The 69,167-nt window shown below is 42.4% G+C and overlaps 1 protein-coding gene across 2 annotated transcripts; it reads left to right on the forward strand.

Moving 5' to 3' along the window:
• Positions 1-38,696: 38,696 nt before the first annotated feature.
• VMA21 (vacuolar ATPase assembly factor VMA21) lies at positions 38,697-49,841 on the forward strand. Of its 2 annotated transcripts, XM_061408732.1 has the most exons (4): positions 38,697-38,917; positions 39,066-39,326; positions 45,056-45,165; positions 45,745-49,841. In XM_061408732.1, the coding sequence occupies exons 2-4, from the start codon at positions 39,217-39,219 to the stop codon at positions 45,885-45,887; spliced, it is 363 nt and encodes a 120-aa protein (XP_061264716.1). In that variant the 5' UTR covers positions 38,697-38,917; positions 39,066-39,216; the 3' UTR covers positions 45,888-49,841. The 2 variants fall into 2 exon arrangements, with proteins under 2 accessions (XP_061264716.1, XP_061264718.1); XM_061408734.1 differs by lacking the exons at positions 38,697-38,917; positions 39,066-39,326 and adding an exon at positions 39,382-39,597.
• The last annotated feature ends 19,326 nt before the right edge of the window (positions 49,842-69,167 follow it).

Below are 69,167 nucleotides of genomic sequence, written 5' to 3' on the forward strand. Positions count from 1 at the left end.
CTCCTCTCCTCATTTGTTCTCTTCACCTACAGGCAACAGCTTTTTCTTACTTTTTCATTTATTCTTTCACTCTTTCACTACTGTGTGTGCAGTGTGTGTGTATGCTTTTACTGCTGTGTTTTATATATATATGGCAACTCACTCCGGTATTCTTGCCTGGAGAATCCCAGGGTCAGAGGAGCCTGGTGGCCTGCCATCTGTGGGGTCACACAGAGTCGGACACGACTGAAGCGACTTAGCAGCAGCAGCATATAGGGGGACTTGGAGATATATAGAGATGTATTTTGAAGATATGTAGATAAATCTGCAAATCCTAATTTTCTTCACATGAAAGATTTCATACTATGTACGTTCTTCTTCACCTTGCTTTCTTTCCTCAGCTATATATCCTCTGTAGATAGCTCTATAGTAGTATATCAAGACCTTCCTTATTCTTCTTCAGGGCAGCTTTATGTAGATGGACTTTAGTTTATTCAACCACTCCCCCACTAATGGACATTAGGTTGTTGCCAAATATTTGATATTACAAACAGGACTGCAATAAAGAGCCTGTGCACATATAATTTCGTATTTTTGTCAGTGTACCTTTGTGATAGAATCATACATGTAAGGTTGTTGGCTCAAAGGATAAATGAATATGCAATTTTGCTAAATACTGCCAAATCCTTCTCCACAGGGATTATGCTATTTTAGAATGAACCTTTTAAAAAGACAAATGTGACCATATCTGTCCGCTGTCTGAAGTTCTTCTGTGATCCTGAGGATAAAATCCAAACTCCTTACCAAGGGCAACAAGGACGGACACAACCTGGCCCTGTGGGCTTCATCAACCTCACACTGTTGATCCTTTGTGCAACAAGCCCCCTGATCGTACCTTGGTCTCTCTCTCCGTCGTGCCTTTTCACATGCTGGAATTTCTTTCTTCTCTTTCTTTGCTGGCCTCTCATCGATCATTCAACACTCAGCTTATCTGTCACTTATTCCAGAAAGCCTTCCTGAACCAGTCTGCTCCTCTCTGCTCCCACAACTCCCTGGAGTTCCCTGATCAAAGAACTTATCATTTGCATGCATGGAAAGTGACTATTCAAAAGCCCAGCCTCTATCTTTAGCTTTTTAAGGAACCTCCATGCTGTTCTCCATAATGGTTGCACCAATCTACATTCTCACTAAGAGTGTAGAAGGTTCTCTTTTCTCCATAATTCAAAAAGATACATGTACCCCAATGTTCATTGCAGCACTTTCTATAATAGCCAAGGCATGGAAGCAACAAGATCCTATTATAGCACAAGGAACTATGCTCAATGTCTTGTAATAAGCTACAAGGGAAAAGAATCTGAAAAAAAAAAATCTATATGTATATATGACTGAATCACTTTGCTGTACACCTGAAACTAACACATTGTAAATCAAGTATACTTCAATAAATAAAGAATAATAAACCTTTACTGAAGCCTCTTTTGGCTCCAGGAGACATAGATACCCATTACAGTCACTATTTCAGGTACTCCTGTTATCTATCTGCTTTCTGGACCTCTCCATTTCAATGTCTAACAGGAATCTGAAATTTACCTTGATCAAAACCCAAGTCCTCATTCCCAAGCACCTTAGTATGGAGAGGCAGTATAGCCTGGTAGTCAAGAACACTGAACCGAGCAAATCAGTTGGCTTAATGTCCCATCTCTGTTAACTTACTGTATGACGTTGGCAAATTTTTCTCTGTGTCTTAATTTCTCATTTGTAAAATGGGCTTGATAGCAGTGATCCCTACCTCTTCATGTGGTTAAGAGGATAAAACCCACTACTGTACAAAAAGCATGTAAACAATGCTTGGCACAGATAAAGCACTACAATTTGTTTCAGTACCACCCTCAGACCCACTCTTCCCCAGGTATTCCTTGGTCGTATTCAAGAGAAAGGCCAGATCCCACCCTTGAGTCTTCTCTTTTCCTCGCTCTACAAATTCCATCCATCAATAAGTCCTGGGAATACTACCAAAGCATATCCCAAATCTCAGCGTGGCTGCCTTGGCTCCTGCCTGGACGATTGCAACAGCCCTCAGCAGCCCTCAATTCATCCACTCCTGTGTCTCCCAGAGCAGACTCCCTGCTGCAGCCAGTCAGAGCTTCTCAAAGCACTTTCCAAAGGCAGCAGTGATCTGCTCTCTTGCCTGGTGGGAACATGGCCTGGTTCCAGCCTTCTCCACCCTAGATGGTTACCATGTTGTAACCTGTGCCTAGATACACAGACATCCTCCCAACACTCCTGAGAACGTGCTGGACCATCCCATCTAGAAAGTTCTTCCCATGGATCTCAACTTGATGAACTCACAGCACAGGTATGTTTTTAACTCTTCAGGCTTGGCACAACTTGACAGCTGTCCATCAGAGAGTACTTGCTTAGGTTCCCAGAAAGGGGTTTTTCCACTTATTCATCTAACAACGTTTCTTGAGCTGTGTACCAAGCCCTGTTCTTAGACACTCAGAAAACAGGGATGATTTAACCTAGAGCTTCCTTCCCTAAAGGAGGTCTTGGCTGTGAAAGACCCTGGAAAGTAACCCAGAACTGTGAAGATGGAAGTATTGCGATGAGCATCTCATTGAGCGTCTGCCAGTGTTCCTAGCGGTCCCACCCCTTTCTGGCCCCCTGCCCTCCCCGGATCCGGCCTGGGCCTTGAGGTAAGCACACTGGCCAGTGAGTTGCCTACTGCTGCTGTTGCTGGGCGCTTTATAACGGGTCTCGGGGGTTAATGCCTCTGTAATGGCGTTGCCTCTGGAGGCTCGGTCATGCCTGATCTTTTTAAGAAGCAGCATGGACAAGGACACATCCTTTGCCAAGGACGGTGGCGAACCTGAGCTGGCGGCCATGGGGAGCGCGGCTTTTCGCTGCCTCCCATCGCCCGAACTCCTGGAGCCCCGGACCTGGGAGCGCGGGATCATTTTCCTCTGGCTTGCGCCCTCCAGGCGACGCAGAACGGCTCTACAGTGCCACCTAGAGGCTGCCGGCGCCGTCCGTAGAAAGAAATTCGAGGTTTCGTCTCGGAATGTGGGCTCTGGGGGATTGCTGGGCAGTGGCTGGTACTTGGGAGGTTTGAAAGAGTGTCTGACTGAACTGTATCTGGAGAAGGTCCTTTCTAGGTGTGTGGCTGGACATTCAGTCCCCTCGGAGCCTGTCTCCTGGAACTGCCACCCCACTGCCAAGGCATCCTCTTATGGTCACCGTGACACAGAAAGCTCCAGAGAAAGCCAGGAGCTACCTCCAAACCTCTAGTCTTGAGCAAGTAGAAACAGGAGAGCATGTCCTGCAAGTCACCCCCACACACGAGTTGTTCAGCGAATGAGATAAAGACAGCGGTTGCCAGGAACCTAAGCGGAAGGCCTGCCAGTTGGGGTGTTGGGACAGTGAGGTAGCCATTTCAAAAAAGGCAGTTTGTACCTCCATCTCACACTGCTCATTCAGGTAACATCCAGATTGAAGGACTGAAGAGTTTAATGTCACAATAGAAGAAATTATTGGTAAATATTTCTATAGATTTGAAGTGGAAGGACTTTTTTATTTATTTTATTTTTACTAGTGTATTTATTTTAATGGAAGATAATCGAAATAGAACACCAAACACAGAAACTATAAAGGCAAAGACTGATATATTTAATTCAAAATTTAAAAACTTCTGTGCTTTCAAAAAAATCATAAAGTTAGCAACCAAAATAACATACTTGGAGATGATATATATGAAAACCAGTGATAAATATCTTTAATATATAAGGAGCTTTTATATATCAAGGAAAAACACAAATATTCCAATGGGAAAAATGGAAAAATACATGACAAGCAACTTATCAAAAGACAAACAGATGACTGAGAAACATTAAAAAATGACAAGCTCTAGGAGTAATCATGGGAATGATCATTAAAACAACACAGAGATTTTTTCTTTCAGCTGCCACATGAACAAAAAGTTCAAAGAATGGAATTCACTCATGGAGGGAATAGATATTGTGGAGAACACGGCCCACATGTTGCTGAGAGCTGGAGAAATGGCAAGACTTTTCTGGAAAGCAATTTGTTGTCATTGATTAAAATCCTTAACAAGCATTACCTATTCCTGTACCCAGCAGTTTCATTTTTAGGAATTTATCATAAGGACATAATACTAGATGCATGCAAAGATTTAACTGTCCAGGGGTGCTGACAGTAGCCTTTAAAAAAAAATACAGCCATAAAATTAAAACAACCAAAATATAGTAACCATTGAAAATGAAGAAAGATGGAGTCTTTTTTAACTTAGAAAGATGTTCAGACTATAATATTAGGTGAGAAAAGCATGTCAAAAGGGAATAGTAGGTGTAATCTAATCCCTTTTATGTAAATAAAAGTAATGTGTGTTTAATATGGAAGAAGAATAGATTAAGCTATGCAAGAAAATATTAACAGTGATTGCCTCAAGGTGGAGAAGGAAGAATTATATATGATGTTTTTCCTTTTGGCTTTTGATATTTTCTTTGTATTTCAATTAGAAATATCCATACTAGCTCTTTTCAGGCCTTTATTTTGCTTTTACTTCCTTAGATTTTTAAAAAATTTATAAGAGTAATACAGGCTTGTTGTAAAAAAGAATTATAGCCCTATAGAAGTATATAGAGGCTCTCCCTGTCACCACTCCATTCCCCAGAGAGGACCATTGTGGACATGTTGGTATATATTTTTCCAGACATTATGTATGTGCCTATAAACAGATATATGTGTATTTTAATACAAATGGGATCACAATATATACACTGTGCTGTAACTTGCTTTTTCCACTAAACAATATGTCATGGACATCGTTCCATGTCAAGACATATGGACCTACCTTAAGCTTCAAAAAAACACATGCCTTTCAACAGCTGCAGGTTATTATCATGTGCAGATATACTCAAATCTTTGTTTTCTGATTGCTCTACAACAGATATGTATTACACGTGCAATGGAAATATAATAAAAAATGTTTTCTTGAAAAAAATATTAAAAAAAAGAACAAGAAGGGGAGGAAAGGACGGAGGGAGGAAGGGAGATGATTTTGTCTGTTCACTTTCACTTTCATATGGATCTGGGCTCCCTAGTACTGGGGAGATAGCTTTGATTCTAGGGAGCCATTGGGGTTTGACGAGGTCCAGAAGAAAAGATGCAGTTACTCCATAAGTAAAGAAAAGAGATTCAGGGACTCTGGGATTTTGAGTGGGCTTGGAGAGAAGGCCAGTGTCTGACCAGAAGGTCTAGCTGGGACTCCAGTGACATTTAGAGAAGACAGCAATCACACTGGAAACAAAATCAATCATCAGAACAGTTACGACAGCAAGCGAACTGCCATTTGGACACTTGCCAGGATGTCGGCCGAAGCCCTCTCTCCACCCATCCATGCAGAGATACAGGGCATGTTCCCTGTATCCCTCCAGTGATCTTACCTCTGGGTATGACAACCAGAAGCTTGCTGGATAGTGGCCCAGTTCACCTGCCTTCATCTACAGAGGTGGGGGAGAAGACCCAGAGAAGAGAAGGGTCAAGGCCAAGGCCAGCAGGGAACCGGGGATAGGCGCCTAAGACCCAGCATGTCTGATTCTGACTCCTTCATACCTTACCTTTCCCTCTTTTTTTCCTTTTCTTTTTCTAGTTCCTGAGACTATGTCTATCATAACACGTGTACAGACTAATTATGTAAAATGTAGACAGTAAATACCAAAGCAGAAGTAAGGAAAAGACCCCAAAGCACCCCCTTTCTGTGGCAAAACGTCCCTCAGTCTCTCTGTGGCTCTCATCTGTCATCTGTCTTTGGCCATCTTTCCACCCAGGCTGTGCTGAGAGCTGCTCTTCATATTTTTCAAGCAGGCTTCTGGGTCCAGGCATCCTTGTCTCTGTCCCTGGACGCCTGTGCTTGTGGTTTGGAGCAGGAGTTCCCTGCAGTGTGTGCAGTTGGCCTGTCTCAGCCAGCGTTTTGTCTGGCATCGTTTCCACCGCAGCCCCAGGGCCAGATTTTGTTCCAGGGATGACACACTTGATTACCAAGAGGTTTGTGGCTCAATTCTGGCCCCGGGGGTAATATTGAAGTATTGGGCATGTTCGTTGTATCATTCGAATCCTGCTTCTTGTTTCGACTGAATTCTGTGGCTCTGAGCACCTGAAGAATAAAGCCTCCTGGTAGAGGGGTGATTGCTGCAACCACATGGCCTCTTTGGTAAACAAAGTGCTCCCCAACGTTAGGAGAGGTCCTCCGGGGACTCTGAAGTTTGCCCTGAGTGGAGGCAGAGGCCCCTAGGGTAGATTCTTTTAATGGGGGAGAGCAAGGGTAGGCAGGTCAGCTCAAGTCAAGCAAATCAAGAAATAAAAATTTTAAAAAGAAGATCATGAGAGTGGGCCCTTATTGTGTGCAAGGCACTGCTGTAAGGCTATTACATGCACTAAGTCATTTTTCCCCATGACCCTGTAAAGTGCAGATGGTTTTTCAGGTGGGGACAACTCCTGGGAATGCCAAACTCTGTCTCAAGAAGCCAGGGGCCATGGTGAGGGGTGGGGAGAAGGGCATGGAGGGGAAACAGCATTTGTTGATTTATTCATTCAAGGTGCATGGATGAATGGCCACAATGGATCAGAAGTACAGGTACAGGCAGAGGGGGAGAGAGGGACACAAGAATCAGATATGGAACTTATCCTCAAGGAGTATGTAGACTAAGCAAGGGCAAAAGCGAACAGCTGACTCTGAGACAAGGGACAAAGACCACGCATGGGCGTGGCCATGAGAATTCAGAGAATGGACAGATGCCATCCTCCTGGAGGAGTCTGGGAAGTATTCATGGGGGAGGAGGCTGGCTTTGCACCACATTATATGTTGGGGGGGGGGCATGTGGAGCAACCCATGAGTCTAGGCACAGTGTCCAGGAGCCCACAGTGTTCGTGGGGGAAGATTACAGGGCTAGTTCAGCTGAACAGCAGAGACCCTGAAAGTGGAGATAGAAATAAAGCTGGAAAGATCCCCAGAGTCCTGCCTGTAGAAGGCCTTGAATGAGAGGCCTAGAAAAAGAAGTTGAGGCCTGGGAGTAGGAGTGTGTAGCCCAGTGAGACGGGGACTTGCCCAAGCTTGTAAAGAGACATAGAGGAAAACACCAGTCAGAGCCCAGCTCACCAGACTCCCATGTTGGTGGTTTTCCACTACCCATCAGGCTGCAGACCCCCTCCCCACTGCACAGAGCTAGTGTGGAAATGTTTCATGAGCAGAAAGGATGAGCAAAGGGGGAAGGTGACCCAGTATGGTGAGAGGAGTACCAGCTTGGGACTCGGGCAAGACCTGGGTTCCCGTCCAGGCTCAGCCCTCATTCCCTGTGTGACCTTGGGCAGGTGACTCAACCTCTCGGAGCCTCAGTTTCCTCAAGTGTGAAGAGCAGATCCTGCCTCTCAGGTGTATGGGAGGATGAAATGAGCTGGTGGATGCAAAGAGCTCAGCCCAGAGCTGGAAGTCAGGGAGAATTTTTGCAGCAGTTGATCTTCTTACCATTGCTGTCATGCTTATTAATTTTAATTAGGACGAGCATATGTCCTGGTTGCTAGGGATAGGCCTACATGTGCTGCTGTCCCAGTGTAATTATTAAACAGCTTCCCCTTCCATGCTTGAAAGTATCCTGGTTGAGATGATGAATGGCGTGTTCACTGTCATTACAGAAAGCGGGCTGGCTCCCCAATAGCCACCAATGTTTCTTACCCACCACTGCTGTCCTCTGTCTTTGCCCAGGACCAGGACCAAGGCCTTGTGCCCCCTCCATGTGTCCTGGATTGAGCATGAGTGAGGACAGCCCAAGTTCTTCCCCTCAGTTGCAGCCTGTCCACGGATGGGTCCCTCCATCAGTCTTCCCATCTGTAACTGACAAGAGTAGATTAAATGATGTGCAAGGGCCCTTCCAGCTCAGATATTTTAAGTTGTGAAATTCCTGCATGCCTAGGGAAATAGCAAAGGCCCTCCTGCATGCCATGAGCATTTACTGATCACGTCCCATAGGCAGGCTCTGTGGGACACAGATGTGCCCACCACCTGTGGAGCTTGGTGGATGCCAAGGTAAAGCTTTTCTGTGGCCGCTCTTGGTCCCTGATCTGTCCTGGCACCTCCCAGGACAGCAGTGTGCCCCTTTGATGGTGGCTAAGAGCATATAGTCTGGAGTCAGAAGATGTAGCACTGATGGCTTCCCCACTCTGACCCTCAAGCTTCCTCATCAAGTTGTCATTACTGCCCAAGTATGGCAGGGCTCCACAGTGGGCAGGGCAGGCGCTCCCCTCTCATCACTGAAGGTGACTTAAATTCAGTGGGTGCCTCCTGCCCATAGACCATCCAGAACAGTCCCTACTCAGACTAAGCAGTCTGTTTCTTAAATTCAATATTTAAATCGCTACATTGAACAGGTGTCCCCATTCAGTGTGACTGAGACACCAAGTTCAATAAAAAATGCAGTGTTCTATTTGTTGGCTTACTGCCAAGTCACAATCTCACACAGTCACTTCATTTAAAACACTACAAGTCTTCTTGAAACAGTCACAAAATGATTCCTAGCAGCCAAAAGTGGTGGCTTAGGGACAGGCTCTGTGATCCTGATGGCCCCACCCAGAAAATGAAAAGGCCAGAAGCAGCTTCTGCCCCAAACGTGCCATCACTCCAGTTGTGGCATAACCAATACATATCTCAGGGCTGTATGTCTGTCCTGGGAAGTGCAGATTATCAGAAAAGTCTGACCCAATGAATCTGTGACTGGGTTCTTTGGTAGCTCAGATGGTAAAGAATCTGCCTGCAATGCAGGAGACCCAGGTTCAATCCTTGGGTCAGGAAGATCCCCTGGAGAAAGGAATGGCAATCCACTCCAGTATTCTTGCCTGGAGAATTTCATGGACAGAGGAGCCTGGCAGGCTACAATCCATGGGGTCACAAAGAGTTGGACACGACTGAATAACTTTCATTTCATTTCAGTGAATCTTTGCCACTCAGGTGGTCTCTAGGGGTGACCGCACTTCCTGTTTTGTAATAGCAAATTCACTTTACTAACATGGGAAAGATGCCAGACACAATTTCCAGTAAAAATAAGGGAACCTTTGGGAAAAGTATGGGGCCCACAAAGAAAGCTAACACTGTTGGCCCCAGGATATGTCTTCAAAGAAGCTGTCAGTAGTAATTTGTTTAAAGGAGATGGCCATTAAACTGTAGAACATAAAGGACAAAACTGAAATACTGGTGCAAAGACAACTTGATCAAATTACAGAAAGTGTACAGAGCGCCACCCTCAGGTTGAGCAGCTGTATTGCCAGCATACTGTTCTTGACTTTCCACTCAGTGACTGGCACCGTCCTGCCCATTACCTTGCTTCATCCTTGTGGCAACCTAGGCAGGAGCATCAGCTTTACCTGTGGGCCCCATTCAGCAGGGCTTAGTGTCTCATTGCGCATGTGGATTAGATCCTCTATTTGTTTCACCAACTGGGTTTCTGGTGGAAGACAAGATAGGGCAAGAAATGAAGTCTGCTACCCCAGATAATTTCAAGGACAGAGAGATTTAGGGTAGAAATACAGTCTGAATGCAACAAAGATCTGCTTCTGAAATAGAGACACAGATGTAGAGAACAAACATATGGATACCAAGGGCAGGAGGGGGAGTGGGATGGATTAGGAAATTGGGATTAACATATTAATAAATATATTGATACTATGTATAAAATAGATAATTAATAAGAATCTAGCGTACAGCTCAGGGAACTCTGCTCAGTGCTCTGCGGTGACCTAAATGGGAAGGAAATTTTAAAAAGAGGGGATATATGTATATGTATCTATTGTGCAAGCATGCTCAGTCATGTTTGACTCTTTTTGATCCCATGTACTGTAGACCACCAGGTTCCTCTGTCCATGAGATTTTCTAGGCAAGAATACTGGAGTGTGTTGCCATTTCCTCCTCCAGGGGATCTTCCTGACCCAGGGATTGAACCCACATCTCCTGCCTCTCCTGCATTGGTAGATGGAGTCTTTTACCACTGACCCAACTGGGAAGACCAATGTATACATATAGCTGATTCACTTTGCTGTACAGTAGAAATTAACACAACACTGTAAAGCAACTATACTTCAATTTTTAAAAAGAATCTGTTTCTGAAAAAAAAAAAACACATTTTTTCAGTTAAAAAAGAAAACCAATCACAGATGATTAAAAATCTGTGTGACTAGGTATTACAGTGCTTCAAAACCAAATAAGTACTCTGGGAGATTACACAGAAAAGAACACCCTCTGAGTACATAATTGAGGTCATTTTTATGTGAAAATATTCACTGGGCCTTTCATAGACTAATCACTCCTTCTTTACAGAATTATTTCCCTTCCATTATCTCATTTGATCCTCACAGTAGCCCTATGAAGGATGATGGGCAGGGTGATTATCCCCGTCTGGGAGATGGGCAAATTGATTGCAGCTATTACTGTCAAAGAAACATCAAGAGAAGAGTGTGACAGGGCTGGATCTGGAACCCAGGGCTTGGCTCTCCACACCACTGGATTTTCTACCTCACTCAGGAGTCTGCCTCTGAGCTGAGTCAGTTGTGAGATGAGAAAGCTGTGCTTGGTTTCCAGTGGGAAGCACTGGGATCAATGCCTTGGGAACCGGCCGTGGGCAGGGGTGGAGAGGAGGGAGGGCACTTGTCCTGTGTAAGCCAACTCCACGGATGCCCTGCAGATCCCAGCACAGACGTGGTGCCAGCACTTCACCATGGGCAGAAGTGTGTATTACTCTCATATCAACTTCAGGGGTACATAGGGTCTTTTTATTCTGCCCATTTCACAGATGAGAATGCAGAGGCACAGAGAGGTCAAGTATCTTGTCTGAAGTCACACAGCTAGCAAGTCTGAAGTGATCTGAATGCACCTGGTCTCATTCTAGAATGTTCTCTTTAAGTCTCCTTGTTCTTTTGCCTACTGGCTAGATGTTTTTCATTGTGATGAATACATAAAGAAAGGAACTGCTTCTGTTTTCAATGCTCTTATTTGAGGTGGGCCATTATTTCCATCCACCCACTGATGGCTGGGAAATTGCTCTTTGAATCCATCTATCATTCCCAGACAGCTGCCCCAGTCCATTCATTTGATTTTACCCAAACCTGTCTCCCCTTATATACTAGGAAGAATGTCCCGCTTCTGTTCATATACATTGGGACAGGATTGTTCCATGAATGGATTCTATCCACGTTCGTCTCTGCAGGCTTTGCAGAGTGCCTAGAGTAGCACCTAGATACCTGCCTCCCAAGTAAATGAGATAGCTGAGTTAGGATTTAATTTTTCTTCCTTTTTATGGCCTCAAACAACCCAGAGGGAAGAAGGGGCCCTGAAGAGGGGCTGAGCCCCTAGTGGCCTTCCCGAGCCTGTTCCCGCGCCAAGACACATGCTGAGGCCACACTTATGCTGGCTTTGGAGTTGCTGATGTGGGAATGTGTGGAGTGGCCCAGTTGACCTTGGACTGCGTGAGGTTAAAGAGGGCTCAGAGCCGAGGAACAAACCAGCCCCGGCTCTGCCCCCAGCCATGCACAGGGCGCTCCAGGAGCACTGCAGGACTAGGGTCACAGGACAAGAAAGGGGGTTGGGGAGGGAAGAGGTCTCTTCACTGACTTTTCCCACACATCCTAGACAAGTTGTAAAATCATGAGGAAGGGTAAAATACGAAACAAAATTCAGCCCTAACCCTTCCAACCAGTATGAACCATTGTAAACATCGTGCGTGTGTGTGTAAATTTATTAGGATGTTTACAAAATCAGATCATGCTTATTATCCAGCTTGGATCTTGCTATCTTAATATTTTTTGAGAATTTCCTAATATTATTCAACATTCTTCAAAAATATGAATTAAAACAGCTCCATTATATGAATGTGCCAAATTAATGTAGCTGTTCCCATACTGTTTGTGTTGTTTTCAATTTCTCACATTATAATACTACTGAGTTGAATGTCCTTAAACTAATAGATGTCCTTAATACTAATAGATGGTATGTGGTGATCATTAAATTCTAGGCATTTTGTTAAAAGCAACATTAGAGCTATCCTACAGGAGTGCACGGAACACAGGCACCAGCCAGGGGTAGAGTAGGTGCTTGCATCAAGCCCTTTCCCCACTCCGCAAGCAAAGTATCCTGCAGCAGGCCTGCCTACCCCTGGAGCAAGAGGCACTTTTTTCTTCCCACAAAACCACGTACGTTAGCCAAGCCCTGGACATCTACCTCAAAAAGACAAAGTTCATTCCCAGAGTGTGGGTCACACAGGTTACCAGCCCCAAGGGCACGGTCTCATGAATACTCATAACGGAGTCTGTGAGAAAGGCACTATTACCGCGTTTTTCAGATAAGGGAATGAGGCATGCTAATCTGATGACCTCTTTAGAACTAATGTCTAGAAATAGAACTGTTCCGTATACGTGGCCAAGTGTCCTACAGAAACATGGGCATTTATACTCCCATCAGTGGCATGGGAGACAGATATTTTTCTTCCCTCCTTGCACTGTGAAATCCTAAAGATATGTTTACCAGACTTAATGGGTAAAAAATATGTCATTGCTTTATTCTATTTCTTATCAAGCAAAGTTGGACTTTTTTAATGTTTACTATCCCCATTTACATTACTTCTTGTGGGCATATCCTAGTCAAAACTTTTACCCATTTTCCTCCTGTGAGAATTAGTACTTTTCTTGTTGACTAGTAATAATGTTTTAGGCCTTGGTCCTAATGTTTGTTGCAAAAGTTTACTGCCAAATATATCTTTCAGGTAAGATTCGTTCCTGGAAATCTTATATATTTTATATTATATTTGTGAATAGGAGCTTTGTTTATGTGTTCAAATGAATTATTGCCAGCTTACCAGGAAGCTTTGGTCTTTTGCATATTTAGTCTGTGCCCCATCACTTTACTGAATCTTTTCACTGGTGCTAATAATTTTCCAATTTTCCAAACTATTCAGAGTTTTCTACATTAAAATTTGAAAGCAAATAGAAATAAATTTGACAAGAGATATACAAAGACATTAAAGAATGCCTAGACAAATTTAAAAATATACTTTGTCCATGTTTTGGAAATCTCAGCCACACAAAGATGACCATTCTCTTCCAAATTAATCTGAAGATTCAATGCATTTCTATTAAAAATTTCAACACATTTTTCTCATGGTACTTGACAAGCTGATTCAAAACTTGAGATGAGAGAATAAATGGTCAAGAAAAACCAAGGCATCTTGCTGGATAAGGTGTAGAAAAGGGGGAACCCTCTTACACTGTTGGTGGGAATGTAGATTGGCACAGCTGCTATGGAGAACAACATGGAGGCTCTTTGTTGTTGTTTAGTCACTCAGTCATGTCCAGCTCTTGGCAACCCCATAGACTGTAGCCCACCAGGCTTCTCTGTCCATGGGATTTCCCAGGCAAGAATACTGGAGTGGGTTGCCATTTCCTCCTCGAAGGGATCTTCCCCACCTAGGAATCGAACCTGCGTCTCTGCGTCTCCAACATTGCAGGCAAATTCTTTACCATTGAGCTTCTGGGGAAGCCTCCAAGGAGTTAAAAAACTAAAAATAGAACTACCGTATGATCCAGCAATCCCACTCCTGGGCATATATTTGGAGAAAACTGTAATTTGAAAAGATACAGTACCCCACTGTTCATTGCAGCACTGTTTACAGTAGCCAGTACAGTAGTCAAGCTATGGAAGCAACCTAAATTTCATCAATATATATATGGATAAAGCATATATGTGTGTGTGTGTGTTTATGGCTGAGTAATATTCCATTGTATATTACTCAGCCATAAAAAGGATGAAATAATGAATGCCTTTTTCAGCAACATGGATAGACCTAGAGATTATTGTATGTGAAGTAAGTCAAATAGAGAAAGACAAATACCACAGGATATCATTTATATGTGGAATCTAAAAACATGATACAAATAAACTTATTTTAAAAATAGAAATAGACTCACAGACATAGAAAACAAGCATGTGGTTACCAAAGGGGAAAGGAGGAGAGGGGTAAATTAGAAGTTTAGGATTAACAGATATACACTACTATACATAAAATAGATAATCAATAAGGACCTACTCTACATTCCCCATGATTCTGTGGTAAAGAATCCACCTGCCAAGGAGATGCTGGTTCAATCCCAGGATCAGGAAGATCTCCTGGAGAAGGAAATGGCAACCCACTCCAGTGTTCTTGCCTGGGATATCTCATGGACAGAGAAGCCTGGCGGGCTACAGTCTACAGGCTCGCAGAAGAGTCAGATATGACTTAGTGACTAAACAACAACAACAGGGACCTACTCTATAGCACAGGGAACTATACTTAATATCTTGTAATAACCTATAATGGAAGAGACTCTAAAAAATAGTATGTATGTGTGTATATATAAACAATCACTTTGCTGTACATCTGAAACTAACACAACATTGTATATCAACTATATATCAATGAAAATGGAAAAAAAATCCAAGCATTTCTGAAGAAGGGAACTAGGTGAGGGACATGATCTTACCAGATAGCAGAGCTGTCTTAATAGATCACTAGAATGCAGAAAGTGAACTATTTGTGAAATGGTCACAAAACAATTGATTCTGTATACTAAAATAATGAAATTGGATCCCTATCATTCACCATACACAAAAATAAATTCCATGTGAATTAAAGATTTAAATATGGGTCTCCAGGTGCAGACAACATGGATTAAATGCAGTCTATCTACCCTATTCCTCCCACTAAGAACAACGGAAATTATGGGTAAATATCAGCAGACTGAGAGGTGAGGAGCACAGAGAGGCCTGGCCTGGAATCTTAGGATTCAAGGGATGACCGAGCAGTGAGTTTTCTGGATGTTTGTTTGTTTCTCCTCAGAAGAGGCCACCACCCCGAAATGAAGACAAAAGCGGTTGTAAGAAAAGCCTATTCCTTCTGGTCAGGACTGGGAAGAGAGTAGATCTGCAGGACAGAGCCCTTCTGATAAACCCTGTTCTACTTCACCAAAAACATAACGAATAAAAAGGTGATAAACTGGATTTCTAAATTTTAAATGTTTGCTCTGTTAAAGACACTATTAAGAGAATAAAAAGACCAACTATAGACTAGGAGAAAATACTTTCAAATCACAAATCTGACAAAGGACTTATCTCCAGAAAATATAAAGAACTCTCTGAACTCAACAGTTGAAGAAAAGAAAAAAGCAACGAACAATTTGGATGGGCAAAGAGATTTAAACTGACATGTCACTGCAGAGGAAATACAGCTGGCAAGTAAGCACATGAAAAGCTGTTCAACATCATTAGTCATTCAGAAAACACAAATCAAAAACACAATTAAACATCAGTCCACACTCACCTGGTGGCTAAAATAAAAACCATAAATTAAAAATTAATAAAATTTTGTGATAACACTAAATGCTGGTAAGAATATGGAGAAAGTGTATCAGTCACTCTTTGTTATGCTAGTGGGAATGTAAAATGGTGCAGCCACTTCGGAAAACATTTTGGCAGTTCTTTGTAAAGTTAAATGTACATTTACCACATGACCAGTCATCCCACCCTTGTATATTCATCCCAGAAAAATGAAGCTTCATGTTTACATATAAACCTGCACATGAATGTTCATATTAGCTTTTTTGGTAATAGTCAAAAGTTTACAACAATGTAAACGTCACTCAGTAGGTGAATGGAAAAAGAAGATGTGGTAAGTCCATACAATGGAACACTTCTCGGCAATAAAAAGAGACAAACTATTGATACACATAACAACTGTGATGGTGGTTAAGCACATCTATATACGGGTCAAATTTCATAGAACTATACACCAAAATGAAAAGGCCTGCACATATAGAATATGGTCTGTAGTTCAGTTAATAGTATCATACCAGTGTCAGTTGCCAAGTTTTAATAATTTCCTATGGCTAGATAACTATTACCATTTGAGGAAGCTGAGTAAAGAGTACAGGAACTCTTCATACTATTTTTTTCAATTTTTATGAGTCTAAATTTGCCTCAAAACACAAGCTTTAAAAAACACTAAAATGAAAGACAAAGCTATAGATGTTTTAGAAGGTAATGCAAGATGAGATCTTTATAACCTTGCACTAGGGAAACATTTCTTAAACAAGATACAAAAAAGTACAAAGCATAAGGGCAAAGGCTAATAATTTAAAATATGCTACTATTAAAAACTTCTGTTCATCAAAATAACCCCATATGCTGTCGCCTGAGACAGCATATGGTATGGTGCCTTTTAAATATAGCTAATAAAAAAGTAAAACTAAACAGTATATTATTTAGACATACATAAATATGCAATAAAAATTTTAATGCAATTAAATGAGAAACACAAATTTTTATATAATGATTAACAATAAGCAGTATAGCAAAATGGTTAAGGAGAAGACTGGGTTCAAACTCTGACTTAGTCAAATGCTGCCATAACCTTGGCAAGAAACTTAACCTCTCTTTGCTTCAGTGATCTTGTGTGTAGAAACATGGCTAATTCAAAGGATTATAGTAAGGTTGAAATGAGTTAATACATATGAAAGTGTGTAAAATAATGCCTGGCAGGTGTGTGCATGCTAAGTCACTTTAGTTGTGTCCGACTCATTGTGACCCACTGAATTGCCGTCTGCCAGGCTCCTCTATCCATGGGATTCTCCAGGCAAGAATACTAGAATGGGTTTCCATGCCCTTTGAGAACCATGCAAGTGTTAGCCATTATCACTACTTTGAGCAAATGAATGGCAGAGGGATGAAATGAAAAGGTGATAAGGCCATAGAAGAACTTACATTATTTATTAATGTTGTAATTTTTGAGTTGGCAGCAAGTTCACAAATATTCATTGTATTATTAAAAAATAAAACACATGATCTGCCAGCATATACCAGTGAGGATAGTATAAAGTTGAGTGAAAAGAGACGCCACACATTGAGAAAATATACATGCAATACTTGCAATACATACATGGCCAAATGATTAATGTCTGGGATATATAGAGAGGTGGAAGGCAAACTAACAAGAAAAAGACAAATAACCCAACAACAGTAACAACAACACATATGCAAATGGCATTACTAGGCATTTTTCACAGATGAGGAAACCAAATAGCTCATCCACATATGAAAAGATGCTCAAGCTCAATACATGCAAATTTTCAAGTGCAGCAAAACACGCACCCTACTAGCTGCCTGCCAGCGTGTATTAGTCTCTCAGTCGTGTCCGACTCTTTGCAACCCCATAGACTGTAGCCTAGCCTGCCAGGCTCCTCGGTCCATGGGATTCTCTAGACAAAAATACTGGAGTGGGTTGCCATTTCCTTCTCCAGGGGATTTTTCTGACCTAGAGACTCAACCCAGGTCTCCCACATTGCAGACAGATTCTTTACTATCTGCGCTGCCAGGAAAGTCTACTAGTTGCCTAGGGCTGCCATAACAAAATACCACGAGTGGCTTCTACAACAGAAAGCTCCTCTTTCATAGTTCTGGAGGCTGGAAGTTTAGTATCAAGGTTCTAGCAAGTTCAGTTTCTTCTGAGGCTTCTCCTTGGCTTCAGATGTCTACCTTCTCCCTGCATTCTCACATGGCTGCTCTTCAGTCTGTCTGTTGTCTGTGTCCTAATCTCCTTCTCTTATAAAGACAATAGTCATATTGGATTAGGGCCCACCATGCTGCTGCTGCTGCTGTTGCTAAGTCCAATCAGTCGTGTCCGACTCTGTGCAACCCCATAGACGGCAGCCCACCAGGCTCCCCTGTCCCTGGGATTCTCCTGGCAAGAACACTGGAGTGGGTTGCCATTTCCTTCTCCAATTCATGAAAAGTGAAAAGTGAAAGGGAAGTCACTCAGTCGTGTCCGACCCTCACCGACCCCATGGACTGCAGCCTACCAGGCCCCTCTGTCCATGGAATTTTCCAGGCAAGAGTACTGGAGTAGGGTGCCATCGCCTTTTCCGAGGGCCCACCATAGTGACCTTATTTTGTCACATCCATCTCCTTAAGATTCTATCTCCAAATACAGTCACATTCTGAAGTGCCAGAGAAAGGGTCCCCAACATCCAGGATCTAATGCCTGATGACCTGAGGTGGACCTGATGTAATAATAACAGAAATAAAGTGCACAATAAATGTAAAGCACTTGAATCATTCCAAAACCATCTCCACATCCCCGGTCCATGGAAAAATTGTCTTCCACTAAATCAGTCCCTGGGACCAAAAAGGTTGGGAAACACTGTGAGGTTAAGACTTTAATACATGAACTTGAGGATGACACAGTTCAGCCCATAACATACACCCACTGATGGCCACATCTGTCTCCAAGGAGAACCTGTGCACATATGTGCACCTGGAGACATATAGATGTATAGGAATATTCATAAGCACATTTCAGTTATTGCAAATGTCTACCACTAGTAGAAAGCATTAATAAATTATAGTAGATGCATACATTGGATTATATATAGCAGAGAAAATATATGATGCAGTTACATGCAGCAACATAATCTCAGAAGTATCCCTTCTGGCAAACAACAACAACAACAACAAAAAAGAAATCACAATAATGTATGCAGCACAGTACAAAATTCAAAAGCAAATGAAAGTAAACAATATGTTGGTTAGATATAAATACAGTGTTAAATTTAAAGAAAATTAAGGGAATAAACAATAGCCACAAAATAAAATAGTAGTTAGCCTTCAGAAGGAAGGGAAAAGGATACATATTTTAAAAATAAAAATAAATTAATTTAAAAAAAAGAAGCTGGACTTTTTGAGACATTAGTCTGTCATCTATTTGGTCTGCTGGCTTTCTGAATAAAGTCATATTTCTTGCCTCAAAAAATTAAAATAAAATAAAAATAAACTGAGTGGTAATTATGTGGGTGTTTGTTGAGTCATTATTTTTTAAAATCTTGTACATACTTTTAAAATATTTTCTATTTACTCATTGTTTTATTTTTAAAATATGTTCAAGAATTATGCAGTTGAAGAATTTTATGGAAAAGAAGAGCTAGAATTGAGCCCATGATGACACTTCTTTGCAAACAAACCAATAATGAAAGGATTCTACATACCCTCTCAACCAATATTCCTTGCTAGGCACCCTCTAAAATGCTCTCTAAACATCCTCACCTCCTTTTATTTGTGTCCTTATGTAATCTTCCCTCCATGAGTGTGGCCCAGGCCTAGAGACCCATTTCTTTTTCTTTAAATTGTTATATAATTGTTTTACAATGTTGTGTCAGGTTTTTCCTGTACAACAAAGTAGTAAATCACTTATTATGTATACATATATCCCCTTCCTCTTGAAATTCCTACCCCTCTAGCTCATCACAGAGCACCTAGCTGAGCTCCCTGTGCTATCAGCAGCTTTCCACTAGTTATCTATTTTACACATAGTAGTGTGTGTGTATATATATATATATATAGTAGGGCTTCCCTGGTATCTCATCTGGTAAAGAATCCACCTGCAATGCAGGAGACCTGGGTTCAGTCCCTGGGTTGGGAAGATCCCCTAGAGAAGGGAACAGTTACCCACTCCAGTATTCTGGCCTGGAAAATTCCATGGACTATAATAGTCTGTGGGGTCACAAAAAGTTGACTGAGAGACTTATGCTTTCACTTCATTTTCACTGTAGATATGTCAGTGCTAATTTCTCTATCTGTTCCACCCTGTCCTTCCCCAACTGTGTCCACAACTCTGTTCTCTATGTATGCGTCTCTATTCTGGCCTTGAAAGTGGGTTCCTCTGTATCATTTTTTTTGGATTTTACACATGCTTTCTTAAAAAAACAAAACAAAACAAAACAAAAAAACAAAACAAAACAAAAAAAACAAGACTGAACATAGAACTACCAATGACGCAGCAATCTTACTACTGGGTATGTACCCTGAGAAATGTGCTCAGCTGCTCAGTTGTGTCTGACTCTTGAGACCACATGGATTATAGCTTTCCAGGCTCCTCTGTCCATGGGATTTCCCAGGCAAAAATACTGGATTGGCTTGCCATTTCCTTGTCCAGGGGATCTTCCTGACCCAGGGATCAATCCTGCATCTCCTATGTCTCCTGCATTGGTCACTTTACCACTATGCCACCTGGGAAACCCATAATTCAAAAAGATAATCCACCCCAATGTTCATAGCAGCACTATTTAAGATAGTCAGGACATGGAAACAACCTAAATGTCCAGTGACAGAGGAATGGATAAAGAAGATGTGGTATATATATAATGGAATATTACTCAGCCACTAAAAGGAATGAGGGCTTCCCTGGTGGCTCAGTGGTAAAGAAACTGCCTGCCAGTTCAGGAGGTGCAAATTTAATCCTTGGGTTGGGAAGATCCCCTGGAGAAGGAAATGGCAACCCACTTCTGTATTCTTGCCTGGGAAATCCCATGGACAGAGGAGCCTGGTGGGCTAGTCCATGGTGGGGTCAGAGGAGCCTGGTGGGGTTGCAAAAGCGTTGGCCACCACTTAATGACTAAACAATAGCAACAACAAGAATAATGAAATAGGATCATTTCTAGAGACTGTCTTAGAGAGTAAAGTAAGTCAGAAGGAGACCCATTTCTAATAAATAGAATACAACAAGAGTGATGGGATGCCACTTCCAAGAGTAAGTTACAAAAATCTTGTGGCTTCTGCCTTGCTGGTCCTCTCCTGATCTCTTACTTCTTTGCTTTGCTGATAGAAGTAAGCTGCCGTATTGTGAATTGCCTTAACGGGAATTGAGAGTGGCCTCTGGTCGATGGCCAGCCAGTAAGGAGCTGAGGCCTTCAGTCCATGGCCTAGAAGGAATGAAATTTTTCAATCACGTAAGTGAACTGGATGCAAATCCTCCCCAAGTCAAGCCTTAAGGTAACTGTAGCTCCAGACAACATGCTGATTGCAGCCAGGGAGAGACTGTGAGCCAGATAGTGCAGCTCAGCTACGTCCAGATTCTAGACCTCCACAAACTGTGAGATAGTAAATGTTGGCTACTTCTTTCATCTTCAAGAATCTTTACTGCCACCATTTCTTTCAAACCAGAACTTCAGGGAGATTCTATAAGCCAAACAGATCTCCTTTTCTTTAATTTAGCTTTTATATTATAGTTGATTTACAGTGTTGTGTTAGTTTCAAGTATACAGCAGAGTGATTCAGTTTCACATACATATGTATATATATATATTTATATATACATTATATATACATGTATCTGTGTGTCCATTATTTTTCAGATCTTTTTCCTATATAGGTTTTTACAGAATATTGAGTAGAGTTCCCTGTACTATACGGTAGCTCCCTGTTGGTTATCTATTTTATGTAGTGGTATATATATATCTTGGAGAAGGCAATGGCACCCCACTCCAGTACTCTTGCCTGGAAAATCCCATGGATGGAGGAGCCTGGTGGGCTGTAGTCCATGGGGTCGCTAGGTGTCAGACACGACTAGGTGACTTCACTTTCACTTTTCACTTTCATGCATTGGAGAAGGAAATGGCAACCCACTCCAGTGTTCTTGCCTGGAGAATCCCAGGGATAGGGAAGCCTGGTGGGCTGCCGTCTATGGGGTCGCACAGAGTCGGACACAACTGAAGTGACTTAGCATAGCATAGCATATATATATCTGTTAATCCCAAACTCCTAATTTATCTCTCACCCCACTTTTCTCCTTTGGTAATCACAAGTCTGTGAGTCTGTTTTCATTTTGTAAATAAGTTCATTAGTATTTATTTTTTTTTTAGATTTCACATATAAGTGATATGTACAATATTTGCCTTTCTGTGTCCAATTTACTTCAATTAGTATGCATGATAATCTCTAGATCCATCCACATTGTTGCAGATGGCATTATTTCATTCTTCTTAATAGCTGAGTAATATTCCATTGTATATACGTACCACAACTTCCTTATCCATTCCTCTGTCAATGACATTTAGGTTGCTTCCATGTCTTGGTTATTGTAAATAGTGTTGCAGTGCATTGGGGTGCATGTATCTTTTCAAATTATGGTTTTCTCCAAATATATGCCCAGGAGTAGGATTGCTGGATCATATGATAGTTCTATTTTTTACAAATAGCTCTCAAACAAACACTCTGTGAAGTGAAATAAGGAGACAAAATGTTTGTTGCTTTAGACCACTGAGTTTGGGGGTAATTTTTATGGTACGATAAATGCAAATATAAGCTCTAAGACTTATCTAAAAAAGTCAGACATTCCTACAAAGTTGTATATATATATATGTACTGATTATATTCATAATGATGGAAAAACAAAAGTAACCTAAAAGTTCAACAAAAACAGAATAGTTAAATAAATTTTGATAGTTTATATAATGTAATATCAGGCAAATATGAAAAATGATGATATTAACAGGATAATAAGGCACAATACATAACACACCATGCCCATAAATTTTACTTCTTAGCTGAAATAGACATATTTCTTGAAAGACAAATTACCAACATTCACTCAAAAGAGAAATAACCAGAAGTCCTACATTTATTAAAATTAATTGAATGGAATTCTGACTTGAAAATCTTCCCACAAATTAAAGCCACATGAATTCATTTTCAACTTTTATCTAAAGTTTAAGGAATATGTAATACCAATTCTACAGAAATTCTTCCAGAAAATAGAAAATGAGGGGATACTTCTTAAATTATTTAATAATGCCAGCCAGCACTACCCTGACACCAAATCCAGACAAAACAGTATAAAAAAAAAAACTTTAAACTAAAATCCAATATTCTTCATGAATACAGTGTGAAAAATATTCAACAAAATATTAGCAATTGATCAAGCAATATTTAAAGAAACCAAGTGAGGCTTATTCTGGCAATGCAAAGTTGTCTCACATTCAAAAATAAATCAATGTTATCCATCAAATTAAAAGTCTAAAGAAGCAAAACCACATTGTCACACATTGGTTCATAATAAAACTCTCAACAAGCTAAGACTAAAAAGGAACTTTCTGTTCTTGAAAAAGGCATTTACAAAACCAACAATAACAGAAAAAAGGTTCCTAACCTCATGGTGGTTGTTGTTGTTTAGTCACTTAGTCATGTCCAATTCTTTTGTGACCCCATGGACTGCAGCCTGTCAAGCTCCTCTGTCCAGACAAGAATACTGGAGTGGGCTGTCATTTCCTTCTCCAGGGGATCTTCCTGATCCAGGGATCGAATTCGAGTCTCCTGACTTAGCAAGTGATTCTTTACCACTGAGCCCCCAGAGAAGCCCACCATAACATCATAATTAATTATAAAAGACTAAATGCTGCCCCCTAAGATTGGGAGCACAATAAGGATGTTTAGTCTAATTACTCCCATTCAGCATCATATTTGAGTCTTAGTCAATGCAATAAGGCAAAGAAATGTATAGAAGCCTTCAGATGGGGATGGAAAAAATAAAGCTGCCTATATTCACAGGCAACATTATTGTCTATGTAGAAAATCCCAAGGAATCTACAATAAAAGCTTCTAGAAGAGGATATAAAGCCAATATACAAAAAGTCAATTGTATTTGTATAAAATATAAGACAAAAACAATAAGAAATAACAAAGGTATTAGTTTTAAAAAGTACAAAATTGGATTACTCACACCAACAAATATTAAGACTTAATATAAAGCAATGGTAATCAAGATAATGTAGCGCTGGTGAAAGGACTGGCACAAATAATTTGAATGTAACAGAGTTCAGAAGTAACTAGATACAGTCAACTGATTTTTACAAGGTTCAAAGGCAATTCAATGGACAAAGTAGTCTTCTTAACAAATAGTGCTGGAACAATTGGCTGTCCACATGCAGAGTTATGAACTTGAACCCATATCTTACACTACTTAACAAAAATTAACTCAAAATTCTTGTAGTCTCAAATGTAAAACCCAAAACTATAAAATACCTGGAAGCTGATATAGGAGAAAATCTTTGTGACCTTGGCTTGTGCAAAGATGATTTAGATAGGACACACAAAGTACAAACCACAATTGAAAAAAATTGATGTAATTTATAAATTGGACTTCCTTAAAACAAAATTTTTAAAATTGTGTTCTTCCAGAGATAATGTTGAGAAAATGAAAAGACAAGTGATGGACAGGGAGAAAATATTTGCAAAGCACATATCTGATCAAGGACAATGAATCAAAATCTATGAAGAACTCTCTGAGTTCCTGTGGTAGGCTGAATGATGTCTCCCAAAGTTATCTGGGGCTTAATTCCTGGAATCTATGAATGTCATCTTATATGACAAAAAGGAACTTTGCAGATGTGATTAAATTAAGGATCTTGAGATGGAGAGATTATCCTGGATTATTTGGATGGGCCCTAAATATAATTGGGGCTTCCATGGTGACTCAGATGGTAAAGAATTTGCCTGCAATGTGGGAGACCTGGGTTCGATCCCTGGGTCAGGAAGATCCCGTGGAGAAGGGCATGGCAACCCACTCCAGTATTCTTGCCTGGAAAATTCCATGGACAGAGGAACCTGGCAGGCTACAGTCCATTGGGTTGCCAAGAGTCGGACACAATTGAGCGACTAACACTTTCACTTAAACGTAATCAGAAGTGTCCAAGTAAGAGCCAGGCTCCAGTGTTCTTGCCTGGAGGATCCCAGGGACGGGGAGCCTGGTGGGCTGCCGTCTATGGGGTCACACAGAGTTGGACACAACTGAAGCGACTTAGCAGCAGCAGCAGAAGGAGGTTTGACTACAGAAAAGGAGAACACAATGTGTCTACGGAGGCAGACAATGGAGCATTGTAGTCACAAGCCATAGATTACAGGCAGCTACCAGAGAGGCAAGGAGTGGATTTTCCCCTTGTGCCTCCAGAAAGAACCCACTCTGCTGGCACTTTGATTGACACCTTGATACCCCAGAACACTGTTTAGACTTCTGGCTTCCATAATTGTATGAGAATTAATTTCTATTGTTGTAAGCTTTTATATATAGATTGGATAAACAACAAGTTCTTACTGTATAGCACAGAGAATTATATTCAATATCCTATGATAAACCATAAAGGAAAAGAGTATTTTAGAAAAAGAATGTAATCGCTTGGAGGAGGAAATGGCAACCCACTCCAGTATTCTTGCCTAGCGAATCCCATGGAGAGAGGAGCCTGGTGGGCTACAGTTCATGGGATCCCAAAGAATCTAACATGACTGAGTGAATGAGCACACAGACAAGCAAAAAGACATTTCAAATTGGTACAAGCACTAAGCTGAGAAAAATGACAATGTAGATAAATATTTATGGACATTGGAAATTGTCCTTGAATATGTTTAAGTGGGGGGAAAAGTTTGAAAAATAACAAGAAAAAAACGCTGTTTGTGGTTACACACATGCATATACATGTGCATATGTTTATATGCCTGGAAGAAAATGCATAAAAATATCAATTGTGGTCATCCATGGGCACCAGGATCTCTCCTTTATACACTTCCTCCTTGATACTTGGCCTTGGAAAAGACATTTTCCCTCTTTTGACCTTGATTTTTGCAAGAGTGAAGTGACAAAACTGTACTAACACATTTCTGTTTCAGGGCCCTTGAGTTTGCTACTCTTCCCTCACTGTTGCATTTGCCTGGGACACGGCTTGACTTACAGCTTCATTCAGCACTGACTCAAGTCTCAGCACCTCAGAGGAGCTTTCTCTGTCCATCTTGACTGAAAAAGCACCCATCACTTTGAGTCCCTGTATGCTGTTTTCTATCTTCTTCATGGCAGCTCTCACTGCCCAACATTGTCTCATATATGTATTATGCCTATTATGTGCCTGTCTCACTAGAATATGAGCTCTGTGAGGGAAGAACTTTGGTTTGTTTTCTTCATTGCTGCTTCACTCGCAATGAGAACAATTCAGGTACTTAGTAGGTGCTCAACAAATATTTATTGAATAGTTAGCTAAATACATCTTTCAAAGTGACCCTTCTAAAATCTGTCATCTCTTCCAAAATGTTCACGATCTTAAGGAACTTACAGTCCAATTGCAGGGACGCAATCCAAAAGTGAACCGGCCACCACTTGAGTCACCACAAGCAGCACTGGAACAGAACAAGGGGGAAGCGTCGAGTCAGGAAGCAAAGAGAGGACTTGGGATTGGTAAAGTGACCTTTCAGGTTAGCCCTTGTGTGACAGGTGGTGGGGATGCCAACTGGGAAGACTCACGACAAATCCTGCCATCAGAATATGCCTTGATTTTACAGCTTTCTCAGGAGTCATTTCTCCAAGAAATTCGGAAAACACTCTCTCTGAATCCCTCATAGCCAAACCTTCTGTAGATCATGCCTCATTAAAAATTCAGGATATGCCCAGTTTGTTCCACCAGGCTTCCCAGGTAAGAGGAAGCCCAACACATGAAAAAAGTGATGCAGTCCCATGGGAGTGACAAGGCGGGAACCAAGCTTCCTATGGCAGGCCCTCAGTAGCTAAGATGCTAAAGGACTTTGGCTCCCCAGCCACCTCTGTGCCAGCTGCCAGGGTCGTGTTTGCTCCGCAGAGACCTGGAAGCTGCCAGACTTGGCCACAAGTGTTTATGCTGCTCTGTTGGCCTTGGCTCTGGTTCCTTGCCTGCTTCTGCGCCTTCTCTAACTCAACAGCAACTCAAGGCACCTGGTCTCTGAGAGTTCTCTTGAAGGATCCCCTACTCAAAAGATGCTTCTGAGCGCAAGCAATCTGTGAGCCTTAGTGAGGGTTAGGAAAAGTGTGAGACGGACTTCCCTGGTGATCCAGTGGTGAAGATTCTGCCTTCCACTGAAGGGGGTGTGGGTTCAGTCCCTGATAGGGGACCTTGCGTGCCACATGCCATGGTCAAAAACAAGCAAACACCTGCAAGATGGTCAGCCCCAAGCTGCAGATTCAATATGCAGATATAAGCTCATAAGGGCAAAGATTTTCATCAGTTTTTTCACCAATGTATATATTTATAGTGCCTAAGCTAATCGCCACTGCTTAAATAGAGCTTACTATGTACCAAGACAGGTTTCAACATTCAATATCAATTCAATCATTTACAATCCTCACAAGAACTATTATGATCCCCATTTTACAGATTAAGAAACTGAGGGACAGAGAAGTAACTTGTGCAAGATCACATAGCTAGTGACAGAATTGGTGCACTACCAAAGAAGAAAACAAAACACCACCTTACACGTAGTAGGCACTCCATAAGTAAATGGGTGATTGAATCCATGAATGGAACCGTGCAGTGTTCCTCCTCACGTGGCAAATCTGCCCTGCTGTTCCACCAGCACTGCCATCCATCACTGGTGTCTCACCTCAGGAGGCTCTCAGGATAATCAACGCCTATGTACTTTCTCAACAGTCTTCCCTCTCCCCCTCCCTCCCTCTCAGCATTCTTTCCTCCCATCCTTTCCTCTGGGGGATGTTGGAGGGGAAGTGCAACTTTCTGCGGTGGGTACAAATGGGCAGCCAATCCCGCTCTTCATTCTTTCTTCTGGACGTTCAAGTGGGCCACCAGTGTTCCCTGAGCACATACAACACCAAGGACTAGAGACGCCACAGGTACTCATGAAACAGGTTCTCTCTGCTCAGTGAATGAACAGTGGGACAGGAGGTCTGGGCAAGGAAGAGAGACAGCCGATATATCGGGGTGATCCAGGAGCAGATGAATGGAAGGCAGATGGAGATGAGTTCTGAAGAAGGGGGCATCTAAGGACTTGACACTGAAAAGTGCTTCACGGAAGAGGCAGTATTTTGGCTCAACTATTAAAGATGAAAGGGATTTCAAGATTCTCAGTGAGAAGTGCATTCTGAGCCCCCAAAGCTGTTGGAATTGTAAATTGGAGATGGAGGGTCCCACCTTCCGCTGAGGGCAGGGGTGGGGTGGGGAGAGACTAGGCTTTGTGGACCATGCTTGTCAGCCAGGGAAGGGAGGCCCAGGGTCTGCTCTGAGTTCTGGAACAGAAGGACCTGTTCAGTGTTGGCCAGAACTCCCTCCTCTACAGGGATGACGACTCCTCTTGAGCTTCCAAATCATACCTGAGGGAGGTACAGGCTGGTGTTCTTGGTCCTGTCACATCACAGGGACCCATAGGGTGATCTTCCCCAGAGGAGCCTCCCTTGTCCTTTCGTTTATGCCTCCTTTCCTGCTCTCTCCCCTCTGTCCACACAATCTCATTTCCAGTTCCTGTCTATACTGTCATCTTACCTACAGCCACCTTTGCATTTAAATTGGGCCCCAGTGCCTCGTCAGGGTGGTGGCAAAATCTGATCTCTGGGCCCACTCTGCCATTGCCCTGGTGGGCTTGCCATCAAGCAGGCAAGCAGCGAGGCTCTGGTAAATTCCCACTGTGTGCCAGGCCTTGGGGAGAGAAGACATTCCCCACCCCTCTGTCCACGCCTGGTGCCTTGGCTTCACCATCTGGGAAATGAAAGGGTTGGATTCTGTGACTTGCAATTTCCTTCCAGCTGCAACCTTCCAGGGGAGTATCTGAATGCCCTTTTGAAGCTCTGAGTTCTGTAGGAAAATGATTACCATAAAAATGTTTCCAGGTTGGTGCACTGGCTTCTGTCAGGGCCTCACTGTTTGACAACCACTGTGAAGACTTAAGTGATATTTACATACAAAAATGTTTTACTATGGGACACCATCATTGCCCCTGATGTCAGGAGCCAAAGATAACACCCCATTACAGGCCTTCCCTGTTAGATGAAGAAATAAAGATTCATTCACTCATTTAGCTAAGCCCAACTGTGTACACAAATCTTTAGTAGGTGCTATAAAAACTATGCCTGATCTCACCAAGGGCTCAGACAACACAAAGTCATCTGATGTGGGGAGGAAGAGACTAGTCCTCTAAGAGCGTCCACCTTCCACTTCCACCTCCTTCTCAGGGTGAGAGGGCACCAAGGGGGCAGATGCTTGTGTGCAACAGCTTTAAGAGTCCCACGGGCAGAAAGTGATTCTTGAGAATGAAAGGAAGCGACCTTCCGTGGTTTCTGCCCGGGGATCCTAATTCCCTACCCACTACAATCTGTACTCACTGCTCGTTTCCTTTCCCTTACCTGTGAAAGCCCTCCAAACACTTGAATACAGAGCTCCTCCTGGCCACCTCTGCCGTGGGTGCCACGGCCTGTTCCTGCAGCCGTGTCTCAGGTGACACCTGTGTGCAAGGCGCACCACCCACTGCACTGACTCTTTGCTCTCATTCCTTTGAGGCGGCTTCCTGCATTTCATCCTGGGAATCCTTCTCATGCGGCAGATCACGAAGCTGTCTGCGGGACAAAGAGATGCCTCGGCTCTTAGAAAAGAACTTCCACTCTCAAAGAACAGACAATTCTTCAACCGACCTTTATTCACATATCCTGGAAAGCCAACCAGACATGCCTTTAGTCCCACCCACATCTCCTTCTGACATTGACCGATGGGAAAGTGAAGTGACTTGCTCAGGGGCACATAGGAGTCCCACACAGAGTCACATGTGGTCCCCAGTTCTCTTTGCCACCCCCCCCACCCCACCCCCCCCCCGCAGCCCAGTTATCAGTCTCTTGTACCACCTCAGGAGCTGAAACTCCAATACTTTGGCCACCTGATGCAAAGAACTGACTCATTTGAAAAGACCCTGATGCTGGGAAAGATTGAAGGCAGGAGGAGAAGGGGACGACAGAGGGTGAGATGGTTGGCTGGGATCACCAACTCAGTGGACATGCATTTGAGTAAACTCTGGGAGTTGGTGATGGACAGGGAGGCCTGGTGTGCTGCAGTCCATGAGGTCACAAACAGTTGGACACGACTGAGTGACTGAACTGAACTGTACCACATCAGGTCTTTGCAGTTTATCCAGTGACTACTACACCTGCTTGGTCATCAAATCCTCATCACAAACCATTTCCAGATGAAGTAAACGAAAGTCCGGAAAGGGACATTGACGTGTGTGGTCCCACAGCTAAGAAGTGAAAGAGGAACTCAGATTCAAGTCCAGGTCCTTGGCTTCAAGTCTAGTTCATTTTTTAAAATGTGTTTTTAATTGGGGAAGGAGTGGGTAACTGCTTTACAATGTTGTGTTGGTTTCTGCCGTATCAAATCTAGTTCTTTCCACTGTAACCCAGCTGTTTTCCCACTGGATCTTTTGTGTCTACCTTGTGGACACAGAGGTGAGATGTCACAGTGACCAATGTGGGGACAGACATTTGGTTCTAAAAATCCACCTGGGACAGGACAGAGAAGACCTGCGGAGAGACGATGTAAGGCCCTGTTGACAGTGAGATGACTGTGTTTTGGCAGTGAAATGTGGTCACTAGTAAGTGTTGGCAAGGTTAATGGGAACAGGGGAGGACATGGTTAGGCTGACCTGTGCCATCTACAGGCTACTTATGGAGGCAAGAAAAAAACTGGGGACATCTTAGGAAGCACTGAGCTCCTTGTTTCTGGAAGGGAAAATACAGGCTGGATGAGCACTTGGCTTTCCAGGTGGCACAGTGGTAAGAATCCACCTGGGCTCAATCCCTGGGTGGGGAAGATCCCCTGGAGGAGGAAATGACAACCCACTTCAATATCCTTGCCTGCAGAATCCCATGGACAGGGGAGCCTGGCAGCTACAGTCCATGGGGTCAAAGAGTTGGACATGACATAGTGACTGAGCTCTTGGCACTTGGCAGTCAGCAGTTTCAGAAGGATCGCTTTTGTGGTGGTGTGAGCCTCCATTGCCTCGCACATTCTCAGAGGCAGTGTTTGCTCCAATTTGTCTCACGGGGCTCAGGGCCTTTTTGAGAGAGAAGATAGGAAGGGTAGATGTCTTGGCCAGGCTCTGTGACAGGTGGAAGCCTAATGTGTCCAGACAAAGCAGGAGACACCAGTGCCAAAGTGGCTCCTGGAAAGTGAGTGGCAGATTGCTGCCTGGGCTGCCTTATTGGTGTAGAACTTTCCAGGCGAAAGTTCTATTTTTGTCCTGCAGTGGGATCTCTGCCTGACCTGAAATCAGACGACTGAGCATGCAGCTTGTCTAAATCAGGATTTCTAAAGGAGGGGCTATTTTGTAATGCAAACTTCTGCTTTCTTGGTTGACAAGGCTATGGACAGATCTGCCTGGATAGGCCTTTCCAGGAAGCTGGCTCTCCTCTCACCCCTCCTGGCTTCCTCAGGCCCGAAGTACTGGCTTGCCCACCACAAGGGGGTGCTGGACATAATTCCTTGCAAGAAAACCTAGATTCCCTAGGGCTTTACAGAATGAGGTGCTCAGAGCATGGAGGGTGGGAGGCAGGGAGGCAGCATGGGGAGGCACGAAACTTGGTCCTTACACATTTCTAAGGACTCAGGGGAATTGTTTCAAGAATACGTCTTGTAAATTCTTATTCTTTGGGCTATAGTATTCTCACAGCACAGTTTAGGGAGCAAAGAAGCAGAAAGAGGGTAGGAGGGGTGAAGCCAGACAAGTGGGCCTTGCAAGATTTTCAGTGCAGCTCTGATTGCAGGCATCTGTTCAAGCCCCTGTGGTATGGCAGTAGAGAGATGAGAAAGCCACCAGTCATGTTCTCCTCTCCCCCACTAGAATAGAGCCTAGTGGGATGACTAGAAGTGATGTTAACTGAAAAAAAAAGTGTGACTTAAAAGCTGCAAAGTTATGTTATTTTGGGGCCTTACTGAGAACTATAGCCTGGAAAACAGCCTCTCAGCTCACAGGAACTGTTCCAAAGAGGTGAGGGAGGAGACAGGATAGGTAGGAATTTTTGCTGAAAAAAAAAAAAAAAGTGTAGTTGAACATCAGAAGATTAGTGCTAATCACAAAAACCAGACCTCTCAAGTTAATACATTTAGTACTTTTCTATGTATGGGAAGTCTGGGCTCCTTGAAATTCTTTGTTAGATACACTCTTATCTAGGACCTGTACTATTATTCTCCATCCTGAATTCCCCTCAGGGCACACGTTTGGGGTGGCCGTAGCGGCTGATGGCTTGATAGTAGGCAACAGTTTTTGTCTATAGCAAGATAGAAAACTATCATGTAGGCTGAAGGTGCCACAGGGAATACTGAAAGGAGAAATGGGACTTGGCAGGTGGCAGAAATGGGGGCAGTGTCACTTCAGGTGGGGACATAGAAGGATTCGGTTCATGACTGAGTTGTTTTGGATGTCCTGTAAAGTGGTCCAAGGTGTGGGTGTAGGAGCAAGAGGGAGTTGGGGGGCATGAGAAGGGGAAATGAATGGGGAGAGGGAAGCACACTGGAGAGATGGATGTCCTGGGGCTATGTGGAGCTGGCCCTGACCTGGGAGCTAAAGGAGCCAGCAAAGGTTTTAATATGGAAATGTTTTTAATGGCTAAAGATGCCTCTTGCAGTCTCACAACTCAGGAATTTCTTTGAGGGTCTTGGAGCCAAATCCTTGCAACATAATTATCAGGGAAGATAACATCCTGCCTTTGGCTGTCACATGACTCCAAATTGTTAAACCTAAGAATGGTATGGCTTGTATCCTAGCCCACTTAGCCCAACTGAGGTTTCTGTCTTTGCAGTCCCTAGGAGGTGCAGCCCACTCTGGTTTCCTGCTTATTCAATGACAATAAATTTTTCTTTTTCTACCTTTCTGGAAATGTTTCCTGGCCTGGAGGGAAGTTTGTTTTTAACCCAATTTCCCCAGCAATATATACAAGCTTGCCTACACACGGATGCCCACACCTACAGCCCATAGACACCTACACACCTGCACATCCCTCAGCCTGCCCTCCTGGGAGGCAGAGTCTTCTTCCCAGCACTGTGCCTAGAATGGCTCAGCCAGGAAGGCCAAGGCCATACGTGGTCATCCATCTCCTTCTTCCTCTTTTATTGTGTATTTTCCACTGTGCCTAAATCACCAGCTCCTCGATGTCTTGATTCTCCTGGGCTTCATTTACCCACTTCTGCAGCACTTTTCCTTTCTCTAGTTTTTGTAACTTTTACAACCAAATCACAGAAAAAGAACAAGTAAAAACAAAGAACACGGATCATTAAGAACACGTGTACCACTGAAACTCAAATAATGTTCTATGTTCTATCCCTGGGTTGGGAAGATCCCCTGGAGAAGAGAACGGCTACTCACTCCAGTATTCTGGCCTGGAGAATTCCATGGACTGTATAGTCCATGGGGTTGCAAAGAGTCGGATAAGACTGAGCGACTTTCACTTTCATGTCTATTAAACCTCAGTAAAAGAAAAACAAAACGGAGAATAAGAAAACGAAACAAAAAAAGAAAAAGAAAAATCCTGAAACAAAACTTATAGCTCTTCTGCCTTGAGAAGCTGCCTAGAACTTTTGGTTTTTCCTTGGGTGTCTCTCACTCACTCATTCATCAGTTATGTATTAATTGTATTGGATGAATATTGGGAGTGCAGCTTGGGCTGGGCGTCCCAGCCTGGGGTAACAAGAGACCCCGGAGTCCCTACTTGACCGCCTGGAATACACACTGCATCTGCCCCAGACTCCACTGGCTTCCAGGGGTAGTGGGTGGGGTTTTCTGGTGGATGGGGCTTCCCAGCCTTCCAGGGCCTGCCCTGGCCCACCGGGCAGAAGCAGGCCTCCTTCGAGGTGCAGAAGGAGACTTCAGGCCAATCAGAGTTGCCAGAGCTGGGAGGGGAGCCGTGCCCCACCCATCCCTGCCTGTTCACCTGGTGCAGGAGTAGACCATGTGGCAACTCAACCCCAAAGTCTTGGCCCATGAGCTCCACCATGACTGTATTGCTGAACTTCAGTCTCAACGAGCCACAGCCTGGTGGTCTTGGTCTTAGCAGTTGCTTCTTCATTCAACCAATGAGTGCCTGCTCTCAGCCTGGCACTCATTGGGCACAACGTGTGTATATTGTGGGTTGTGACCCTGTCACATCAACTCTCAAGGTGCCATTGTCCAGTCCCCTTTCCCATAGCACAGCCTTTGGTGGCAAGCTCATCTGGAAAGCCCCGGGGCCAGAATTCTTCACTTGGCTTTGGCAATTGCGGTCCTGCCGCCCCTCACGGGCCGGGGTTCCTCTCCTAGTAACAAGCACACGATGTGCCAAGGATGCGGCTCCCTGGATTGACCTTGCGCCACACTAGGTAGGCCGTGGGGCTGTTACACTGATCCCCACCGTTTACTTCCATTTTGCCAGAATGTCCACAAGCTGTGCTTAGTGCAATGTAGGTCTCAACTCCTGGGCTCCAAATCCCGTGGGGTCATGTGGGTGAAAAGGATCCTCAGCCACAAACTCCAAGCATTTCTTGACCGCAGGAGCAGGTCCCTGCACTAGCTCTGGATCTGAGCTTAGCCCTCCAGCAGTAGACCTGGAAGAAGTTGCCTGAGGTATGTTTTAGGGAAATGGAATGAAAGTAGGGGACAAGGGGTACTGTGAGACCTTTACTCAACTCCACAATTTTCCTTAGCCTCAGTTTTTCCACCTATGACATGGGAATATAAATTGCAGGGATCAGTGAATACACACAGCAAAAGGAACCACTGGACTCTTGCTTAGGGCAATGGTGGTGGCAGAAGTAGAGTGAGATGAAATAATAGAAAGAGGCAGGATTCAAGAAAAAATGCTCATTCTTGAGTAAAACTTGCATTTCATTAATAAGTGTTTGTTAAATCAGTTCAGTTCAGTTGCTCAGTCGTGTCTGACCCCTTGAGACCCCATGGACTGCAGCACGCCAGGCTTCCCTGTCCATCACCAACTCCCGGAGCTTGCTCAAACTTATGTCCATCGAGCCGGTGATGCCATCCGACCATCTCATTCTCTGTCGTCCCCTTCTCCTCCCACCTTCAATCTTTCCCAGCCTCAGGCTCTTTTCCAGTGAGTCAGTTCTTTGCATCAGGTGGCCGAAGTATTGGAGCTTCAGCTTCAGCACCGGTCCCTCCAATGAATATTCATTTGTTAAATAAATTAGTTAATTCTCTGTTGCCAGAGACAGCAACAAATAAACAAAACAACAAAAACAAACTCGTGTGTTTCATTGCACAGGGTGTCCTGACAGAGGAGATTGTTACTAAAAGAACTCCCCTAAACCCCTTATTTATATATTTTTTCACCAGGGGGCATATTTCACCAATTTGTATTTTTAAGAAAATACAAATTGTACCCACATTATAAAGAAGCCAGAGTTACTCCCTCTCTCTCTTTAAGCATGGGTTTTGTTGATTGTGTGGTAGAGCTTATTTCTGTTTCCTTCACGGCTTAGTTTTTAAAACGCCACTCTATGCAAGGACCACTTCAGAAAGTATCAGTTGGTGTTTCAAGTATGGCCATTTCTCTGCAACCAAAGTTCGGGCCACCCAAAGGGGGACTTGTTGGGGGAGGGGAGTGTTATAGTTTTGAGTCAGTAAAGCAAACTGGAGGTTGTTGTCAAATTGGACTTTTTGTGTACACTTTCCATGTCACTGGTTTTATACTACAGAATATAAAACAATACCGTGTAAAAAATATTATTACACTGAAGAATTAGGAACTTATGAATTCTCTAATCCCATCACTGATTCAGTGAATTTGGAGTAAGTCATTTCCCAACTTCAGCTCTCACTTTTTTCAACTAAAATGAAAGGGCCTGACTGGGGCTCTTTCAGTTTGAGAATCATTTTCTGATTCTCAGAGGGAACAACGGAAGCTTTACTTACTGATGCCTCTGTAATGACCATACCACTTGACATGCCATTTCATTCTCATGGCAACAGCTCTGTTTGGGCTCCGCTGCCCTCCAGCTCTTTAGAAACTGCTGCAGGTAGGAGGTTTCAGGCCTTTCCTGAGTGGCCAGAGGGCTGGCTGATTTCGAACTTTCTCTTACAGTTTCTGAGTTTATGCTACAAGTTCTTCCTCCATCTACTGTGAGATGAGCTCACAGTAAATATTGGTAGAGTGTAAAAGTCGGCAAGAAAAAGAGGTACAGAGGTTTAGCTTATATAAAACACAAATATGCTAATAAGATTAGCCATGCATTTTGTCCCACCTCAAATCGTATTTATGAATGGTTGACTGAGTTATCACACAACTGCCCCAGAGGCTGCTAATGTGCCAGCCTAGGAGACAGGATTTGAGTGACGTTCCATTAGATAAATGTGTGACTTCTGACAAGTCCCTTCCAGACCAGTTTCCTCATCTGTACAAAGAGGAGCTTAGAATACCGTTATGGGCTGAATTGTGTGCCCCCTTCACCCCAAGTTTGTATGTTGAACTCCTAACCCCTCAGAATGTGACCTTACTTGGAAATAGGGTCAGTGTAATTTTTTAATTATGGTCATACCGGAGTCATACCTTAATTAGGTCATACCAGAGTAGATTGTTGTTGTTTAGTCGATAAGTCATGTCTGACTCTTTACGATCCTATGGACTAAGGCCCTCCAGGCTCCTCTGGCCATGGGATTTCCAAGGCAAGAATACTGGAGTGCGTGGCCATTTCCTTCTTCAGTGGATCTTCCCGACCCAGGGATTGAACCTGAGTCTCCTGCATTGGCAGGTGCATTCTTTATCACTGAGCTGCCAAGGAAGTCCTGGCATTGGAGATATGCAAAGTCGAAAAGCAAATATCCCTCCCCTTGCATTCATTCTAAGTTTTAAAAGATTTAGTTGGCTAAATATAGCATAGTTTATTTTAGTTTAGTAATAATTTGTGCATTTAATCATGAGTTAACTAGGATTACCTCATCAATGTGATATAATTAGTGCCAAAAATCAAAGGAAGGTGATGTTTTTAAGTAGCTGTTGATCTCTTATGGTGAGTAAATATGTTTAATTCATTAGGTTTTTAAAAATATTAAAAATTGTCAGGACCCCCTTTACTACATTATTTAAAATATAAATTTATTTATTTTAATTGGAGGCTAATTACTTTACAATATTGTATTGGTTTTGCCATACATCAACATGAATCTGCCATGGGTGTACACGAGTTCCCCATCCTGAACCCCTCTCCTGCCTCCCTCCCCATCCCATCCCTCTGGGTCATCCCAATGCACCAGTCCCGAGCATCCTGTATCATGCATCAAACCTGGACTGGCAAGTCATTTCACATATGATATTATACATGTTTCAATGCCATTCTCCCAAATTATCCCACCCTCACCCTCTCCCACAGAGTCCAAAAGACTGTTCTATATATCTGTGTCTCTTTTACTGTCTCACATACAGGGTTATCATTACCATCTTTCTAAATTGCATATATATGCGTTAGTATACTGTATTGGTGTTTTTCTTTCTGGCTTACTTCACTCTGTATAATAGGCTCCAGTTTCATCCACCTTATTAGAACTGATTCAAATGTATTCTTTTTTATGGCTGAGTAATATTCCATTGTGTATATGTACCACAGCTTTCTTATCCATTCGTCTGCTGATGGACATCTAGGTTGCTTCCATGTCCTGGCTATTATAAACAGTGCTGTAATGAACACTGGGGTACATGTGTCTCTTTCCATTCTGGTTTCCTCGGTGTGTATGCCCAGCAGTGGGATTGCTGGGTCGTATGGCAGTTCTATTTCGAGTATTTTAAGGAATCTCCACACTGTTCTCCATAGCGGCTGTAATAGTTTGCATTCCCACCAACAGTGTAATAGGGTTCCCTTTTCTCCACACCCTCTCCAGCATTTATTGCTTGTAGACTTTTGGATTGCAGCCATTCTGACTGGTGTGAAATGGTACCTCATTGTGGTTTTGATTTGCATTTCTCTGATAATGAATGATGTTGAGCATCTTTTCACATGTTTGTTAGCCATCTGTATGTCTTCTTTGGAGAAATGTCTGTTTAGTTCTTTGGCTCATTTTTTGATTGGGTCATTTATTTTTCTGGAGTTGAGCTGCAGGAGTTGCTTGTATATTTTTGAGATTAATTCTTTGTCGTTGCTTCATTTGCTATTATTTTCTCCCATTCTGAAGGTTGTATTTTCACCTTGGTTATAGTTTCCTTTGTTGTGCAGAAGCTTTTAATTTTAATTAGGTCCCATTTGTTTATTTTTGCTTTTATTTCCAATATTCTGGGAGGTGGGTCATAGAGGATCCTGCTGTCATTTATGTCGGAGAGTGCCCCCTTTACTACATTTTGGATCCCTAGGGTTTCAGGAACCTCGTCCCAAGGTGATTAGCTAGAGCAAGGGTCCTCACACTTTCCCTGGCAAGGGACAGATAGTAAATACATTAGACTTTGTGGCCCAGTCTCTGTCACAAATAATTACACAATGCTGTCATTGTAACATGAAAGCCGCCATAGGCAATACAAAAGAATGAGCATGGCTGAGTTCCAATAAAATTTTATTAATGGACACCGAAATCTGAATTTCATATAATCTTAACATGTAGTGAAATACTATTCTTCTTTTGATTTTTTTAACCATGTGAAAGTGGAGAACCCATTCTTAACGCACACCTTGTAGAAAAACAGGTGGCAGACATGCTACAGGTATTTGGCAGACTGGCCACAGTTTGCCAACCCACAAGCTAGAGTCTCTCTAATACTACTGTAGTTCTGGCTTTAGGCGGTTCTTACAACCCCAAGGGTCTAGATGAGGCCCAGAGAGTGATTACAATTTTAGTACTTAGAACACAAACCCGGGTTTCCTGCTTTCCAGTCCATGGCCCCTAAGGCGGCTCTAAGCTGTTGGTTTAGTCATGATTTCAGATGCGGTCTTTGTATCCATTCGGTGCAGAAAATAGATGTGTGGTCAGTGGCCTTTTCCAGGCGTTGACCATGTAAGGGCTGTCCTCTTATTAGCAGCCAGCGGCAACCTAATTTTGTCAAGCCTGACCCTAGGCTCACGCACCCTTTTCGTTTATACTTCTCTCCAGTTGTTCAGCCCTGGAGGCCCATCTGTCCCTTACTATTTGAGTCCCTGTTGTCTCATTGGCAGCTTTCTGAGCAGCTGCAAAATGTTTTTCACTTTAGGTGGAAGTTAGGATCACCAGCGTCTGGCCTGGAACAGTCACTCTCAGCAAGAGCTCTTTCAGCTCTGACATTCCCTAGCTTGACAGACTCGGGTGAGTGCTAAACTAACTCCTCCCAGCTTCCCAAGGCTGGACTTTCACTGCGGGCAATAATTAATGAGGCGTTTACTCAAGGGCTGGGGAATAATGTGCACTGCTTTTTTGTGTTGTTGTTGTCGTCGGAAACTGCTTGGTTGCCTAGCACCCCAGTCGTCCTCCTGGTCGTCCTTCCTCGCAGATCATCTGTTTCAGCCGCCTCGCAACCACAGATCGGCGGCAGGGGCCGGAACGGAGACGAGAGCTGCTCGCGCGCGCTCAGGGGGCGGCCGCAGCACCGCCCTCCCCGGAGGACAATGCTGCGAGGCAAGTCCCGGCTCAACGTGGAGTGGCTGGGCTACTCGCCCGGCCTGCTCCTAGAGCGCAGGCCGCTCCTGGCAGGGCGTACGCCCCGCAGCCCTGGCCGGTAAGTCACATGCAGGCTCCCAACCGCGCCTGCGCCCGCCGCCGCCGCCGCCACCGGGCGTCACCTGGGCGCCGCGCCTGCGCGCTGCAGCCCACAGCCCGGCACTCGCCGGCACTTCCGGCGTGGCCCGCCTGGACCGGTCGCCCGCCTACCCGACCGAGCGCGACTGCGGAGCCCAGCCGGCGTCTGAGCGTCTGAGCTGCGGCCGTGGCGACGCCATGGAGCGCCTTGATAAAGCGGCGCTGAACGCGCTGCAGCCGTCCGACTTCAGGTAGTCCGGAGCGAGGCGGAGTCAGGCGGGGGCCTAGAGCACCAGGCGGACTGGCCCGGGCCGGGGGCGGGGCGAGAGGGAAAGCCCGGGCCGACCGGTGGGTGGGCATGAGGTCAGGACCTTCGGGGCTGCGGTTGAGGGCTAGACGAGGAGGGGGGAAGCAGGTTGGGCCCTGCATCGTCTGCACGCCGGGGCCCTACCCTTCCCTCGGGAGCGAGGGACCCGGGGTCATGGTGGCTAGGTGGGCGGGTTCTTCAACTCTTGTTTCTGGCCTAGCACTTCTTTCTCTGTTGTCTGTATTGCGATCTTGCAGCCTTTCTCCCCACTGCAGGGTGAGCTCCCTGAGGACAGGAACCGGGCCTTCTCCATCTCCGGGTCCCCTGCAGGGCCCACATCGTCAGGGCTTAATAAATGTTTGCTGCATGAGTGAACGAATGGAAGGGATAAAGGGCCGCCCCGGGTTTGAGTCTACTTCCCTCAGGGAGTCAGCAGGATGGGGGCTGGTGGCTGAGTAGGAGGAACCTGAGGAAAGAGCAGGTGGTCCTTGTGGACTAGCCTGGCCCATGATACCTCTAGAGGTCAGAAGGTGGGAAGGATTTAGCTACCATTCAGTGTGTGTGCTCCAGGCCCAGCTTAGGTGCTTTGTTACATGCCCGTGTGTTAGTCACTCAGTCGTGTCTGACTCTTTGCAACCCATGGACTGTGGCCCGCCAGGCTCCTCTGTCCATGGGATTTTCCAGGCAAGAAATACTGGAGTGGGTTGCTATTTCTTTTCTGTAGGAGATCTTCCCGACCCAAGGATCGAACCCACGTCTCCTGTGTCTCCTGCCTTGCAGGCGGGTTCTTTACCCGCTTTGTTACATACATTATCAGAATTTTAAAAGTGCTTAGTTTGCTACTTGTTTAAAAACAATGAAGTTGACTCAGGATAAGTGGCTTGCGCAAGATCACAGGATTACCTCGCACAATTAGTAAGTGTTGAAAGCTAGCAGTTGTCCAAGCCCACGATCTTTGGAGCCCCCGTGATCTTTTTCACTCTCACAATGGCGATGTAGGTGGTTTTTTTTTTAAAAAAATTACTGTTTATTAGTGAGGCCTCCAACAAATATTTATATTAAGTATACTTAAAATACAGCGTACGCCTCCTAGACTGATTTTAGTGTTTCTGCATGGAATTTGCAGTGAAATCTACTTGCAGTATAGGCCTTGCCATAAAGGGGAACATGGTAAGCTTCATCTGCTTAGTGTTTCCTGCAGAAGTTTATCTGAAGTGGGTAAACTCTAGATGGTTCTCAGAGTGGGGGCACAATCCTCAATTATTTGTGTGAGGCTAATTCTAACTCTAAATGTTCGAATTCTTCCTAAGAAGGCTCAGAGACACATAGGATAAATTAGTTGAATGACCTCAGTTGCTTTGTTTTGGAATACCTCACCAGGTTATACCCAAGCTGGCTTGTGCCAGCAGAACCACTGGCTGTAGTGGGCTGTGGCTGGAAGCCAAGGAGAAAATGTCATATAAACACTGGAGGAAGTTTGAAAACTAGTTTTCAAAAGTTTGTATGCTTAACTTTGTCCTTAGTCCTGTATTTGAGAGACTGAAAGTCAAATTTTGGGGGCTTAAGATAGAGAGGTAAGAAGGAATTGAAGACAAGCAGCAAGTTGTTGAGATATGCTCTATGTAGAATGTGTGGGCTTAGAAATTAACATGCAGAAAAGATTGTGTTTGGGTGGTGGGATCGTAAGTGATTTTGTGTGCTTTAAAACATGATATTATATTCTCTTTTCAATAACAAACTTTTCTCAAAGTCAGGCCAGATAATTGATAGTCAAGAGATAAAGAACAGATGAACTGGTTAACCTTCCCTTTCTCTAGATTCTCAAGCTTTGTTTGTTTATCAGATTAGATGATCTGAACTTTGCACACCAAAAACACAAACATTGTGAAGGCCAAGTTTTTTTGGGGGTCGGTCCACAAAAGAATTGGCCAAATACTGACTTCTTGTATGTATGTATGTATTTTTAAATTTTTTTACACAATTTTTAAAGGTTACACTCCATTTATAGTTACTGCAAAATTTTGGCTATATTCCCTGTATTGTACAATACATCCTTGTGGCCTGTCTCCACAGTATTTTGTACCTCACACTCCCCTCCCCCCTGTTGCCCCTCCCAACCCTCCCCACTGGTAATCACTAAGTTTGTTCTCTTTATCTGTGAATCTGCTTCTTTTTGTTACATTCCCTGGTTTGTTGTATTTTTTAGATTCCACATATAAACGATATCATGCAGTATTTGCCTTTCTCTGCCTGGCTTGTTTCACTTAGTATAATGCCCTTTAAGTCTGTCCATGTTGCTGGAAATGGCACATTGATTCTTTTTTATGACTGAGTAGTATTCCATTGTATGTATTATGCATGTGTGTGTGTATTGCATCTCCTTTGTTCATCTGTTGATGGACACGTGGGTTGCTTCTGTATCTTGGCAATTGTAAATAATCCTGCTGTGAACACTAGAGTGCATGTATCTTTTCAAATTAGTGGTTTTTGTTTTCTGTGGACATGATTTTTCTGTATTTTTATAGAACTGCAGACACTCATTCTTGATGAAGATAAATTTTCTAAAAATTTTATATTAGGAAACAGTGTAAGGAAGTTTGGGTATATTAGATGAGAATTGTATATCTCAGTGATCACTAAAGTGAGATGTATTAAAAGATGTTTCCTTGAAGTATGGAAAGAAAACAGATTTCTACGTAAATTTTTTTAACCTTAACATTTTTAGTATCTGTTTTTCCTTGTTTTTGTACTTTAAAGACTCCATGACTAATGTGTGTATAGATAATTTATTTAAAAATCATTATGCCAATATGGGGGTATGCGACTTCACTTTCACTTTTCACTTTCATGCATTGGAGAAGGAAATGGCAACCCACTCCAGTCTTCTTGCCTGGAGAATCCCAGGGACGGGAAGCCTGGTGGGCTGCCGTCTGTGGGGTCGCATAGAGTCGGACACGACTGAAGCGACTTAACAGCAGCAGCAGCTCAAAACTTTAATGATGGATCACACAGTCAAAAAAGTTTGTAGACCATTGGTGTAAACTTAAGATGTTCCCTTTCTTTCTGGGCTGCCAGAAGCCTCCCACCCTGTAATGGTATACACACAATTATAAGAATTCCTTTGCCTGGATTTTCTAGGGGTACAAAGCAATGTGTACCTCTGGGTACACATTGGACTGTCTGGGACACAAGCTGTCATGTTAAGTGCTGTGATAACAGGCATGAAGTAAGTGTGGTTGGGTCCCAGAACAGTGAATCGTTCCAGCTGGCATAATCAGGAAAGCTGCCTAGAGGAGAGGCAGCTTATTATTTTGAAAGGACCTTGATGGCGGGGCTGTATTCTTCATAGAGATGTAGATAAAAACTGGAACCTCTTGCTGAGGATTACCAGGAAGAATTAAGTTCAAGTGTTGACTATGAACATAAATTTAGACATGTGTTAAGGTTATAGAGGAACAACACTTGCCGCCCCAAAATGTCTCTTTGATGTGCAGATTATTTCAAACTGAAAACCGTCAAGGCCCCAGAGACTCAGGAAGAAACTTTAAGCTTCCCCTTAATTGCCTGAAAAAATTTAGACAGAGGGCCTGTTCCTGGAAGGGAGCTGTCACCAGAGATATTTGCAAAGAATATGGGCTAGGTGTGGTGGGGTCGGGGGACAGAGCATAGAAACCAGAGACTACTCTGGGTCCCATAGACTCTACATGGCCTAGGAAACACTTGTTGACCAAATATCTGCTTTTCCATCTCCATGTGTATTGTCTTCTTCCTGTTTGAAGTCCCAAACCCCTACCTACAGCATCTTCTTTTGTCTTTACCTGAAGACAATATTTAAGGCGAGGGTTTTGGCCATTTGGCAAGTTACTCAGTTCTCCTGGGTCTCTTCCGTGTATACATGTTTTTAAACTTTGTTTGATTTTCTCCTGTTAATCTGTCTTGTGTCCGTTTAATTCTTAGACCAGCCGCAAAGAACCTAGACAGTAGAGGAAAATTTCTTTATCCCTGACAAGGTAGTGTGAGAGTGGTTAGATTTAAGGGAAAAGGGACCTTTAATCTACAGGATAAAACTATGGATGGGGGGTGGTGGGTGGGTGGGTGGGTGGGTGGGTGTGTGTGTGTGTGTGTGTGTGTGTGTGTGTGTCCAGGGTTGCTGGAAGCTTACTACAGCTTCACTGTCAGAAGTGTTATCATTTGTGATGATGCATGGGGCCAATATTGAAAAGTGGCTAAAACAACATTAAGGAATATTTGAAAGTGGGAAAGTTACTTTATTATTGTGTATTAATCTGGAGTCCTTTTTCATGTGCACACCTTTTGAATATAATCGAACTAGTATACATCTATACTGTTGGCAGAGTTTTTCTGGAAAGGACCGGATAGTAAATATTTTAGATTTTGAGGGTCATGTGGTCTGGCACCACTACCAAGCTCTGTCTCTGTATCTCCCTGGAGTCTTAGGTGATGCATAAACAAGTGGGTGTGGCTATATGCCAGTTACACTTTATTTACAGAAGTAGGCAAGGGGCCTTTCAGGGCTTATTTGGCAGACCGCTGATTCTCATAAAAACAGTGTAATCTGCCTTGTTGATTTTTCACACAGATATTTACTGAATAATCGTCAAAATAAATTTTAATGGTTCCCTATTGATAAGCATCATTTGTGAAATCATTTCTCCTTTATTGGATGCTTTTATGTTACCCATTGTTACTGTTTTAAGTAGCCATTTATCTAACTTGTTTTTCTTTAATAGTATGATTTTAGAAACTTGATTACATTCTTCAGAATCATTTTATTGTATTCTGGAACAAAACTTTCCCATTGGAATATTTCCATTGATTTTAAAAGTCTATGAGCGATACAATGCACGGAACATAAAGTGTTTTGATATCAAACTTTTAATGCATCCATGCTGTGTGAAGACCATTTAAATTGTGCTCTCGCTACTTAATTACAAAGAAATGTGAGCAAAGTTTCCTTCAGCTGCATCCAGATTGCTCTGGGCTCCTTTGTCTTTGGAGAGTCTCATACCTTGTCTGTACTGTATTCAGCTAGCCGCTGATAGGATGCTTTGTGAAGGAACCTCATTAGTTGTTTTCTGTGTATCTTCTGCCTTGCTACCTCCATCCTGAATTCTGTAAATCGTGTATATTTGCATAGCACTTGGAAGATTTCCAAACCACTTTTTGCACTTTACACTTCTTTTCACCCTGGGCCTGCCACTGGATCTCTAGGCTATTCGAATTTGGAGTCCCTGGCACTGCTCTTCTTCTGGCCACTGTTTTCTAGGCAAGGGCAAGGTTCCCAGCATCTTTTCTGTGGGTATTTATAGCATTTACGAACACAAGAATAGTTTGAAATGGCTTTGCAGGCTCTGATTTTCTCTTTGTTTACTTTTTTCCAGAAATGAAAGTTCATTAGCATCCACTCTGAAGACGCTCCTGTTCTTCACCGCTTTAATGATCACTGTACCTATTGGGTTATATTTTACAACTAAATCTTACGTTTTTGAAGGTAATCCTAGACATAAAACAAGACATTTTCACCCTTAACTATATATGAGATTCTATGCTCTCATATCTCTTTATATCTGTAAACTGGATATTAATTTGCTTGCTTGCTTCTGTTTTGCTTTTCAAAAATCCCATTGCTCATAATGAATCTTCATGAAATGAATTTTTTATCACTCAGTTATTTGTTTGACATCGTATTGGTTTATGGTTTTCTGTGTGATAGCTTGCAGATCCTTTCTTTTAACAGTCCCTGGAGAGCGAGAGTTGGTTGACATGGGAGGAGGACTTTGGGGGAATGTTTCCTTGCTGGCAGACATTGGAAGGAAGAGAAAATAAAGCCCTCTTTATTATGTCAGAGTCCTTAGATGAAGTGATTAATTGTGATTTTCATTGAAAATAATGTTCTTCATGTGTAGAAGGTATTCACATCTTTACATGAATACTTGATTTATCACCACACAAAGTATTCCTTTTTAATTGTCTGACTAGTTCAATAAATATATAGGTAATAAAAATAATGTTTTGATTTTTATATTTTTATATATTTTGGAATAAAATGGAAACTTTTTTCTCTTGATAGGCGCCTTTGGGATGTCCAATAGGGACAGCTATTTTTATGCTGCTATTGTTGCAGTGGTCGCCGTCCACGTGGTGCTGGCCCTCTTTGTTTATGTGGCCTGGAATGAAGGCTCACGGCAGTGGCGTGAAGGCAAACAGGATTAAAGTGAACATTACCTTTTGATAGTGTTAAACTGATTTTTTAAAATGGTAAATTGATCTGGGATATTGATGATTTCAATAAAGTTGTAAGAACTTGTTAAAATCAATCTTGAGGAGTCACATTTGACCAATGTAAATTTTGGTCCTTCTAAAACAATGCCTTGTATCATCAGTTTTAATTGTCTGAGTCTCTCATTTGCAAATGAGAGTTTGGAAAAGCTAAATTGATTATAAATAAGTATGTGAAATTAATTATGCATTATTCTGGGAAGAACTTGATTATCTTACAACAAAAAAATGTTTTATAGCATTTTGTCTTTTAGTTGGCTTTGTTTTATGCTCTGGTTGTATTCAGATGTACATAGTGGAGCAAATCTAAATTTTATTCTTCGCTGGAACACTTTTCCTGACTATCATGAAAATACAAGGTCATTAGATTTTGGGTTGTAAATGCCTGTTGAAAATTGCTTAAATTGTGGACACTGGTATTAATCTGAGTGTCACTGAGAAATTTTGCATAAAGTAGTAGTAATCCCTAGTCAATAGAAATCTTTCATTACATTATTTCATGGGGAAACTAGGCTGAATCACAGCCATTCATGTAAAAGGACTGGGTTTATTAAAGAATGCAGATAGCAAAGCAAAGAGCTAGCTGCCTGGGCACCTGGCCTGCTCCCTAAAGGCCTCTTACAGGCCAGCCTCCTCCTTTCAGAGAAGCTCTTTAATGGTCTGCTTTGCTCTGTCACTCAACAGTGAACTTACACTTTAATTATGAAGTTGTGTAAACTCGGTTTTTCCTACTTTTAAATAATGTATATGAAAGAATTTACATTTAAATATGTTCATTTTTGCATACTTACAGAGTGTAAACAATCATGAAAATCAATTATTTTTATCACCCAGGAAGTATTCTTGGAATTTTTAATCAGTGCTATTATGTCCCAGATATATATAGATAATCCTTGAAGTCCTTCCTGATAGAAAAAGACCCCGTTTTTTAGTATCCTTGGTCTGTGTTCTTTTCAACCACTTGGTACTATTTGTGTGTAATCTAAACACACGCAGGGAAGAATGCATCTTAAAACAGGAAGAAAATGTTAATTCCCTGTAGTGTGGCCACCTGGAGATAACCACTGTTTTGGTTTACATCCCTGTGCATTTCTGAATGCTAGTTTGATACACAGTAAAAGTTTGGTTTAAGTTCAGAATCTGCCAATATTATCTGGTGTCTATTTGCATTTTTTCAGATGAGTGATTATTGGATGTTTTCTTAAACAGCACATTCTACCTTTACTCTTCTAACTAGATATTTCATTGTATGTATCTCTGTCATTAATAATTCCTCATACAATGGCCCTTGCTGTGAGTGTTTGCCATCATGGATTTTGTTAGTTCTCCTGTACTTTTGGATGTCGTGGAATTGGACTAAAGGAGCAGAGACGTAGTTAGGCATAAAAACCACAGAAGCCTTTTATGTTTAATTGCCAAGAAAAACCAAAATGATTATTGTAGGACTATTTTTTATTCCTGCTTATAGTTAAATGTTATTTGCAGTTTAAATGTCTTAAGTAGTTATTCTGAATGGAACATGGTTTCTTAAAAAGACTACAGTTTTGGTATACAATTGCACAAATAATATGAAATTGTCAAATACTCCAGTTTGAATCTAATGTACTATAAGGTAGATTTCTAGATGGTCCCCTCTTTAGATGTCTTGTTGTACTTAGAATTTGTCCACTTAATTTCTTTTTCTATAATGCCAAGGTTTTTCTTGTACTTTTGGAATCTTATGCTATTTTTAAAATATTGATGTCCAGTGTTGGATTATTTTGTTTGATTTCAGACATTTGCTGAATAGATAATATGGGTGTTTTTCTGCAAGTATTTAAACTAGGGATTCATGCAAAAACAGTGTAATTTCCTCTTGGAACTAGTACCAAGCGTTTGAAAGTTACACTTGGATGCTAAGGTTGATATATGGAATTATAACAATAAAAACTTGCTTTCCAACCAGTTAATATTTTCTTAAGGTTTTAACTGTTAACTCACTAGTTTGCTGCTGTTGAAATAATACAGTGTATGACAAATAGATTTATTTTTCAAGATGTCTTAGTGATTTCCTCTTGTACAATGTACATACTTCAGGATGTATAGAAAGAAAAGCTACAATTGAGCCCTTATATAAATATTATAAGGTAGGACTGTGTTCACTATTGTTTGAAAATGGTTTGTAAGAATAACCTCAATTAGGGGTCTTAACTTGAAGTGTCAGTACAGGCTACTGATTTAACATATGACCTTCACCTCACCTCACCTCCCATTTTGCCCCCCAGAATATAATCTCTTTTCTCATTGTGCTAAAAAATAGTGTGCTGTAGAATGCATCTGATGTCACTAGCTCTTCAAGTGGATCCCATTTTACATTTGAATTCACTTTTGAGTTGTTACTGAAGAAATTTAAACCCTCCGTTAAAAACAATAACAACAACCAACCTGCATTTCATGGGAATCTAACAGAAATATATTGTAAGGTTATTTTCATCATAAAGATCTCATCAACTTTGCCCCCAAAGCAACTACTTGACTTGTTTGGTGTTTTCCATTTTCATATAAATTTTATATATACAGCTAGTGTACTCAAGGACACCAGTAAAAGCAGTTAGATAAGTGTACCCAAGGAAAGATGAAAGGTACATGAGAATTTATATCCTGTTTTAAATGTATCTAGTGTATACTTCTTGTCTCCAGAAAAGTTCATGTCTGTTCTTTTACTTATGCTCAAGTGAAGTTGTAGACTGTTAGGCCCATTTTATAAATAAAATTGTCACTTATTAGGTCATCAGCCGGAGAAGGCAATGGCAACCCACTCCAGTACTCTTGCCTGGAAAATCCCATGGAGGGACCTGGTAGGCTGCAGTCCCATGGGGTCGCTAGGAATCGGATACGACTGAGCGACTTCACTTTCACTTTTCACTTTCATGCATTGGAGAAGGAAATGGCAACCCACTCCAGTCTTCTTGCCTGGAGAATCCCAGGGACAGGGAGCCTGGTGGGCTGCCGTCTGTGGGGTCACACAGAGTCAGATACGACTGAAGCGACTTAGCAGCAGTAGCAGCAGCAGGTCAGCAACAGATATCTCCGCTGTCAGGCACCCTGTGCTCCATCAGAAGAGTACAACTTTATTAACTCAGACTCTGCTTTTACATTTAAGATTGTTTTTGCAAGAGCTGGACTGAAGCAGCGTATTCATAACTTGACAAGATTTCTTTTTCCTTTTTGCGGGGGAAAAAGGGTCACCTGAGAAAATAAATTATTTTCAGGGACTTTGGGATCCTAATGGTATATATTACATGTAACAGATGAACAGATTAATCCTTTATATATTCATTAAATAGTCTGGAATTCCTCAGCTTACCATCACTCCTGGCCATACTTTCCTTGCTTGTTTGTTTGCTACGTGTATTTGAAAGTAATACCTGCATTCCTTTGAAGATGTTCTATAGGTCATATTTGTCAGTTACACAGACTAGTCTTCCTTTTTCTCAAGTTCAGTGAAATCTCACTGAACAGTAATAATAGCAATAGCTAACATCTGCACAGCACCTTACAGTTTGCAAAGAACGTTCACATATTCTTGTTTTTTTTTTGCTTAGTGAACCTGTTACCAGATGTCCTGACCTTGATGATAAAAGTGTTAGGAGCTTTAGAGTCACTGAATATGCTGTAGTCTTGAATAGTGCCCTGACAAGGGGCAGAGTTTAGATGCGCTACCTTAAAAGCTGCGTGTAATTATCAAAATGGGGGGGCTTGAGTTCTTTAGCCACTTGAATCAGATTTACTTTTGTAAGTGATGCTTTTCTAACTGTTATCTGGATGGGTTTTGTATTCGTTATATTCTAACCTGTAATTTGTATAAATTTACCATCTGTTGTCATTAAAAAAGTGTTCATAATGCCACCTTGATGTCTCCTCGTTCAATTAATGGTATATTAACCTCTTCAGTTTTTTACATTTGTTTACCTCTCTGTTTATACCATATCAGATATGAACAGAGCTGTCAAGGGTAAGCTTTTGTGCAGGAAATGTAGGCCAGAGGTATTCAAGCGGGTGGGGCCGTGAGGGATGCTGAGACAGGAAGGGTTGTGATGGGCCCATGAGAATTGGTGGAGCAGTGGGGGAAAGACAGCAGCTCCTTGCCTTGTGGGTTAAGAAAATTCATTTGGGAGTGAATGGGCTTCAAATACCACTGAAGGAGTGAGGTTGGGAAATACTTGTGGCTACTTTATTAGACAGGGGTAGTCAGTTCCTGGTGATGCCCAACATGCCATCCCCTCATGCCAGTGCCCTGTTCCTCGGTCCTCTAGGCCACTTGTTGGTTGTACAGTTGACCCTTGAACAACACGGGTTTGGACCAAGTGAGTCTACTTATGCACGGATTTTCTCAGTACTGAATACTACAGCACTGAACACTCAGAGGTTGGTTGAAGCTGCAGATGGGGAACCGCAGGTGGGGAGTGTGGAGCTAAAGGATTTTCCACTGAGGGGAGGGTCCAGTCCCTAATCTTCATTGGTTCAAGGATCACCTATACTCATTCCAGCTGCTTCCTGTGCTTTGGAGAGTTCCAGCTAGTTCTCATTAATAATATCCACTCCAAAAAAGATTTGAGACATCTACATATCCAAATGTACAGGTTACATACAATTGTATTTATATACAGAAGTATGCAATGTAAAATATGCTGTGAGCTCAGGAGACAGAAACCACTGGAATCTCCTTGTGGGATTTACTGCCCAGACCTAACCCTGGCTTGAGTCAGAACCTCAGGAGAGTGGGGGAAATACATACTTAAAACAGGTTGTGCTCTGATGCAGACAGCTTGAAACCACCACTGGACACAGAATTATACATGTATGCTTTTAATGCTGGACTTGATGCCTGTATAAAGCAGGCCTGAAGTAGCAGGCACTTTATTAGGCAAAGGTAGAATCCTGTGTAATGCTATATTGAAGGTTTAGTTTACAATCAGAATTTACGGGGTCCTTGACCATATTGACTTCACTTCACTACTAATGAATTATGTTAACTGAAAACTGGGGGACAGGAAACAGCCCACTTGGAGACAGCTTCGGCACACCGAGAAATGGCCACTGTGCTCCTCTGGTGCCTTCCCCTCATTTGGAATCCTCACTACTGTGGTCTTAGGAGAGAGGCAAAAACCTAACCCAGGAACTTAAGTGAATTTGGTCTCAATGGTAAAGGAAGTCATGGAGAAAAACCAAAGAAGTGGTTTCCTAGGCATATCTGCTCCATTAATAGTATGACACCCCTGCCCCCAAATATTTTCCCTCTCACCACTGACATCATTCCACTTCATCTGACACACATCCTGCTGTTCTGCCCATTAAAGATGCATTTAGGTTAACCCTCAGAAAATGCAGGATTTGGGTGGAGAGCAGCTCACCCCCTTGCCCCTCAGTTGACATGTCCCTTCAGGGGACCATCAGGCTGCCTTGAGGGAATGGATGCTAGAAATGAAACTCCCTGTATCTTTCTGCTTCTCACTGTCTTCCCTGCAACTGCCTGGGTCTGGACCAGCTTCACTCCTCGCCTGCTGCCTCTAACTGCTATTGGCTGCTCTTCTTGCTTCTATAGTCATTTCAACACAGAGCAGCTAGAAGGTTTCCTCCTTTAAAAATCTTCGATCAGGCATGCCATACCTCTGCTCAAAATCCTCCAAATAGCTCCCAGTCTCCCCCAGAGTAATATCCCAGCTCCATGCATAGCCTACAAGCAAGGCCTCTGCCCTTTGTTTCATTCGCTCCCTCTTGCTCAGCATTGGGCAGCCTGTGGGACCACTTTCCCTTTACCAGATCTTCCCTGCTTGCTCCCATCTTACAGCTTTGCATCAACTCTTTACTCTGCCCTAGATCTTCCCACGGCTGGCTCCTCCTCACTCTTCAGGTCTCAACTCTCCTGTCTCCTCCCTAGAGAGGCCTCCTAATTGAAAGTCGCAACTCCCACATCACTCTCACAGCACAAAACTTTGATTGAAATGATCTTATTTATTATCTACCTCTCTCCCTGAAAGCATAAGCTCAGGAGAGTAGGCACTATCTTCACCACTGAATCCCCAGGGCCTGCCTCTGGTTTTAGTAAGGATATTCTTGGTCAATGGCAAGTAACTGAAAATGCAGTTCAAATGATGGAAAAGGCCAGCGATGGGGCTAATCCACTGGCACAGTTTAATCAGGGTGCCTGCTCCATTTCTCTGCGATTCTCTATGCATATCCTTCTCAGTGCATTGGCGACATCCTCAGGTTTCCCTCCCTCATGAGGACAAAATGATGGTAGCCATTCCTGGGCTTCACCAGCACACCGCTGACAGTCATCAAACCTGCGAACAACCCTCTGGGCTTTACTCTGGACTAACTCAGGTAAAACCATCAGTGAAACGATCACTTTGGTAATGCATTGCCAAGCATTGGTGAGTTTGTGCCTGGACAAGTGCCCAGTCCCAAACCAATCACTTGGAGATGATGCCGCTTAACTCAGGCCACTCAGTGCCCACCCCTGGGAGAGGTTTGACGGGGTTGGGGTGGTGGGGTTTGATGCTGGTAAGGCTCCCAGCAATGTTGGCTGCAGAGTTCCACCAATTTCTTAACTGGATGAGGCAATGCACAAGTTCAGGTCTGGCCCATTAACATGCACAAAAACAAAGAATGGAGGGGAGGTGGGCGGGAGACTCAAAAAGGAGGGGATTTATTCTAGAACATCGTATGGAAAAACCTGAATGAACTTTTTGGCTAACCTTATATGCATATATACAGCTGATTCACTTTGTTGTACAGCAGAAACTAACTGACACCCCAATTATAATTTTTTTAAAGCAGAATGAGAGTAGAAACAGAATCTGATTTTCTCAGCTATGTGTAAACTATACAAATATATATTTAAAAGCAAAATATATGTGGCATAGCCAGACTTTGTTATTTTAAAAATATTCACAATAGAAAATGAAAATGTTTTGGGGCTGTAAAAAATGAAGTCTGTTCACATTTCTCTATTTCATTTCTTTTTCAAAAAAATTGGATGTAGGACAGATTGAGAGTATTGTGCCTCTTTTCTCCCTAGTATTTCTACTGCTCTTAGATAGAGACAGTCCTCATCCTCCACACTTTGCTCACTCTTCACTCCCAGTCCACCTTGATCCCAACTTGAATCGCTCAGTCATATCCAACTCTTTGCGACCCCATGGACTAGACAGTCCATGGAATTTTCCAGGCCAGAATACTGGAGTGGGTAGCCTTCCCCTTCTCCAGGGGATCTTCCCAACCTGGGGAGTGAACCCAGGTCTCCTGCATTGCAGATGGATTCTTTACCAGCTGAGCCAGAAGGGAAACCCAAGAATAATGGAGTGGGTAGCCTGTTCCTTCTCCAGGGGATCTTCCTGACCCAGGAATCAAACCAGGGCCTCCTGCATTGCAGGCGGATTCTTTACCAGCTGAGCTATCAGGAAGCCGCAACTAGAATTAAAATTGCATAAAAATTGAGTGACCAATAAACACAAATAAAGGTGAGTGGGAAAGGAATAGAAAGCTTGGTAAAATGAGACAAGCAAGAGAAGTTAACCAAGTTCTGACTAACATGGCAAAAGGAGTCAATGGGGAAGGCCACTTGCACTAGGCTGAATTCTAAGATACCCCTCAGAGCCCCATCCCCTGTATACGTGCTTGTGTAGTCCCTTCCCCTTGGACTTGAATGAAATCTGCAAATATGGTGGGGGAGTAGCTCCCTTAATGGGGCTACTGTATTAGTTTGCTCAGGCTACCATAAAGTACTGCAGACCAGGCAGCTTGAACAATTGGAAGTTTATCTTTTTACAGTTCTGGAGGCTAGAAGGCAGAGATCCAGGTGTTGGCAGGGTTGGTTCCTTCTGAGGTCTCTCTCCTTAACTTACAGGCAGCTGTCTTCTCCCTGTGCCTTCACATGCTCTTCCCTGTGTGGGTGTCTGTGTCATCATCTCTTCTTTTAAGGACACCAGCTATATTGGATTAGGGCTCATCCTAATGACATCATTTTAACTCAATCATCTCCCAAAGACCCTGTCTCCAAACCTAGCTATATTGTGAGGTTCCAGGAATTAGGATAGCAACATGTGAAGTTAAGGGGAACACATTTCAGCCTGTAACAGTTAGGCTGTATCTCTCATGGGCAGAATAATGTTCACATGTTAATCCCAGGAACCTGTGTGTTACCTGACTTGGGCAATGCAGACTTAAAAGTGAAGATGAAACAAAGGTTGCTACTTAGCTGACCTTAAGAAGGGGAGAGTATCAAGATTTATCTGGGTGGGCCCAATGTTATCACACAGGTACCCCTAAGATACATTCACTTACTAATTCCTAGAATCTGTGAATGTTAACTTAAATGGCAAAAGAGTGGAACTTACCTTATATGAGGAAAGATGGGATTAAATTTAGGATCTTGAGAGGATATCCTGGTGAGATAATCTTTGCTAATGCCTGACAACCTAAATACCATCACATGTATCTTTATAAGAAGGAGGCAGAGGGAGTTTGAAACAAATCCATACAGAGGAGAAGCCATGTGAAGACAGAGGCAGAGATTAGAGTGATGTGGCCATAAACTAAGGAAGCCTGCACCCTCCAGAAGCTGGGAGAGGCTTCCTCAAAACACCCGCCTCCCAGTGGTGGGCTTAAGAGAATTCAGGGGGATCTTCAAGACTTGGTTCTCAACGGCCTGACTCCCACCTCGGTTTCTGCTGGGGGTGGGCTTTTGTGATCTGTGCATTACTGTGTTATTTTAAAAATATGCACAAGAAAATGAAAATGTTTTGGGGCTGTGAAAAATGAAGTCTGTTCACATTCCTGCATTCCATCTGCAGGCGGATACCACAGCAAGCAATTTTCCTTACACTCTTGTTTGCCCAGTGCCCTGCCCTGTGTCTGACACAGAGTACGTGTCCAGTGCGTATGTTAGGTGAATGAATGTCATTCCATATTATTTGCCTTTTAAGAATCCTTTCTAGTGAGTTCCACATTTATATATTGTTTCTGTTTCCTTGAGCCCCTGAAGCAGCTGAATCTGCCATAGAAGGGGAGTCCTGGGCGGGGGCAGGTGCAGCCCTGCCAAGGACTTAACCCACATGAGTGGCAGGGAAACTGCCAGAATATGGCCCCATGTTGTTGTTCAGTCACTAAGTCATGCCTGACTCTTTGCGACCCTACAGGCTGCAGCAAACCAGGCCTCCCTGTCCCTCACTGTCTTCCAGAGTTTGCCCAAGTTCATGTTCATTGAGTTGGTGATATCTGCCCTCAATATGATGTTTGCTGCAGAATGCACATTATTCATGTTTGATATCATTTGAAACGATTCTTTGATGTCAGAAACAGATGTAGTTTTCATTCTAGAACGTATTTATTCTTTCTGTTAACCCAGTGCATTTTAAAAGTTCAATTTGTGACAATTCCATAATAATAAGTGATAATTTTTATGTTCTCATCTGTTTCATTAAGCTTTGGTTTTACTACTTTACTTTGCTTTTAATAGTAATTACTTACTTCCTTATAATAACCTTCAGATAACTTGATGATTATGCCCAATCCAAGAGGTTTAGCCACTAGAGTGGCTATTTCAGCACGACCTCTCTAACCAGAAATGACATGTTTTAATCATCACACTGAACTCAAGGAACAAGCTTCTTCAATCCTGGTCACATGTTAAAATGTATGTAATTGTTTTAACAAAATAAGCATTAGAATATTGAATATTTAATTATTTTCATAGTGAATATGCAATGTGGTTTTTGGTGCCTAAAGAGATCTTCTCTCTGTACCAAGTATTCGCTTCTTTGGGGGTGAAGTCATTGTCTTTCATGTTCCAAAGAATATATAGTGGATTTTCTGAGAATCTATCAGACTGTCCCTTGTAAACTGGCCCAGTGGGGTACGTTGAACTTCCTATTCCAAATTCTGTGAGTTGTAAAAGATCCTAAACAAAAATTACAGCACATTAAAAATTTTTAATAGTTATGTAAAGTTTAAAAATTAAATAAAATTTAAAAATATATATATAGTTTAAAAAATAAAACAGGAAAAAAAATAAATAAAAATTTTTAATAGACTTAACTTTTTAGGGAAATTTTATGTTCGTAAAATTGAATGGAAAGTACGCAGAGTACCTATATACCTCCTCCCCACCCCAACAGCCTCCCCTACCATCAATATTTCAAACCAGAGTGGTATATCCTTCCTGCCTCTGCCCCTCAACCCCCAACTCCTGGCAACCACTGATCTTTTCACTGTCTCCATAGTTTTGCCTTTACCAGAATGTTATATGGTTGGAATGATGCATTATATAGACTTCAGATTGACTTCTTTATATTTTCTCATGGCTTGATAGCTCCTTTCTTTTCAATGCTAAATAATATTCCATCGTCTAGATAGACCACAGTTTGTCCATTCGCCCACTGAAAGACATCTTGGGTGTTTCCAAGTTTTGCCAGTTATAAATAAGGCTGATATAAACACACGAGTGCATGCTTGTGTGGAAATAAGTTTTCAACTCTTTTGGGTAAATACAAAAGCATGCAATTGCTGGTTTGTATGGTAAGAGTCGGAGAAGGCAATGGCACCCCACTCCAGTACTCTTGCCTGGAAAATCCCACGGATGGAGGAGCCTGGTAGGCTGCCGTCCATGGGGTCGCTAAGAGTCGGACACGACTGAAGCGACTTAGCAGCAGCAGCAGCATGGTAAGAGTATGTTTAGCTTTGTAAGAAACTGCCAAACTGTTTCCCAGAGTGGTGGTACCATTTTGCATTTCCAGCAGTAATGAATGAGAGTTCCCATTGCTCCACATCCTTGTCAGCATCTGGTGTTTCTGTTTTAGATTTTGGCCCTTCTAATAAGTGTCCAGTGGTGTCTCGTGGTTTTACTTTGCGGTTCCCTAATGACGTACGATACTGAGATTTTCATGTGTTTATTTTCCATTTGTATATCTTCTTTCGTGAGGTATTAAAGCACATCTTTATAATAAATGCTTTAATAAAGATAAAAAATCTGACAAACTTTTCAAACCCTTTTTAGAAGTCTTCCCGTTCATTTGGCTGTTACTTCCCATTACCATTAATAAGAAACATTTTGTAAAATCTAAAGTCCAGCCACTAAATATACAGTTGGTGCTAACAACGTGAGGGTTAATCTGTGGACCATGCAGCATTGTACTATTTACTGCTAAAGAATATTTGTGTGTAAATGGACCTATGCATTTCAAAGCTATGTCATTCAAGGGTCAACTGTTTAGGAATGCCCAATTTGGGAGGAGTGCATTGGGCAAGGAGACAAAAGTTATAAATTTTGGTTCCTTCTTGCTACCAAATGTTTCATCTTGGGCAGGTCACTTCCCTTTCTTAATCTCTGTCTTCTATAAAGTAAGGGTAATGGCTAAGATTCAACTATAGCTTTCTTTTATTTTTGTGTTTTTTGTCAGTCACTATAGCGGCCCCATCAATATAGAGATATATCTGAGCCCCTTGATTGCCTCATGGTAAAGTTTATATTATCATCTTTAAATTTTTCGTAATTTTGTTCTATACTGACATGAAGAGCTTAGAATGAGGCTGAAACCTAGCAACCAGCTCTCCTGAAATGCCTCATTGAATGTGTTGTATGTAGAGTGTATCAGGGGAGAGCATATACAGTGAAAATGGTAACCATGCTCCGGCATTAATTTCATTTGGTGACTCACCGACTGCCATCCAAGGATGGCATTGATCTAAATTGTGACCTTTTCTTCTATCTCATATTATTAGAATAATGCCAGTAAAAGGACAGTGACTCACCACTGGAACAGATTCTTCTTGAAAAAATTAGCAGAGCTTTGTCATGGAAATCTTGGTCACAGGGTCTTTTATTAACTTCACCTGGTGAGTAAGCCCCCATCCTTTGCCCAACTAGTTAAGGACCTCTTTTATAATACGTCCTGTGGATTCAGTCTAGTCTAACCGTATTATTTTGTTGATGCTCTCCTCTTCTGGCTGTCATTTAGGCTTTGAAAGCACAAAGTAATTTTTCACCAAATCAGTTAATTGTCATCACCTCTGTAATTTGAAGGGGCTTACAGGGCTTGTTTTGCACTCTAGACTAGTTTTCATACACAGTTTGTGGAGATAAATCCCTTTATGGATGTATATTAATTGTGTGTCTGTACTTGCAGAAGTGGATACTTGATGACAAGAGCGTTGAAATTACTGTATTTTCAGTTACCAAATGAGCACATTAGGAGTTTGGGTATTAAAAATAAGACCTTGTAATTAGACACAGTGTGCTTATTATGTCAATATACCCTGGTCTTATTCAATTATATGTCATGGCAATGTTTAACAAGTATAATAATTATCACTTGTGTTTAATTTAATCCACACTTCTCTAGCCTACCAAATTCTAGAAGGCCATTGGGCATAACTGGTTCTATTCCTCCAACAGAAAATTGCACATACTTGAAAACTTGTTAAATACCTCACACAACTAGAAGCAACCATCATGTGATCAGCTGGTCTCCCTCTTGATTGTGCAGTTGAGGCCTAGAAGAGGGGAAGTATAATTGCTTGCTGAAGGTCACACAGCAAGCCATGGAAAAGGTGAGACAACACTCAGTTCCCCAGCTCCCAGACCAGCCCCCTGGGATCGCAGTAGTCCCTCTGAATCATAGTCTCTGGGGATAACGGTGAGTGTTCAAGAGAGTGTTAAATGATATTCTGTGCCATCTGCTTGAGACGCCTGTAGTATATTTAGAAACATTGGTTTTCCAAGTGGTCGCAGCATATAAGGGCTGGGACTCAAAGCAGGTAAATGAAGATATTTTAAAAATTCCTTTCTATGGTCCCTCTTGAACTCACCATGTAAGTCTCCTTGAGTGTGAGGGAAATTATAGGTGAATGACCAACTTCCCTCCAAGCTGGGAAACTGCTGGATGAATTGTGACTTAGTCACAGAATGGCAAGAGTGAATGAATCAACTTTACATGTATTTATATAAACATGGATAATATTGAGGGGGACAAAGGAAGTTGAAAATAGGATATATATACATACACACACACACATGTGTGTGTGTATATATATATATATATACACACACACACACACACACATATATATATATATGAAAACAGTTGTATTCTGGACGTATTTGGAAGGATGAGTCAATGGACTGGGTGTTAGGGAAATCATTGAATCAAGCAGGACCTCAAGGTTTCTGTCTGGGACAACTAAGAGTTATTCCAGGAAACGGGGCAAATGCAGTTTGGTGTAGAGATGAGAAGCGTCTCAATGTCCTGTTTCACCATATTTTCAGGCAATAGAGGTGAGAAAATAAAGCCGAGGCAGTGTTTTTGCTTTAAAGAGCTATAACTCAGAGTGATATTTTTCTACTCTGAAGAAATAATTGTTTCCAAAACACATTCATTTTGCCCAGACATGCAGCAAGCCAAAAAGCTGACACCAAGGTTTGCAACAAACAGAGGGTTTATTCGAGAGGCAGCCAAGCATGGAGATGGGAGAACAAGTCTAAGGTCCGCCTCCCTGAAGGCCAGGGCCTCGGGGCATTTATGGGATACAGAATAAAGAGGCAGGGTAATCTGAGAATGGGAAGCAAGGGACAAGGTGATTGGGGGAAAAAGTGTGGGGAAAAAAGCTGTTCAGGGCAGGTATAACTAAGCTCCAGGCCTCCACATGTTCAAAAGTGGAGGCACTTAGCAGGATTTGAGGGTGGAGTTTTTGGCCCTATGACGTCAAAAGGTCCCAGTTGGAGGGTCAGTGGTCCTATCTAGTCTTAACTCACTTAGCTCCAATTAGATATGGCTGACTCCAAGTTCCTGGAAAATAATGTAGGCAAACATATTATTTAGTCTACCTGCCACTTGGAGGACCTGCAAGTCTTTTGTAGCCACAATTAAAATGACCTTGGTTAGTGAAGGCCAGTGAAATTGATTTGACTAATAGTTACCCACAGGTTCAAAGTCATTCATGAGTAAGTGGAACCATGTCATATATGGGTGCACCATTTTTCAGTTTACAAAGTGCTTTCACATCCACTTTTCAAGCTGACTGACTATCACCTCTGGAAGTTGGTCCAACAGGATCCATTCTCATATTCCAGGAGTGGAAACTGGGATGCAGAGAGTGTAAGTCCAAAGGCTGGAATAGAAGGTGTGTCCTCTCTTCCTAGGTCAGCAGAGGGCTGTTAAAACTGAGCTTTAAAAAAAACAGAAAACAAAAAAAAAAAAACTGAGCTTTGTCTTTCATGGGCAATATGTTTGCTTTTCTTTACCTTTGACATGCACCCAGCTAAGAATCCACTTTGGTTTTCTCCTCTTTTAATATTACATGCAAACTTTATGTTATTTTACATTTTAAAATCTCCTCTTATTATTTTAATATTTCTACATCAAAAAAAAAGCAGACAGTAATTGTGTTGTTCACTTATTTTTAGACAATTTCATGTAAGTGTTTTGAATCATCTCTAAAAGCTTATTTCCACAGCACATAACAAAATTAATTAAATTGCTTTTTGAAGCAAAGCTGCTTTGTTTCCCACTGAAACGATGACTCATGAGGTCCGACTGAGGCTCATTTATATTCCTCCCCCAGCAAGTAATTTAAATATGAGTTATATAGAAAGGAAAAGAAAGAAAGAACAAGGAAAACAAACACACAAACAAAGAAAACTTTCCCGGCTTACCTCTTTGGCAAGTTTTCCTGGAGGTGGAGCTACCTGGGAGAAAGCTCCCTCAGTTCCAAACATTCTTATTGATAACAGTACTGATAACCAGCATCTCCATGTTCTGGGTTATGTAAATGAATCAGGGAAGGTAGATTTTGGCTCAATATGAGGAAACATTTTCTGATCTGCCAAGATTCCCAGCGTTGGTACCATCTGCTTTGGGTGGCAGTGAGCTTCTTGAAACATGGATGTAGTCATGGCTGCTTGGTGGTGGTGGTGATGGGGTGGGTAAAGGATATTCTTGTTAACAGTGCATGGTCTTGGCATATTGAAGGAATAACAGGGAGACCAGCCAATCTGAACCATGAGACACTAGTGCAAGGTCAGGCTGGGTAGTAAGGTGTGGCAGGATGATAGGGTATCTTGAGTTGAAACAATATCCTGAACAAGAAAACACGTGTGTAGACAATCACTTTTTATTTTATCTGGAACTTTTTGGCACTTGGAAACATAACACCTAGCACGCAACAGACACATCATGAATGTTTGCTGAATGCCCACCTATAGGGCTTAGGAAGAGGAGGAGTGGTAGAATGAATGAGCTAGTGCTTGACCCAGCATGGTGGATGGCGGAGCAGTGGAAGGGATTTGCAATGCCCCTCTGTGGACTTTTGAAGGCTGGCTTGGAACTGAGGGGAACTTGGAGCCTGTGTTCTATCTGAACATTGTGGCTTCACTACAAATCTGTGTTTTTTCACTGATGGGCCAAGTAGGCTTCTTGTGCTTCTTCTGGTGGCAGTGGGCATTGAGAGACTGTCCAAGCAGCCTTTCTGGGTTTTCTGTCCATTTTTCCCAAAAGTCAGTAAAGCAAGTCCACTGAGATATACTGCCATGTCCCTCCTAACTATCCTGCCGCCCCCAAAGCCCTCCCACCTGCTCACCAATGCACACACTGGGTTTTCACACCAATAGCAGAAACACAATCAGTTCATTTTCTTGCTTTTTGTTGAGACCTATTCTGCTCTTGGCTATGGTGAATTTCACTGATAGAAAGGGAAGGAGGACCCTCAGAGAGGGTGGCTAGGTGATTGATAGGGATGGTCATGGGTGGCTCGATTTGTTTCAGAAAGGCATCCACAGAGCTCTACTTAGAGTCTATTTCTCCTTGATTTTTATTTATTTTTCTTTTTTTAATTTTATTTTATTTTTAAACTTTACATAATTGTATTAGTTTTGCCAAATATCAAAATGAATCCATAGCAACACAAGGCCAGGTAGCCCCCAGGGACTGAAGGGACATGGAGATGATTTGGGTCCACGTTTATTTTTTCCATTTTTAGAGGCATGCCTCATGGATGAGCTGAACGTGATACACATTGGGGAACGCGTATCACATGTTTCAGGGGACACTTTATCTACTTCCTATAATCACTCTGGGCCTTAATGACCTCAGGGTGAGCCGAGGCAAGACTGGCCTGCGGCACCCATGGAGGTGGGTTTGCTGTGGGGGTGAGTTCAGGGTGCCCTTATTGAGATTATGATTCCTATATTCTGATGACTAGTGCTTATTTTGAAATCTATTTTGGAAACTGTACCCAAACAAAATGAAAATCCCCTCCTGTGACAAGCATGGACCACTTTGTAAAACCACAGTTGTCACTGAAAGGCTACATTCTGCAGAAAATAACTGCAATTTAAAAATATGAGCCTCTAATAGAACCACCATGGAGTCTGCACCTATTTCATGTGGTTTCCAGCCACAGCACAATTATTTCCTGAGCTCTTTGCTAACAACATTAATTACCTGTGGGCCCTCAGACAGACAGACAAATCCAAGTCAGAATGCATTACCAGGTTCAACACTCTAATGGTGAGCAGAAACTTTGCTTTTATCATTTCCACTGGCCACCGCTCAAGCAAGCTTGAAAAGAAATCCCCCATTTCGGTATCTACAGAAAACACTTTTTCCCAGGTTAGGATACATGACAGCCACCAGATAATAGGAATTAGCTACAAAGTTGCTTATTTTTCAAAGTTCAACATTTTATCTTACTGATAGTAAATAAAAGAATGATTCATAATAGAATAATGACCCCCTCATTATTCCTTAATCTTTTATTAATCTCCTTATTATGAATGAGGGAAATATGCGCAAAAAGATATTATTGCTTTTTCTGCTTCCATAATAAACAACAGTAATTTTATGGTGGAATGTATTCCCTCTTCTCTACAGGGAATGACTTATTTGCTTCAGGACTGAACAAAATGAGAAATTATGACATCACTGAATTCACTTTTAAAATTAATATGAAGCGTCTGTCACGAAAATATGGATCTTCCCAGCGGGGGAAAATGTGACTAATATCAAATGAATCAGAAATCTGAAATGTCAGGCTGTCATTTACCTGAGCAGTTTGTTTTGGTTCTGTACAAGGGAGCCTGGAAGGCAATAGGCAATTGGGAATAGAAGCATGGAGATAAACAAACAAGGCCAAAAATAAAAATAAAAACCAAGAAACCATTGCCACCCAAATTCTTATGAGCTGACCATATTTTCACTGACTTGTTACCTGAGTATGGAATCAACAAATCTGCTGCCGAGATCACAGAATCTTAGAACTTAATGAACCCAGAAGTTTCTTAATAGTCTTCATTTCTTTCTTTCTTTGTTTTTAAACAGAATATCTTTTCCTATCAAAATTTAATATCATTATGGGAAGGTTTGGTGAGCACAGCTATTCTGGCTGAAGTGCACACGTGTATGTGTGTTTGTACTGGGGGGCTGAGGGATGTTCTTTCATACTCATCCCCACTACACCCACCCACAGCCTCTGAGAACCTTCCCAGGAAACTCAAGGCCTTGAGGAGCTAGGAGAACAGACTCAATCCATTCCAAAGTCCTCTGGTGATGGGTGGCTCAGAGTTTCTGAGGTGGCCCAGGATAGGCCTGAGGTCACCCAAGGAAACCAGAGCCACATTAGAGCGGGGCTCCTGAGCTGAGCTGTGGATCTCTCCCCATGCTCGCCTTTTTCTTGGCCCCTCTGCCTGAGGACAGTTTGCTACTTAAGGGTGTTGCTATCATTAGCTGGCCTCACATTTCAGATGTTAAGAAACTTCCCTGCTCTGCTGTTCATCTGTGGTTCTTTGGTCCTTGATTAATTTCATGACATTTATTATAGAAATGAAGCTTAGAAGTTTGAAGAATCCTTCCTCATTAATAATACATTTTCTCTTTTCATAATATAAATATCATTCAAGACCCAATTAAAATGTCCCCAATTTTTTCAGTAAGGAAAGACCATTTATAACGCAACTTTGCCATATGTTCTTGTCCCAAATGCTTGTCATCTCAATTACATTGTTCACAACTGTTTGGAATGTAGAAGCCTTGGCAGAGTTGGGCAGTCGTATTTCAGAGCCTGAATACACAGCATTATCTGGTCTGCTTGTATGGGTGATGGTAAAGGAGCCAACTTAGATACAGATCATGTGCTATTTTTAGTGCATTTCTGAGACATTATTAATTGAATTCAGTTGATCTCTGCTTCAACTTGGCCTGCCATCATTAATTGCTGAAACCTAAGACAGAACTAAAGGCTACCAAAACAAAGTTCAATTTGTTGGTCAGTCTACTGTCTTGACTTCACTTTCACTTTTCACGTTCATGCATTAGAGAAGGAAATGGCAACCCACTCCAGTATTCTTGCCTGGAGAATCCCAGGGACGGGGAGCCTGTTGGGCTGCCGTCTATGGGGTCACACAGAGGCGGACACGACTGAAGCGACTTAGCATCAGCTACTGTCTTGAAAGCAAAGAGCATAGTTAATAACATCCCATAATCAGAGATACCAAAGGAACTTTTCATGCAAAGATGGGCTCGATAAAGGACAGAAATGGTATGGACCTAACAGAAGCAGAAGATATTAAGAAGCGATGGCAAGAATACACAGAAGAACTGTACAAAAAAGATCTTCATGACCAAGATAATCACGATGGTGTGATCACTCACCTAGAGCCAGACATCCTGGAATATGAAGTCAAGTGGGCCTTACAACAGCATCACTACGAACAAAGCTAGTGGAGGTGATAGAATTCCAGTTGAGCTATTCCAAATCCTGAAAGATGATGCTGTGAAAGTGCTGCACTCAATATGCCAGCAAATTTGGAAAACTCAGCAGTGGCCACAGGACTGGAAAATGTCAGTTTTCATTCCAATCCCAAAGAAAGGCAATGCCAAAGAATGCTCAAACTACTGCACAATTGCACTCATCTCACACGCTAGTAAAGTAATGCTCAAAATTCTCCAAGCCAGGCTTCAGCAATATGTGAACCGTGAACTTCCTGATGTTCAAGCTGGTTTTAGAAAAGGCAGAGGAACCAGAGATCAAATTGCCAACATCCGATGGATCATCAAAAAAGCAAGAGAGTTCCAGAAAAACATCTATTTCTGCCTTATTGACTATGCCAAAGCCTTTGACTGTGTGGATCATAATAAACTGTGGAAAATTCTGAAAGAGATGGGAATACCAGACCACCTGATCTGCCTCTTGAGAAATTTGTATGCAGGTCAGGAAGCAACAGTTAGAACTGGACATGGAACAACAGACTGGTTCTAAATAGGAAAAGGAGTACGTCAAGGCTGTATATTGTCACCCTGTTTATTTAACTTATATGCAGAGTACATCATGAGAAATGCAGGACTGGAAGAAACACAAGCTGGAATCAAGATTGCCGGGAGAAATATCAATAACCTCAGATATGCAGATGACACCACCCTTATGGCAGAAAGTGAAGAGGAACTAAAAGCCTCTTGATGAAAGTGAAAGAGGAGAGTGAAAAAGTTGGCTTAAAGCTCAACATTCAGAAAACGAACACCATGGCATCCGGTCCCATCACTTCATGGGAAATAGATGGGGAAACAGTGGAAACAGTGTCAGACTTTATTTTTCTGGGCTCCAAAATCACTGCAGATGGTGATTGCAGCCATGAAATTAAAAGACGCTTACTCCTTGGAAGGAAAGTTATGACCAACCTAGATAGCATATTGAAAAGCAGAGACATTACTTTGCCAACAAAGGTTCATCTAGTCAAGGCTATGGTTTTTCCTGTGGTCATGTATGGATGTGAGAGTTGGACTGTGAAGAAGGCTGAGCACCGAAGAATTGATGCTTTTGAACTGTGGTGTTGGAGAAGACTCTTGAGAGTCCCTTGGACTGCAAGGAGCTCCAACCAGTCCATTCTGAAGGAGATCAGCCTGGGATTTCTTTGGAAGGAATGATGCTAAAGCTGAAACTCCAGTACTTTGGCCACCTCATGCGAAGAGTTGACTCGTTGGAAAAGACTCTGATGCTGGGAGGGATTGGGGGCAGGAGGAGAAGGGGACGACAGAGGATGAGATGGCTGGATGGCATCACTGACTCGATGGACGTCAGTCTGAGTGAACTCCGGGAGTTGGTGATGGACAGGGAGGCCTGGCGTGCTGTGATTCATGGGGTTGCAAGGAGTCAGACACGACTGAGCGACTGATCTGATCTGATCTCACTAGGAGAAAGTGACAGTTACTCAGTTGTGTCCAACTCTTTGTGACCCCATGGACTATAGCCCACCAGGCTCCTCTGTCCATGGAATTCTCCAGGCAAGAATACTGGAGTGGGTTGCCACTCCCTTCTTCAGAGGATCCTCCTGAACCAGGAATCGAACCTGCGTCTCTTGCATTGCAGGCAGACTCTTTACCTATCTGAGCCACCAGGGAAGCCCCTCACTAAGAGAACCACTAAATGAATAGGTACTGTGCCACGGCCACTCCTTGATTCTGGAGCTATTCCAAAGAAAGGTGCCAGAGTCTGGGCTAGAGGTGCAGCTGACTCAGCCCTCACTGTCCACAATGCCCTTTCTCCTCCCAGGACAGCCTCACAGAGCTGTAAAGGAACCCAGCCATAAACACCAGCTGGCTTGGCTGTAGGTGAGCAATGCCATTCACTTCCATTGCAACCACACTGAGTGCCTGTGTTTTACCAGGCCCTGTACATGGAAACATCAGTATTGAGATGGATGAGACATGGCACCAGTGAGGGTTGGAAGGACCGAGGCATAGATAAGCAGGCCAGTATTATGTGGAAATTGCACCAAAGGAGGTAGGGATAGGGTGCTTTGGGCCCAAAAGAAGGAAGCAGCTAACTCAGGCTGCAAGGCAAGAGCAGCAAAATCAGGGAATATCGAGGGCATCTGTGAATCAGTGATGGATAGGCTGAGTATTTCATAAAGATTTAAATATATCATTTGTTTTTATTATCAGAGGATATATATTCATTGTAGAAAACAATGACTCCTTCCAAAAAGAAAAAAAAAATTTACAAAAACCACCACCAGAGGTAACCACTGTTTACATTTAAAGTATATCTGAAGTTTAGTCTTTCTATCATCTACCTATGTATGTGACACAAGTGCTTAAAAATGTACAGAGAGACTAAGTGACTGATTTGTTGCTTCCTCTTAAAAAAACCTAATAATACACAACAAATGCTTTTTCATGTCATTAAATATTCTTCCACATAATATTTCATTGTATGAGGTACCATGATTGCCTTAACCAGTTCTCCATTATGGATATTTAAATTATTGCAACATTTTCACTATTATTAGCTATGATGATTATCCTTACATTTCAGTCTTTTTGTGCATCTATAATTATTTCCTTAGCACAAATTCCTGGAAAAGTGCTGGGTGGGTGTTCTGCACATTTTAAGACTAAATACCAACCAGCAGTGTGTGGGAGTTTCCATTTTCTCCCACTCTTGCTAATGCCAAGGTGCTTCAAAAAGTATTAACCAGGTTAAAATATAAATATCTCTGGGGACTTCCCTGGTGGTACAGTGGTTAAGAATCTACCTTTCAATGTAGTGAATGTGGGTTCGATCCCTGGTCAGGGAACTAAGACACCACATGCCTCGGGGCGACTAAGCCCTTGCAGCAACTAGAGAAACTGAAAGTAATAAAATGTAGTCTATTATGTAGTCTATTATCTGAGAAATCATCATACCACCTTGATGTTACCTCAAAGGAGGTAGCTTAACCTTTATTTTTCTCTGAGTTGCAGCAACATCAATGTGGAGTGACTGATTTCTCAGATAGTAGACTACATTTCATTACTTCTTGTGAGACAGTGGCTAATGAGATAAGACACCCAGCGCTCTTATTCTGTGCCCAGTGATAAGAGCACAAGTGCTGTCTCAGTGCCCTGGGAGGTAGAGCCTGTTTAAAACATGAGGAAATGCAGGGTCTAAGAAGTCAAGTAGCTTGTCCAAGGTCAAACAGTCAGTATGTGGCTGAGCCTGGCTCAAGGTGTTCAGTTCAGTTAAGTTCAGTTCAGTTGCTCAGTCATGTCCGACTCTTTGTGACCCTGTGGACTGCAGCATGCCAGGCTTCCCTGTCTATCACCAACTCCCAGAGCTTGCTCAAACTCATGTCCATCGAGTTGGTGATGCCATCCAATCATCTCATCCTCTGTCATTTCCTTCTCCTCCCTCCTTCAATCATTCCCAGCATCAGAGTCTTTCAAATGAATCAGTTCTTTGTATCCAGTAGCCATAGTTTTGGAGTTTCAGCTTCAGCATCAGTCCTTCCAATGAATATTCAGGATTGATTTCCTTTAGGATGGACTGGTTGGATCTCCTTGCTGTCCAAGGGACTCTTAAGAGATTTCTCCAGCAACACAGTTCAAAAGCATCAACACTTCAGTGCTCAGCTTTCTTTAGAGTGCTGACTCTAAAATCCCTGCCCACAATGAGCACTCAGTGGTGAGCAAAAGTCAGGGCAGAGGAACTCAGGCTGGGATGGTGGCAGGCAGGGTTGTGATTGGGCAGGATGGCTGACCTTAGATAGTAGGATGCATGATCATTAGTAGTGCCACCTAAGTTTGTTTGCTGTGACCAATCATGATACAATGGTATTAAGTGATCAATACTTACAAAAGTAAAAGACAGTTGACTATTTCTTTTCCCATAGGGAAGTTTTCAGCTATTATTTCTTCAAATATTTTCTCAGGTTGTTTCTCTCTCTCTTCTTCTGGGACCCCTATAATGCAAATATTGGTGTGTTTACTGTTGTCCCAGAGGTCTCTTAGGCTGTCTTCATTGCTTTTCATTCTTTTTTCTACATTCTGTTCTGTGGCAGTGATTTCCATCATTCTGTCCTCCAGGTCATTTATCTGTTGTTCTGCCTCAATTATTCTGCTATTGATTCCTTCTAGTGTATTATTTGTCTCTGTTTGTATGTTCTTTAGTTCTTCTAGGTCTTCGGTAAACATTTCTTGCATCTTCTCAATCTTTGCCTCCATTATTTTTCTGAGATCCTGAATCATCTTCACTGTCATTATTCTGAACTCCTTTTTAATGAAAGTTGGCCCATCTCCACTTCATTAAGTTGTTTTTCTGGGGGGTTATCTTGTCCCTTCATATGGGACATAACTTTCTGCTCTTTCATGCTGATTAACTGTCTGCAATGTGTTTTTTTTCCCCTCAAATGAAAAGAAAAGAAGAGAA

This window comes from Bos javanicus, chromosome X (genome assembly GCF_032452875.1).
Source record: "Bos javanicus breed banteng chromosome X, ARS-OSU_banteng_1.0, whole genome shotgun sequence".
NCBI lineage: Eukaryota > Metazoa > Chordata > Mammalia > Artiodactyla > Bovidae > Bos > Bos javanicus.

What these genes read in the sequence shown, in the direction of transcription:
- VMA21 (XM_061408732.1), top strand. Translation starts at nt 39,217, where the DNA reads ATGCTGCGAGGCAAGTCCCGGCTCAACGTGGAGTGGCTGGGCTACTCG. An exon ending in ACGCCCCGCAGCCCTGGCCG is followed by an intron (nt 39,327 to 45,055) that starts GTAAGTCACATG and finishes ACTTTTTTCCAG; the next exon opens with AAATGAAAGTTCATTAGCAT. An exon ending in TAAATCTTACGTTTTTGAAG is followed by an intron (nt 45,166 to 45,744) that starts GTAATCCTAGAC and finishes TTCTCTTGATAG; the next exon opens with GCGCCTTTGGGATGTCCAAT.